Source organism: Vitis vinifera, chromosome 12 (assembly GCF_030704535.1).
Source record: "Vitis vinifera cultivar Pinot Noir 40024 chromosome 12, ASM3070453v1".
Taxonomy (NCBI): domain Eukaryota; kingdom Viridiplantae; phylum Streptophyta; class Magnoliopsida; order Vitales; family Vitaceae; genus Vitis; species Vitis vinifera.
The window spans coordinates 13,412,098-13,484,186 of NC_081816.1; the positions used below are offsets into that span (position 1 = coordinate 13,412,098).

At 35.5% G+C, this 72,089-nt stretch overlaps 2 protein-coding genes across 2 annotated transcripts; one reads left to right on the forward strand and one right to left on the reverse strand.

Moving 5' to 3' along the window:
- Positions 1–11,549: 11,549 nt before the first annotated feature.
- Positions 11,550–26,566, forward strand: LOC100267365 (uncharacterized). Its single transcript, XM_002264608.5, has 13 exons — positions 11,550–11,868; positions 13,590–13,663; positions 13,965–14,048; positions 14,157–14,237; positions 15,578–15,658; positions 16,399–16,491; positions 22,884–23,063; positions 23,200–23,267; positions 24,258–24,309; positions 24,701–24,754; positions 24,850–24,942; positions 25,476–25,542; positions 26,152–26,566. Exons 1-13 carry the CDS (start codon positions 11,727–11,729, stop codon positions 26,241–26,243), a joined length of 1,161 nt encoding a protein of 386 aa, XP_002264644.1. The 5' UTR covers positions 11,550–11,726; the 3' UTR covers positions 26,244–26,566.
- Positions 26,567–27,282: 716 nt separating this feature from the next.
- LOC100245053 (uncharacterized) lies at positions 27,283–43,647 on the reverse strand. The gene is made up of 5 exons (XM_002264383.5): positions 43,100–43,647; positions 29,191–29,315; positions 28,687–29,001; positions 28,423–28,592; positions 27,283–27,949 (listed from the first exon to the last, which is right to left on the reverse strand). The coding sequence occupies exons 1-5, from the start codon at positions 43,439–43,441 to the stop codon at positions 27,549–27,551; spliced, it is 1,353 nt and encodes a 450-aa protein (XP_002264419.4). The 5' UTR covers positions 43,442–43,647; the 3' UTR covers positions 27,283–27,548.
- Between the last annotated feature and the right edge of the window lie 28,442 nt (positions 43,648–72,089).

Below are 72,089 nucleotides of genomic sequence, written 5' to 3' on the forward strand. Positions count from 1 at the left end.
ATCATTCACACGGCTGCCACTTTGGGAAGCCTACTACCCGTACACATCCGATTGGGTGAACTATTCTCCTCATATTTTTAATCAATCAATACAATATACTAAAGGTTCTTTATGAATTTACTATTACACCTTTGTAAGTCATTTTCAATTTGAGATATATTTATCTATATGCTATCTATTTATCCATTTATTAACAAGATTTATTTTATAGGATAGAGACATGGTTTTAAAATTTGTCTTAGATAGTTTTTTTAATTTAATTTTTGGTTAAGTGAAATTTTAGTTCATTAAAATAGTTAATATTAAGTGTTAAATATTTGATTTTAGGATTTCCATAATTGGTGTTAGAAACATTTTTTAAGTTTAGATTTCATTTTAGTAATGTAAGTTTATTTTAAAAATTGATTCCATGAGTTCATATTTCGTTTTAGTCATATTTATTTATTTATGTGTTATCTATTTATCTATTTATCCATTTGTTAATGAGATTGATTTTATAGGTTAGAAATTTAGTTTTAAAATTTGTTTTGGATAGTTTTTCAATTTAATTTTAGGTTTAAGTAAAATTTTAGTTTGTTAAAATAATTTACCTTATGTGTTAAACATTTGATTTTTTAGATTTGCCTTAATTAGTTATTAATTCATTTTGAGCTTAGATTTCATTTTAATAATGTAAATTTATTTAGGAAGTTGATTCCATGAATTCATATTTCGTTTTTAGTTTGCTTTCATTTAATTTGATTCATTTTAATTATTTTAGGTGTTTTTATAATTTCAAGTTATTAATAAAATCAATTCTATATTTGAAGGTGCCTATGTTTAGTTTACTCTAATTTAGCTTCACTCATCTATTCAATTTAGGTATTTTCTATAATATTAGCTCAATAATAAAATTAATTCTATGATTGAAATTTTGTGTTTGCCTTGATTTAATTTGGTCTATGTTAATCAGTCTAGATGTGTTAGTGTGTTTAATTGATCACGTGCTAATTCTTGATTGTTATTCTCAATTGCTGTGTTTTTTTAATATTAGTCATTAATTCTTGGTGGGTATCTCGTTAGCTTAATTAATCTAAGTTTGAATAGTTTATTGCTTTGATAGTCTTTGGTAAAATTTACTTTTCAGAGGCCATATGAAAATAATGAAGATTGACCTCCATTCTCACCACTTTAGTTTGCTAGGTTGTCAAAAAATTTATTTTGTGATATTGTTTTCTTTTGGGTTGCCCATGTTTGATCCTTGAATATTGTCCTTTGTAAATTATTCCTTTTTTTTTTTTTAGAAAAAAAAAAAAGAAACCTTTTCTTAAAATGTTCCTCCTCAAAGTGCATTTCAAAAACTCATTCAGAGTCCTTAGAATAAAAAATCTCATTTTTTTAAAAATAATACGTAATCATTTTTTGATCGGTTCACATCTTTCTCGATTTTCAATGAAATTTTTTGGTTTTGAGTAAGACGTGAATCCAAGCTAGTGATCCTAAATAAATGGGATAATTCTAGACTAAAATCGTGTATATCAATTGGGGAATTGGTAAAACCCCTACATAAGAAAATCTTTTCAAAACTCATCTTTGTTGCCACTTGTTGAAATCATATCTATCTATTTTTTAGGAATTATATACAAGATGCATGCGATAATTGATGATTTCGTATATTTTGATCATTTTTGCTATGCTAATTAGATAACAAGCATGCTAAGATTTCTTATTTTATTATTTGTTATCTAACCCCTCATGCCTTGTGGAAGTGCATTGTAAGTTATCCATGCTGTCCAGGTATACTCCCTAACACCCACCTTCTAAATTATGTGAATATGCTTGTCACTGTGAATTGCGCCCATGTTCGATGGTGCTTATGTGCTTTGATATATATGCTTCATTGTTCGATTATTTATGATAAAAGTGCATGTTGGATGATATATTATTTGAACTAACTTTGATGTCTTGTGATAGCACTTAAAAAGCAATCCAAGTACATGCCCTAAATCTCTTTATGATCATGATTTGACTTTTCTTGTTTAGCATGCTATTTTCTGAAATCACCTCAGACACCTAGGTACCCTCAATCAATCAAATAATTACCTCATTTCCCTCAACTTAGTCAGTAGAGACCTTTATAGGGCTTAGAGGGGTGCTACCTCTTATAGGTACCTTCCCAATAGATAACTTGATCCTCAGACCTAGACTCGGGTTTTTCAAAGACACGTTTTTCCAAAAACTTTGGAGTAATTTTTTTAGTGTTTTTTTTCTTGTTTTATTTTCCCTTTAAAATAAATAAAATAAGTGGTGACTCTGACTTTTCCAAAACCAATTTTTCATAAAATAAAAGCGAGTCTCGCCGATCGAGTGGGGATGTACATGAAAAATGTGGGTCCACAATTACCCTTCCTCTAAGGGTATTTTTACAAAATTCAAAATTTTTTTGTTGATTTTCAAAGGATATTACTACACCAGCTAAATTTAAGGATCATTCCCTATTTTCTATGGTTTTATTAAGGTCTTGTGTATTATCTATGTCTAATATTGTTCCATATTCATATATTGGTTGCAAAAAACTAGAAGGTTCTATTTTGGTTTTCCATTGGGGTCCCCTTGACTTACTATACCTTACTATTTCAGTTTTTACATTTACAAATTCCCTTTTATTTTCTACATTTATTGTATTTACTGACTCATCTAAGACTGTTTCTAGGTTTTCTTCAGCTTTTGGTTGAATGGTAAATTGATTTATTATTTCTATATCTATAAGTTTTTTAATTAAATTAGTTTTATAAAGTTGTTCAATTATTCGTTTGTTAGTATATTTTTTACACATTATGTCAACAAAATTTTCTTGATCTACCTATTCTACTAATAACGTTGGGTTACTAAATTCTTCTAACATTATATTAATTAGTTTTGAATTCTTGTATAGGTTTTCTTCTGTTTCGATGTTCAATAAAATATCTTCTTGTATTGTGATAACATTTACAGATTCTATCTTACTAACTAACTCTACCTCTACATTTACAATTTTATAGTTTCTAAAAGTTATACTAGCACTTCCATCTTGATTTTCATATAAACTACTAGAGGTTGGATATTTTATTACTGGTTTATTTATTTGAAGTAGTTCCCATTCCCATCCTAATAAATAATCTACTTTTATAGGTTTTGCTTCTACCATATTTACAGTTTTACTTCCAAAAGTTTTTACTATATCATCAAATTCCATGATGCATTTTAGGCTTAAAGCATTAGTGGTTTTTCCTATAAATCCTATAATTATGCTAAGGTTCTTACTTCCTAATTCTATATCATACCCTTTAGTATTTACAGTTATTTTTATCTTTTATGTGAATTCCTTAAGATCTATACAAAATTGAAGTATATAACCAATGACCGCATAATTTTGGTTCATATTAACTTTTGCACTAGCTAAGAGAGCTCGCCCTATTGTGTTATTTCTAGTATCTAAAAGGTTGAAACAATATCAGTTGTCTGCTTCTCATTCACAAACACCACAAAGGGCATACTCATGAAGCTCCGATGCAAAGAGGAGATTGGGCACACTAGTCACTCAGGCCAAAAGAGAGTGAGAGAAATATGAAGATAGGATGAATTGATCTTCAATCTTGTCATTGATAAGAGGAGCCAAATGTCTCTAACCACAACAACACCATTGGAACCAAGGAATTGTACTTGATTGGTCAATTATTTGGATTTATTCCTTTTTCATCTTCATCTCATGGATCTTGAAAATTAGAGATTCTCTCTATTTGTTTTTTTTTTTTGTTGATATTTTTCTCTTCTTTTCTCTGATATTTTTCCTTGTTTTTTCTAGAAAATTTTCTTTATTTTTTTAAAGATTTTTCTTCTTCTTCTTCTTCTTCTTTTTTTTGAAAGGATTTTTCTAAGTTTTTTCAAAGATTTTTATTTATTTTTTCAAAGATTTTTCTATGGTTTTTTAGAGTTTTTTTTCCTTCTATTTTGATTGTTGGTGGAGGCATTCACAATGTAGATGAGGGCGGACACAATTGAGAACATGAAGAACATCCCAAATGAAACCACAGAGAACAAGCCCCTTCTTTGGTTCTCTAAACAATGCAAAAAAATAAAAAATAAAAAAATAAGATTTTGAGAATACTAAGAACACCAAGAACAGAACATCACTCAGGTTACCAAAGATGTTTTCTGATTTTTTTTGTTCTACAACATAGAAAATAGTTCAAGGAAACACTTCCCAAACAAGCCCTTAAATTTTCTTATGTTTGAATGTCATAGGAAAATATGAGGAATAATCATTAAAAAAAAATGAAAAATCAAAGTTTTAGGAAAATACATTTTATAATAATTAATTTTTTTTTCCCTACATTAGATTTCAAAGAAAAGAAAATTTATGCTTTTTTTCATTTTTTTTCTTTTCTCAAATTTTTTTCTTCTCTTTATTAACATTCCAAACTCAATAACTTTAGCTAAATAATTTTAACCATACTTGACGAAATAATTAAAATAAAATTTAGGATATATATTGCATTAACATTGTAGAGGTATTAAGAAAAAAAAGACCAAAATAGGAAATTTATATTAAAAAAATTTCTAAGCTAGGAAACTCTAAACATTTTCGTTGGTGCAACATAAGCTACAAATGTTTGTTGAATACAAAATGAAGTAATTTTTTTTTAAAAGTGGATTGTTTTAGACTAAAAAAGAGTATTTTACAAGCACTTGTATACACACCTTACTGATTAAAATTAATTTTCAAATATTAAAATATTGATATTTAACATATCTAAATTTATGATAATAAATTTTAATTTATTTATTAATATAATGAAATATTATTAGATAATGTATTTCATATATCTATTATAAATATTATGATTAATGTCATATTCTTAATCGGTACCTTATATTATTTTATATACTATTTTAATTAGTTTAAATTATTTATAAATTGTTTAAAAGAGATAACTTATGACAAATCACTTTTTAAAATAAGAATATGTATTTAAAAAAAACGCTTAAATCTAATTTAAATTAATTCAATATGATAAAAAAATAATTCACAAAACTTTTATACATTTAAAATAATAAAATCAAAATTTCATAATCACTAATTACCTTTTAAAATACTATTTGTTATAACATTATGATTTAAACCTTTTTGAAGTGTTATTTCTTTTGGCTAGCTCCACCTACATGACATACCAACTTAATTTTTCAATTAATTTGGAATGATATAACTTAAATAATATAATATAAATCATAACTAATTATTAAAAAATAATAATTAAAATTAATTTTTAAACATTAAATAATTTCATATCTTGAGCTACTAGAATATATTTCAATTTAACAATTTAGTTAAAATAATGATCTAATAAAAGGCTAGATAATGATAAGAAACAAATGCATATGTCAATTTCAGTTTTTATACATTAAATCTATTATTTAGAAGTGAAAATTTTAAAGGTTATACACTTAACATTGAAAAAAGAGATTGAATTAGGAAAAGAGATTAAATTAAGAACAACATTGTCCATATGCACTCTCATGTGCATAGTATGTTAGTATTAATAAAAAGAGAATAAAATAAGGAAAAAAATTAGTCATTATTAGCTATGGTAACCATGATAGGGAGATAATTGATAATATTAAGTACTATTCATGATAAGAAGAGATAATGAATAGAAGAAAATGCAAAATCCAAAATGTAAGATTAATAGAGAATTTGAATGAAGGAAGAAACAAAAGAAAGTTATTCTCAATGATAAGAGGTTATCACCTTTTATTTGAAAAGAAAAATTGAAAGGTTCTAGTCGTTTTCTCGAAAAAGAACTAAATGTATATATTTTTAATCATTGAAGGGATAAACAATTATTGTTGAATGACTATAGTGTACCACCTCCTAATTATAGGAATGACTTATCTTGGTCATTGTGATGGTCATGGTAAGCACATTAGCGTATATGATGCACACTAGATAGGACTTACAGTGAATCATGATGCAAGACTATCAATTGTCATGATTCACCAAACTACTATGCTGCATAAATTCTCAACCTTGAGAGGATATTGAGTCTATGTCAAAATCAATATGAGACTTTAACTAATAAGTAAGATCCTAAAGTGGTCATATATCCCTATGGATTAAGTCACTATTAATGAAGGCTCGTGACAACAAGTATTCTCAATAGAGGCACCATGATATCTCATTGATTGAGACACTGTGTCCCCTTAGGTGATCTAAAGGACATGTGATCATGAAATTTGTGGTCATAGTAATTCCTTTAGTGGAATTTGACATATGCTCATTAGAGCTAGAGTATGTCAATTGATAAGATAATAAGTGAAATTTGTAGCTCAAGAATTTGAGAGGTAATCTTAATAGGTGATAGTACTACCTTGTTAGATTACGAACACTAGTTCATGAAGAGTCTAAATGTAGTGGATTTTAAATCACGAACCTGAGCTTCATCTCATTATTATTTACATAAGGTACTGGAGTGCAATTGGTTCGTTTTAATAGAATATTGAATCATCTTCAGAATTAGATTCGAAGAGAGCTGGTATTTCTATGGGTCCCAATGGTCCCCGCTCTGAGCTCATATATCATGATGACACAATTTATGAGGGTTGGATTGGCTTTAGATTCACTCTTATGTATAAAGGGAGTTTTGATAATTACGCAAGGTTGCATAGAGGATAGTGAACAAGGTTTTTGGATTGAGCTAATTGATTAATTGGATAAGTCTATATGGTTAATTAATCAATTAGGACTCATTTTGAGCTAAATTAAGTGACACAAGCCTTGGTGGGGTTAAGTCACTTAAGCCTGATAGGAGAATCCTATAAATACCCCATTAGGGGATAAGGTTTCTATCACTTTTTGGTGTAAGAGTTGGCTTTTATTCTGAGTCATCAAGTGGAAGATCTTGGGTGTACAAGACCTTCAAACAAGTTTTTCATAGCCAGGAATTGATCTGGGAACATCCAAATTCAGGTATGAGTATTATATCTCTAGATCTATAGTTAATAATGGTTTTTATTATCATTTTATTATGCTACGATAGATTTAGAGAAGCCTAGGAATAGATGCATGCTATTTATGAGATCCAAGGCATGAGAACGAAGTAATTCAAAGTTCCCAACAATTTCTTGTTCTAATGTGGAAATATATTTTTACTACCTAATATTGTTTAGTTGTTAGGGGAGGGTGAAGATGTTGGTTTGCTTCGTGTGTGAATTGAAAAGTCATTATGCCCTTATTTGATTTTTTTATTTTATTGTTTCTTTCTTTGAAAATTGTGATCGTTAGATGAGCTTTAGTGGTAAACTTCTTATAAAATTTTGTATTGTTTTTTTTTTAATTTTTTTTAATGCATGTGTAGTTCCTTTGTTCTTTATTTTTTATATTTTATCTTAGGCATTTGACCTTTTCTTTGAGGTTCATTATTTCTCTAAGATAGTTTTTTAATACAAAATGTCTAGCAATGGTGGAAATTTTAAACTTCTTACAAAATGTCTATTTTTTTATATAAATATTTTAATTGAAAAAATATATTATTGTTGTTTATTTATGTATTTCTTATTTTATTTTTTTAGATCTGTCTTCTAATAATAATTATCAAAATATTGAAGATGAGAGTGATGATGAACATGATTTTTATGAGTTGGTGCTTACAGGTTGTGCTGCAATTGCAACACATACCAGTTACAAAGAGAAAAAAACATTGTAGAACTTATTCCCACATGGGATATAAGTTTGTAATGGATGTCTTGAATGGTCATGAAATTAGGTGTTTGAGCAACTTAGAATTGAAAAACATGCATTTATGAATTTATTAGAAACACGTACTAAAAGGTATGGTCTTAAAGAAGGTTTTTATGTGCCCTTAACAAAGGCTTTAATAATGTTTCTCATTACAAATAGGTCATGGACTTAGCAATAAGATGATTAAAGAAAGATTTCAACACTTTGGTGAATATGTATTTGGATGGTTTAAGCTTATATTAGATGTTGTTTGTCTTATAACTATGGATATTATAAAACCAAGTGATCCACAATTTAGGGAAGTCCCTAATAAAATAAGAAATGATGTTCGATATTGACCATATTTTAAGAATTGTATTAGGGTAATTAATGGAACTCATGATATACCCATTGTGATTCCTAAAGATAGACAAACACAATATATTGGTAGAAAAGACATGACTACTCAATGTTATGACATTATGTGATTTCAATATGTGTTTCACGTTTGCATGAACCAGATGGGAAAGAGCTACTCATGATGTGTGGGTCTTTTTAGAGGTATTAATAATGCTAGAATTGGGGTTTCCTCATCTACCTAGAGGTTTGTGAATGAAAATATTAAACTTGCTTTTGTGATAAAATTTTTATTATCTAATTTTTTTTTTTTGTAGGTAAATATTATTTGGTCAATGTTGGTTATCTTCAAATGAGTGAATATTTAGGCCCATATAGAGGTGAGCGTTACCATCTTCCAAATTTTCAATGAGGTAGTTTACATAGAAGTAAAAAGGAATATTTAATCATAGGCTTTTATCCTTAAGGTGCGCAATTGAGAGAATATTTTCCGTTTTGAAAAATAGATGTAGACTGCTACAAGAAATGCATAGTTTTAAAGATTGTTGTTACTTTAATGACTTTTCACAACTTCATAAGGATTAATGCTAGAATGGATATGAAATTTAAACCTTATGATGATGATCAAAGGTTACTTCCACCTAATGAAGAAAGGAGTAGAATGGATTCACTTGTTGAGGAAGATGGTTCAAATCATGCAAGAGAGATGGAAGAGGAACATGATTGAATTGCAAATCTTCTTATATCTCATTGATGTTTGATTATGATACTAGTATGTAAGAATATAGTTTTATTGTAATCATAAAAATGATTATTTTTAGTTTTTTTAATAATATAAATGTTTATATATTCTTTTAAGATGGACGCTTATTTATTCTTTTGTAATGAAAAGTTTTTGGTTTATCATGTTTTTTTTTGTAATTAAATTGTATGTCCTTTTTGGTCATTTATTAATATTAAAAGTGTTTTTTTTTATATAAATTATAAAAAAAACACTATTAGAATCATTTTTTATAATTATCATAAAAATGTTTTTCATAGAAATAGTATAGAAGAAGACACTTTAATAAAAACGCTACACTTTTACTAGAATTACTACTAAATGGGCTCAGATCATGTTAAACGGAGAGGAATTTTTAAAACAGTAAAGTTGCATGTGAGGGGTTGAAGCTTAGAGTAACAATATAATATCATAGTAGAGTTTTTTGGAGGAGCAATAAAAAGAAAATTCATGATTTAGTTGCATGTGAGGGGTTGAAGCTTAGAGTAACAATATTATATCATAGTAGGGTTTTTTTTGGAGGAGCTATAAAAAGAAAATTCATGATTTAGTTTTCATAAAAAAGTTTATAAATGATATGAATATTTTAATTAATTATTAATAATTTATATGCTTATATGGTATTTTATTTTTATAAAGTTAAAATTTTTACTCATGCCATATTTTGATGATTTTATAACATAAAAAGATTTTTAGAACCTCAACTTTTATAAATAAATTTTATCTTCATCCATTTAAAAATATTTTAAAATATATGCACTTTTTTATAAGTTAAATGTTTATTTCCTAAAATGACCTTTATTTGTTAGGCTAATAACACTAATTAAAAATTTTTATTTTTATTTTTTTAATTATTTTTTTTTACCGTGAGAAAATATTAAAATTTAAAAAAATTAAAATTAAATATAATTACAACTAAAAAAAATCTTTAAAGCTAAAAATATAAAAACAAAATATTAACTTTCACTTCGCCAAATGATACTAGTAGAAAATATAGATATCGAAAAAGAGTTGGAAATACGATGAAATTAATTTTTTTTTGTTTTAATTGTATTTAATTTATTTTTTTATTTTAATTGTATTTAATTTTTAATTATTTTGGTTTTAATTGTATTTTTAATTTTTAAATTTTCTTATTTTATTGTTGATGTCAATTAACAAAATTTTTATTTAATTTTATTAAAAAAAATAACAGATGAGTGTTTTTATATAATATCAGTAAATAAAATCATTATTAATTAGGGAATTAGAATGATTTTATTTATATCTTAAAATAATTTTTTCAAAATAATTTATCTCTCATATTATATAATAAAAAAATTATAAAAATTTATTTGTAAGATCCTTTTATCCAATTAAAATGATAAATTAATTTTTTAATAATTTTATTTAATATTATCAAGTAAAATAGTATTTCAAGAAATGATTATTTGACTTATAAGAAAGTGCATATATTTTAAAATATTTTTAAATGAATAAAGATAAAACTGATTTATTAAAGTTGAAGTTGCTTTTTCTATATTTTTTCAAATAAGTGAATTACAACCTACTTTTCCTTTTTAATAAAAAGTCATAAAAGTAATTTTCAACCATTAGTCTCCTTATGCTAAATGAAATATATTTTATTTTTTTTGTATATAAAAATTAAAAAAGTTAGCCTCATTTTTTCAAATATCGTTTTTGTGTTGCACGTTATCCCAATTTCCCCAAAAAAATTCTTGTAAAAAGAAAAGAAAAAGTAGGAATTTAAGGGCTCTTCAAAATCCATCATTAGGTAGTTTTCTTCTTCAAACTATCATTATTATTACCTTTTTATTTATTTATTTTTTAGAAAAAAATGACTATAATATATATATTAACTAAGGGTTACCTTCCATGCTTAAACCATTAGAACTCTTCACGGACAACTCAAACCTCGGGTGTTGACTGCTCGTGACAATCATGACAGGATAAATTGAAGGTATCATCAATTCAAACATAGAACTATATGTTACTTAATGAGATTATACTTCCTTCCGTCTTGACCAACTAGCTGTCCTGATGGGTTATAATAAAATTATTTATCAAACTTAAAAAAATTAGTTTTTTACATTTTGGAAAGGTGAGAAAATATTTCTCTCACACACTTTTTTTTGGTATCATTATCTTGCAGTTCTTTTACCATTATCTTCATATATGGTAATTAAGTAGAAAAATATTTAAAATTTTCTTTCTTTAATTATCACTTGCCACTTCACTTACGTGATAAAAAAAGGTAATTTTTTTCAATTTTTGTTTTTTAATATTATGATGGAGTAACATTTTAAAATTATATACCTTAATCAAATTATTTTACCTTAATCATATTCCTCGTACCATAAATTTTATTTTTGGATTTTTTTTATGATATCGTTTTTAGTAGTTTTGGTGGGATTTTTTTTTATATTTATATTTATTTTAATTTTTTTTCATGAGTTAAGAAACTATGATTATTACTTTAATTCGTCTTATTAAATGACCAATTTGAGTAATTTAGTATAGAATAAATAAAGATTTTGACCCATTCCAAAATCCAATCCAAAATCAAGAGTCCAAAGATTTGTTTGGTTTAATTTAGAAAAAAGAAAAAAAAAGGGTAAGTGTGAAAGCGTTGACCAACTAACTTTCGACACAAGAGAGGTTGGACCCAATTAGACTCCGTTCATAAGTTTGGATTCTTCTCCCTTCAACTAGTCCAACGAAACTTCATCTCTTGAATACGACGTCGTTTGTTCCGGCTCTTGTCCCTCCCCTTGTACGCACCACCAGCGTCTCCGCCCACAGGAACAAACACACAAGGCAAAGCTTTGAGGGTGGTTTTGGGGTTGGGCGGCGATGGATAGGGTGTTCCAGAGGCTTCGGAATCTCGACGCTTACCCTAAAATCAATGAGGATTTCTACAGCCGCACCTTCTCCGGTGGCCTTATCACGCTAATCTCCTCCATCGTTATGCTCTTCCTCTTCTTCTCTGAGCTCAGTATGTTTTTCTCTCTTTTGGACTGATTTTTTTGGTTCTGAATTCTGTTTGATTGCCGAGAAACTTATTCGGAGTGGAAATTTCAGGCCTTTCTTTGCTAAAGCATTAGAATTCAAGGACTAAGTTTAGTTGAGTTTATTCCGTTGTTTTGCTAGAATTGAAAAGGAAATATATTTTGGGTTTTCAGTTGATTTGATTGCTTTTCTAAAAATCCTCGTTTTGATTTTGGATTGATTTTGTGTTGATAAGCTGCCTTTGGGTCCCGAAGTTATGTAAAGTGAAAATTTCAAGCCTTTCTTTGCTTGTGTTCTTCTTCTTCTTTTTTTTTTTAAATTATTTTGAAATATTTGGGTTGTTTGAAAGGAATATGGTTCGAATTCAATGCTTAGTCGATTTGATTTGATTCGATTTTTATTTTCTTCTGTTAGAAAGGAAAGATATTTTGGGTTTCTCAACAAAGGATAGAGGATTGGTTGTTAATTTTTTCTAATCTCGATTTTGATCTTTGTTTGGTTTGTGGGAAAATGGAGGACAATAAAGGAAAAGGAAATAGGTTGTAGGCAATCATCCCTCCTTCCGTACTAAGATTGAAGCATGTTTGCAGTTATCTTTCCCGACGTCATTAGGGATTGGCTCACTCTTTTCTAGATTCACTTTCAACCCAGAAGTGCTTTAAAGCAATTGAGATATCTACGTTGATTCATCTTTGTACCCTGAAAAGAAAAGCCGATTATCTACGTGGAGTGAATATGGTTCTGACAGAACATCTACTTCTGGCCCCCTCGACCCAACTTGGAACCCCTTTGAAAACCACCTTCCACTGTTATGGTAAGGAGCCTACTGAGAGTCCCTAAAATTGTTGAAGAACTGAAGTGGTCCAATTTATACTGAAAACCATACTATGGGGATTCGAACCCCACTCCAAACCCCATCAAAGTTGACAAATAGCAAGAAAAATCCCAACAGACGTGGTTGTAGCCTTCTGGAATCAATTTTGAGCATTACTCTTGATTGCATACTCAGGCTTAAATTTGGACACTAATTAGCGGTGACAATCATAATTTCTCTATCCTCTAAACGAGCATTCTGGGTTCCTGATAGGACTTTTTCATTGACCATCTTGAGTCACATTTTTTCAAACCTAAAAGGGCATCTACCATTTTGCAAATATCCACCAACTAGAAGGATGGGCATATATTTGAGACGATCTGAGAAGCAAACATCGAACAGCAGCCCAAAAGGATTCCTTTGTCTGGAGACTTTAGGAAATGATCGATCTTCGAAATAGACTGTCATTGTGATTTTATGTCCTAGTAAACCTTCTATTCTTTAGAAGCAAATCCATCAAATTGTAATGATTAATGAACTCTAAAAATGCACCATATAGTTGAAAAGATTTTACACAATTATGGTTCTTGTGGGACAAGTGAAAAGCAATGAAATTGTTATCTAAAAACCAGGGATACCCCCATAGTCTGCCTGTTGCTCCAAGCTCCACGCAGAAATCATTCCTTTTTCAGTTGTCAACTGGTTCATAAACCCTAGAGAGAATTCATGCAAGAATCTTTTTTGCATGCCTGAGAATCTGTATGAAATCAAAAGTGCCCATTGCCTTCAGCTTTTCCAATTCCCTTTTATTCTTCTTGATTACATATCTATCCCTGTTTAAATTTCAATATTTTCTTTCTTATACACTGCTAACAGATGCGGTTCTATTGCAGGACTATACCTCCACACAGTTACAGAAACAAAACTTGTGGTCGATACTTCAAGAGGAGGAACACTTCGCATCAATGTAAAATATGATTGTTCTTGATATTCTCATTTTCTAATAAGCATATGTGTTCTCCAGTTTGATATATGCTACTGTATGGTGCATTTGTATACCTTGTGAAACACTGTATTTATGCCATACACTGACGCTGTAATTTCTTTACTGCTAGTTCTTTCCTATTTTGTTGTTTGGAAGATTTGAACTTTTACCAATGGTATCACATGTAAAATATTAACTTGTGAAATTGCGTTTAATTTTTAGTTTGAATATTCCACTAATTCATGGTTTGTTGGTCCGTGTTCCTTTTTGTTTGAAAGTGCAGTTTGATGTGACTTTTCCTGCCGTTCCTTGTTCGGTACTCACTCTTGATGCCATGGATATTAGTGGAGAACAGCATCATGATATAGTAAGTACTGCTAGGAGTGAAATCATTCCCAGTGTTTACACTTTTAGGTCAATTTCTTCTCACTTATTAATTATTATACCTACATTTGATTTATTTCTTTATTTGTAGAAACATGATATTGTGAAGAAAAGAATTGATGCCCATGGTAATGTGGTAGCAGTTAGGCAAGATGGAATTGGTGGCCCTCAGGTTAGTGAAACCTTATTTTTACCCTTTTTTCAAATCAAGGAATTGTTTACATATCTTGTATTAATTTGAGATCTGATGCCATTGCTTCTAAAGAAATTTTGTTTATACTGTAGTCATTCTTCACTTGTTTGTAGGATGTTTACTTGAAGCACACACATACTGTGTTTTTGGATGTATGTGTATATTTACCTGTCAGTAGGCCAATATCCATTGCCAGATAGACTTTGGATATTCAGATGGTTTTGTTTTCTGGTACATGGTGGACATTTTGTATTCCTTTTTTTAGGTTCTTTATTTTCTTTTATTTTTATTCGAGTATCTCCAAACTCTATTTTTCATTCATTGCTTGTGGTCCATCGATTGGGAACTGTCTCATATTGTGATATTAGTTGTGTGGAATGTTGGGCAACTTTTTGAAGGAACCAAAACCAAAAGAAATTGCATTCAAACATTTCTCAAAAGAGCTTGAATTGCCTGTGGTTGTGCAGTGGCTTAATGCTCAATAGTGCATAGCTTGGTTAACTAGGTTGCACTGAGATGTGCATGCCAAGGTCCTTGACAACATATCAACCTGTTGGTTGGAGAAGTGTCATGTTGGTCCAAAGAAGTGACAATGCCTATTGAATAGGACTTGCATTGAAGGTTCTGGTAGGAGTTGTTTTCTTGGCACTCAATTTTGATTACTGGCCTAGATCCCTTTATGGAGTATGACCAGTCTGAATTAATTAGTGACTTCTGTTGCTGCATGATTATTTTAACTTTGTTGACTGGTAAACCATGCATTGAGGCTGCTTATCCTATGAACTTATTGGGCTCTTCTTTGCTTTGTGGTTTGTTTTATGTGTTTTAATTGTTCATCTATTTATTGTCTTCTGTTACAAAATTTGAGGTTTAGTTGGGATTTAGCTTTGTTGTCTTACTTTTATCTTTTTCTTTGTTTGAAGGATTTCTAATCTTTACATGCTCATTTTACATCTGTTATGTGATATTGTCAATTCCATTTTCTGTTTCCCATTAATAGAGAGAGAGAGAGAGAGAGAAGAGAAGAGAGAGAGAGAGAGTAGAGTGCACATTGGCATTTAATGGGCTTTTTTTAAAGCACTTTATGTGACCAACATGTCAAGCATTTGGTTATGTTTTTGCCTGACTTTCCTGTATCCATTTGCCAAATTTTGGGCTAAAATGAAAAAAAGACTTTTCTGTTTTTGTCCTTACTTCTGCTTATTGCATGTTCTTGAAAATGAATTTTGACTTCTAACTTTCCCTTTTCATTCGTTTTGTCTATTTGTTGACTCACCACTCTTTTTGTTCTCTTTTTTTCCCCTACCTTGATAATGCAGATTGAAAAGCCGTTACAAAGACATGGTGGCAGGCTTGAACACAATGAAAAATATTGTGGTTCATGCTATGGAGCAGAAGTGGTACATTTGTTTGTCTGGCACTCCCTAGGATTTCTTAGATGATGTGTTACTAATTTTTATGTATGTGTCAGTAATATTTACCATATATGTGGACTCTCAAACTGGTTAACTGGAAAATTCTTAGCAACATGTCTGGTTCTAAGTAAGAGTAGTTGGTTTAACATGGATGCTTAACTTTATTATTGGGCTTCATTGCTATCATAATCACCTTTATTTATATATATTAAATCTAGATAGATTGAAGTCAACTGCAGATATTATTGAATTACACTTCTCCCTATCTGAGACTACATCTTCTATCAGATTATGTGATTAGAAAATGTCACAATCTAAACATTTTTGATGACTTTGTCATTTAATAATTCTGATTTGCATCATTAATGATCAGTCTCAGTTTTCAAGGGAATTTACTTAAATGACATCTTACTTATAAGACAAAGGTGATTAAAATGACAAGTTGCTTGTATTGATTTGTAAAAACTTCCTGGGAGTGGAGTGTTGATTATTGTAACAACTGAAATAAGACTGGTGGAGTGAAATAATGTTTAAGATGCAAGGCGCTGTGGGGGCTAAAATGGAATTGGTAGCATTCATCCTTTTCTAATGTCAGCTATCTGTTGGCAGTTCTGATTCAAGCTGATTAGTATTTGTTTCATGATGGATCTTCCAATACACAATAAATTTCTGAATGCATCTTTGTTCTGTTATCTGTTTGTTTTTTAATTCATTCTCTTTGGCAGACGGATGATGATTGTTGTAATTCATGTGATGAAGTTCGTGAAGCATATAGAAAGAAAGGTTGGGGGATGACAAATCCAGATTTGATTGATCAGGTTGGTTATCATGCAATGCTTTATTCGTGTGTCTCTTTCTGTGCTGCCAGATATAATTTGTTCAGCCTAGTATGAAAATGAAACAGCTCAAGATAAGGTGGTTAAGTTTGTTGAACATATTGCATGTGTGGAACAAATTGTTGGTATATTTTGTTGTTTCTGTAACTGGAGGTCTGAGTATATGTGCGCTGCACAGCATCATCAAATTTCAGGTTACACTCTTAAAATTCTTTTAGATAGAATTTAACAAGGCATCATAATAGTACATCTTTATCCTTTTTTCATGCACACTTAAACGTATGTATCTATGTATATCTCTATGTATATATGTATATAAGTTTCTTTTCCTTGCTTATTTTCTTTTAGTAAGAAACTATAATTGTATTATATTGGATAAAAGTAAGAATTTGTGCAAAGGAAATAATGAGAAATCATTGGAAAGGGAAAAGAAAGTGTAGGTGTTTATAAAGGAGTACAAAAAATCCTTTCATTTGAAGCCAAAGGCATCTAATGTCTAAGGAATAAAATTATCGAAAAAACTCTAGGGGCCATGAGATCCATGGCGAAATCAACTAGAGAAAAGGCTTCTCTATTGCTGGCCTATTGGCTTCCATGAGAAGAAACAAACCAGTGCCTTGCCCAAGTCCATAATCCTTGGTATCAGTGTGATCATATCATAGACCCTTTTTGCCTGTTAGTTGAGATGAAACTTGCTGAATCCCCCTGCACCTGTAAATCAGTGACACCCACTTCTGTTGCAACTTTCAGATCTTTGATAGCTACTACAAACTAGCTCTTTGAGAAAGAGCTCACATAATCTCCTGACCATAAATGAATTCTGCAATTCCTATCTTCCTTATGCCCAAGGAACATTCATGGAAATTAAGGTGTTAACCTATGCCTAAAAAGATGTGATACCTCAATTTGGAGCCAGTACTATTCTAGAAAATCATTTGATGGGGGAAAGCCTTTTAAAGTTTATTCAAGGAAGAAAGTGAAGACCTAAGTAAACTTTAAGTAGGATTAATATTAATTAGGATTGAATTGAGATTGGTATTTGTTGGAGTCTAATTAGGATTAGCTAGTTGAGTTATAATATAATTAGAATTTGAGTCATGATAGGTTATTAGAGTCCTAGTAGACCTTGGATTTCTTAGAGAAGCCTATAAATAGGCTAATCAATGTAAATCAAAGGAATGAATTTGATGAATAACATTATACTTTCTTTCATTGCAAGGTTGCAACCCTCAATGGTGAGACTCCATTGATTTTAAATTGATGTAGGACAACCCTAGGATGGTTGCCTACACTCATCATTCATCTCCAACTATGACATCCAAATCCTTGCAAGCATCATGCACCTATGGTACAATTCTCTCTCCTGTTAGAACCCTAATAAAAAATTATCAACATGCTATCTTATTTATATCTTGGATTGCCCAAAGTATTCCTGGTGCAGAGAAAAGCTTTTGATAAAGCCTCATACATGAGAAAGGTCATCAAATTCCATCATATGAATAGTGCAATTCTTAACATGCTTCCCGATAATTGTAAATTGTTCCTACACATTCAAATTCTTAGAAAATTGTCTGGCCTACTCCTTGGAAAACTGTGAAAACCAATACTGAGCTGAGCAGTATTTTCTTGCTACCTGGAATCTCTTTAACTCATGTCCTCTAGAAGTAATATTAGAAACTAGATCTCTCTGCCTGGTCAGGACTCAGGAGATGTTTCCTCAATTCAAAGAACTCTTTGACCAAATAGATTATTGAATTATTACAAGATAGAAAAATTGTGGAAACTATTTAATGCTTAAGCATAAATTTTGAACAGCCAACTGGGCTTAATTTCAGTCAGATGCCATGATCATATTTGGGAACCTGATGAATGCATTTCCACATCGTCAAAAGAAATCAGTGGCCCGACTCCATGGCCTCTACTGTGATCTAGGTCTTGATGATGCTCCTATAGCTTGATGGTTGAAAGAACATGACCTACTCCTTGGGTTTTTTCTTTTAAAAATGATAATGATGATGATTAGTATTGGTGATGAGGATGGACAGAATTGAAACACAGCTCCCTTCCAGATGACAAATTCAAAGAAAAGATAATCCTATCCTTTTTATTAGTTTCCATTATTTTTGCTAATGTCATCAAGCCTTATCTTTTTGACAATCTGGTTTGCTTTAACTGCTTGGCTTTAAATTCCAAGATCTTCTTAGGAGGAAGGTATAGCTTGGATCTAGTGGTTGATAGAATCTAAAGGAGGTTGGATGGGTGGAAAAATGCTTTTTTTTGTCTTTGGGTTTGGGGGGTGATAACCTTAATTTAATCTTGTTTGTCTCACACCCCTAGCTATTTCCTCTCTTTTCAAGATTTCAATATCAGTAGCCATAAAGATTGAGAAAATGCAAAGGGACTTCCTTTGGTTGGGGATTGGGTATGATAAGAAAGATCATCTTATAAGTTGGGATGTGGTGTGCAAGCCAAGGGAGTTTGGAGGTCTAGGGATTGGGAAGACGTCCTTGAGAAATCATGCTCTTTTAGGGAAGTGGCTTTGGAGGTTTTCGTAAGGAAAGTTGTGGTATATGGAATTGGGTAATCACGAGCATTTATGGGACACATCCTAGTAGATGGGATGTCAACATTTTGGTTAGATGGTCACATAGATGTCCTTGGAAGGCTATTGCACAAGTCTTTCCCTATACACTTGCTTTGTGATGGGGAATGAGGAGAGAATTTGATTTTGGGAAGATTTATGGTGGGTTGGTTAACCTTTGTGTTCATAATTTTTAGGGCTCTATCAAGTTATCTCAATGAAAAATCTCACCTTCTCGGTTGTCTTTGGTAATTCCTATCCGCCTTTTGAGAATTTTAACTTTCATGGCAATCTCATTGATATAAAAATTGATTTTCTTGAAAGACTCATGTCTTCACTTCAATACACTTGTCTCCTTCTATCTCAGATTCAAGAGCTTGGTGTCTATTCTCCTTAGGTTTATTCTCAGTAAAATCTTTCTTCTTGGTTTTTTCCAATTCTTCAAATTCAATCTTGTTCCTTTCGACCAATTTTGTTTGGAAATCAAAAGCCTCTTCAAAGGTTAAGACCTTTTCTTATTAGTGGTGTACAAGTAGGTAAATACTAATGACATGTTATAGGAAGCACCTAACAAGAGACCTAAAAACATGGTGTGCAGCTCCCTATTCTTACACCCAACATAGCAAACAACTCCTCTTAATGTTGGTCCAACCCTATTGGTGTGCACATCGAATTCCAATTGAGCTGAATGACATTTAAAGGGATGTCTTTGAAATCATCAGTACAAGAGGCCTTGAAACGAAGAAAAGATGTGAAGTAAATCCCATGACATCTCTGACGTCCTCCATTTATCCTCATAAAGATCCTAGCATTTTTCTTTCGCCACACAGTCTAAGAAGAGGGGTTTGGTGTTGTAGGGTAGGTAGGAGTGATTTTGAGGTAGGGAGGTCAATGGAACTCATACTTTTCAGGGCGTTGAATGATAGGGAGTTGAAAAGCGTTGGGAATCCCTCCTAAGGCTTCAAGGTAAGGCCATGAGAAGGGATGAGGAGGATAGGATGGAGTGGCTAGATGCAAAGAAATGTAAATATTTAGTCAAATCCTAATACATTTTTCTTATGCAGGAAAAATCTGAGGCATTCCTAGATAGGGCCATTTGGAATTCATGGGCCTCGACAAAAGTGGGGTGTTTTTCTTGAGAATCAACTTGGGGAAATGTCTTGACCTTGAATCAGCTACAAAAGAGAGGATAGTTTTTGGCGAACCGTTGCTTTCTATGCAATGGAGAAGGATCAGTGGATCACATCCTCCTGGATTGTGTTGAAGCAAGGATATTATGGCAATTTGTATTTTTCTTGTTTGAGATTGCATGGGTGACTCCTTTGATTAGAGGAACTCTTAGGGTGGCATGGAGCTTTTGTGGGAAAAAACGGAAGAAGTTAAGAGGGTTGTCTCCTTGTGTGTTTTGGTCATTATGGAGGGAAAGGGATAAAAAATTGGTTGCGAGTGAAGATAAGTTGGATCAAGCGCTGAAATCCATGTTTCTTTGTAATTTTTTGTTGTGGGTTAGGAAGTATATGGATGAGGGATCCATGTTGATGATATATTTTATAGATTGGTTTGGGACTAAGTGAGGGGTGGCTTTTGTTTTTGTTGCTCTTTTTTTTTTTGGCTTTGCCTCTTGGCGTCCTTCTTATAGGTCCTTCGTACTTTGGTGTGCTTTTTGTTAGCAGTGGTTAATATATTTTTGATTGCCGAGCAAAAAAAGAAAATAGAAGGAAACCTCTGCAAAATTTTGGTTTTGGCAGACATATGTTACCAATATATCCTCATGTCGAGTAAAAATGGTAGTCTTCACATTCTTTAAGAGAATCCCTGTTGCTAGTTCCCCAGCCAGTTAGGAGCTTATATCTACTAAAATTTTGTTAAGACTGTTCAAATAGATATTTACTAACAATTTTGAGGTGATGCTAGCAAGAAAACTTGTAACGACAAAAAATATCTTGAAGCTTGAAATACTTAATTCATCAACAACTAAATATTACCCACTCTTCTAATTATGATCTGAATTTGTAAAAATAATTAACAATTTGGCTTTGCCAATTGCCTTAAACATAGAGTCTTCTCACATTTTAAACATTTGATAGTACTATTCTGTTACACCAAAAAAAATTTATAATTCTTAGAAAGAAATAATTCTCCTTATTCTTGGTACTCTCACAACATCTGTTTAATATTTTCTTTGATGAGCTCTCACAACATCTGTTTATCATTTTCTTTGACGAGCAAAGACATGCACACACACACACACACACACACAAACAGACAAGCATACCACACCCACACAAACACACTATTTATAAGGGCATATAATCCTGGTATATGATAAGCATACAATGAAAACATAACAAGCAAAGGAAAAAAAAAGAAAAAGAAAATAACAGAAACAGGAAGACCAACAGTCTGAAAAAAATCATCTAGGCCATCTTAAACCTATAAGTGAAATCTGAAAAAGAGAAGCTCCATTCCTCATGGACTCTCTCAACCAAATAAGTACTTTTAAGGAAAATATTTTTCAAATTCAATTCTGAGATCTAGTAGGCTCCTCAACTGTGCTCCTTCCTTGAGTACTACCACAAATTCAGCAAGGCTGCCTAGAATTTCTTTTCCTCTTGCCAAAAAAACTTCCTTGCCAGCTGGATAAGTTGTCCTTCAGAGACTGGTTGTACACAGCAGATTCCAAGGTAATAAATGATAAACCATATGCTGTGAGCCTTCCCCACAATGAATGAGCCGGTCATATCTGATTCCTCCCGTCTGCCCACGCAACACTAATCTGTAAGAGCACTACCTTTTCTTGTTAGCTGTTTGGTTATTAGAATCTTCCCCAATGTGTCATGTGAAGAAAAAGATCAATCTTAGATAGAGCACTAGACCTACACAACCCATGATGGGAAGGAAAAGAGCTGGTTTCTGAAACAACTTGCAAGACTTAACCAAAAAGCAACTACTCTTTGAGAGTTTGCATTTGAGTTTGTTCTTCTACCATCAATTACTTATATTTGAAAATTCATTATATGAGAACTTAACCAATGTCTAAACTTGTAACTTTCTTGGAAGTTATTACCTACTATTTCAGTGACCTTTACTGCCCTATATGGTCCAGTAAGATTGAACTATTACATCCCTGTTTGGGGCAATGGTGATAAGCTCGAAATCTTTGATGATTCTCCATGCCATTCATCAATCCCAAACTTGTTCCTCCTGTCATTAGCCCCAGAATTCTAGTATGAGCTTGGAAATCATCCCACCTCCAGTGGATTTCCAAAATCCTGAACTGATAACTCCCTACTGAGCCTGGAACACCAACCGCCTTCCTGCCCCCTGAGTTTCCCTACTTCGACCTTTCTTCAAAAAACTTCTCTTGTAGAATTTAACATGAAACATAGAAAAAAAACAAAGTGATTTCAAAGTTAAGAAAGATTTAGATTTCTGACATGCAACATCTTTAGTATATTCCATGGCATTCATGTTTATGTTATCAACATGAGGCTTATAAAAGGATTAAATACATAAGCTCAGAATCATTCAAATTTCAACATCCAAAATGATTATTTTTCTCACAAGGTACTAACCACACCCTTGTTTTCTTGTACAGTTTGGCAGTTCAGCTTTAAGAATTAAAAATCTCTAAAGTAGGTTACTGATGAGTGAAAGCACTTTACTCACACAAACATAATCACATTTTCTACTTCTTTTTGAATCTTTCTAGCTCTTAGGCTTGTGAAAATGATAAACATTTTCTATTGTTATATAGTTTTTGAGCTTATAATTATATGTTTGTTGCATTTAGTGCAAAAGAGAAGGCTTTGTCCAAAAGGTTAAAGAGGAAGAAGGTGAAGGATGCAATGTCTATGGCTTTTTAGAAGTTAATAAAGTTGCAGGAAACTTTCATTTTTCACCTGGGAAAGGCTTTTACCAGTCAAATATTCATGTGAATGATTTGCTGGCTATTTCGAAGGATGGTTATAATGTAAGACGTAGTTTTGGTTTTTATTTCATTTTACTTTACATTCTATATTTAATTCCATCTCTTCAATATTAATCTGTTTTTTCATTTTTAAATTTTTAGTGTCATCTTGTTTTTAACTTCATGGCACATGATGCAGATAAGTCACAGGATCAATAAATTAGCTTTTGGAGACCATTTCCCTGGTGTTGTAAATCCCCTTGATGGGTAACTACTTTCTCCTCTTGCACGGCTATCACTGATACAGTTAATTATGCCTTTTCTCTTAAAAAGAAATTGATATGGTTGGTTAAACATTAATCCTTTGGTTCTTATGATGTTAAGTGCTTCATTTGTTTTCTCATCAATGACTTTCTGGCTGAAATCAAAATGAAGTCAGAAGCAATCAACAGTATTTGATATTTTATCGAAGTACTTGTCCATTCAGTAAAAGCTTTCTGCCTAGAACATTTGCTTCTCATGTTCTGGTGAATTCATTTTTTGTTTTGATGGCTCAAATTTGTCTTTTGAAAAACAAAGGAAGATAATATTAATAGATCCTTCAAAGTTAAGGTTATGTTCGGCTCTTAGAAAATTTGAGAGAAAATAAAATAAATTTGAAGTCAATAAATTATTTTCTTATGTTACTTCAGACTCACTTAACTTATTTTAATTCTTTGATATAAAGATTAAATAATTTGAAAATGCACAAATTTCTAAATAATTTTAATTGTATTTGATTTTCTTTTGCATTTTTCAAAGTATAACCAAACATGAGAAAATAATTTTCTTTAATATTTTTTTCTTTCCTTAGTGCTTTCCAAGAACCAAACATAACCTGAAAGAACAGTAAAAGAAAAGAAAGGAGCAAAAAATAAGAGCATTAAAAAGGAACCCCATGAAGTAATCACAAAAGACAGGTATCAAGAGGGATATGGTCTCCCAAAAGACCTAGGACAGATGGGGCTCCTCTCTTGAGCAACCTATCAGATTCCTGATTGTTGTTCTGGACTTCCAAAAGAACAAACAGTCCACTTTCTAGACAGCAAGTCACCAACACTATTTTCTGAACCCAATGTGGAAAATCCAACCATCTGATTCATGCATAGTCTTGCCTTGCAGGGAAAATTAGGCAAATCCTTGAATTAAATTCCCTAATATAAATTCATTGTGTTCTATTGTAGTTTTTAATTTTTGGTGCTTAATTACACTTTTCAGGGCACAATGGTTTCAAGATGCACCTGATGGAATGTACCAGTATTTCATCAAGGTTTGTTTTCTTGAAGGATTTGTCTTTGTCTTATTTACCTTTCTTTTCCCCAAGTATCTAAAACATTTGTGCAAGTTATATTTTGATATCTTTTCCCATCTAAATGGTTTGCATTATAAAACGAATTGGGTTCCTCATAAATGTAAGTTGCAATGCTTTCTTACTCTACTCAGGAAGGAGATAGTAATTTTATTTTACGGACTTTATTAATTGATCAGTGGGTAGCTTAGATTAGAGAACCATTATGATGATGTTGAATATCCTGTGGAAGAGTCACAATTAGTTTTATTGAATTTATGTAACTGCAGTATTTAAAAATGGATTTTGGATCTCAAAATTCTTGACATTCAGAAGCAATGATCTTAAGCTATATTTTTCATTTGCTTCTCAGGTGGTTCCTACTATCTACACCGACATTAGAGGGCACACTATTCAGTCAAATCAGGTATTACTCAGTATTTTGAAAGTTGACATATTCTAATTGTTGTATGTTATTCATCGTGTTGTCCACTGAGATGCAAAAGCATTGGTATTGTACAGTTCTCTGTCACAGAGCATTTTAGGAGTGCAGAACCTGGTCGCCCACACTCTCTTCCTGGAGTGTACTTCTTTTATGACCTTTCTCCAATTAAGGTGGGCTCCTCTATCCATTATCTAAAGAGCTAATTGAAAACTTGTTTAGAAGGTGGTTGATTTTCATTTCTGAATTTTTTTCTTTTTGTTTTTTGCTGAGGAATTGATTCAGTTCATAAATTCTTTCTGAAGGAAGAAAAAGAACATTATGCTCAATCAATCCCCAAGCATCTTGGGATTTTAGAAAGCCGGCAAGTGAACTCCACATCACACAAGAAAAATGAAAAGAAATAAAAATAATAGTAATCATAAAATTACAAAAAAAATGCAAGAAAATAATTCTATCTAGTCAATTGTGGTCCCTATAAATTTTTCTTCTTTTTTTTTTTGGTAGGTAATTTTTTCCCCTCTTCTTTGTTTTTTTTTTTTTTTTTCTCTTTCCTTTCTTTTGTCCTCATTAGGACTTGATCTGAAACCTCCCACAAACCCATCCCAAGCCTCAAGGGCTTGGTAGTCATAGAGATGGATGAAGTTAATAATCAGCTGCCTTAATTTGCTGATCCTCTGATACATTTTATGTTTGCATGTTGTAGGTTACTTCCAAAGAGGAACACTCGTCATTCCTACACTTCATGACAAATATTTGTGCCATAGTTGGAGGTGATTATAACTCTCTCGCTCTCTCACTTTCTCATTTTTATGTTCTTAGTAGTTGCCACAACCATATTTTATGCTTTTGAAGAACCCTACCCGAAATTATACCAAAGAGTAAATGAGAAAAACATTAGTTAAAAGACCTACCAAAGATTACAACTATTTTAAAAAATTCAAAATTAAAACATTTGATAGTGATATGAGCAGTTGTGGTGGTGCTAGTGGTTGGATGGACAGAGGGTGGGGATTGTGATATGGTGGTAGTGGAGGCAGTGTCACTGATAGTGGCAGCAGTGAGTTTCCTGCCCCCTCACTCGAATTATTTTTAAATGGGAGCTGGAAAGAATCTCTCACCCCCTTGAGATTTCTTACTCTGTATAATTCAAATTCAATTACTGGATTTGGAATGACTCTAGTTGGAATCTTCAAATGCAAGATTCAGATTTAAGAACCTTTGAATTCAAACTTGACCCTCTGCTCACTGAACCTGAGACTCATTGATATATACCATGAGCAAATTCTTGAATTTAATTCTTCTTTGCACCTTGTCAGTTATGCCTCTGATGACTTGGATACAACTAATACTGACTATGAACAACTTTACTTTTTGTTCAGGTATTTTCACAGTTTCAGGTATAATAGACTCATTCGTGTACCATGGTCATAGGGCAATCAAGAAGAAGATGGAACTTGGGAAATTCAGCTGATTATTTGCCAATTGTGGTCATTTTCAGTCATTTTCAGTATCTCGGTTGTCTCTCCTGTTGAAATCGATTGGAATTTCTCTGATGAGGGCCAGGTGCTTCTCTCTAGCCACAAACTAGGTTTATGTGAGGAAAAAGCTGGACTAATTGTCGGGTTCTTTCTTTTGTTTTCATTTTGCCTTGCCCTCCCTAGACCTCCACACACAACCCCCTTCTGCCCCTTTTTATTTTTGGGTTTCCCTCAATTCAGTCTCTGTAATTTATTTCTATTTTGGATACTTGTTGAAAACGGAAATTGATTGAAATTTATCTTCGTTTTTAGGTGAGGATTGGAATTTTGTCCTTGAAAATATGAATGGCATGTTAAATAATTTATTTTTGGTAGCAGTCAATAAGTGGTGTTTCTTAAATATGCTTGGCATTGAAAAATGGAAGTAGGTTGAGGAATTCAACAGAAAAAGAGGATGGATGCTAAAGTTGGCCATCTGCTGTGTCCTTTGCTTCTAGTTACAGTTGAAAAATTCAGGAAAATGAGTTTTGAAAGAGGGAAGATCCCTCTCAAAGGATCAGAAGATCCCAGATACAAAACCATTGAGGAGGATTGCAATTTGCATAAAAGCCAATGGTGAAGAGAAAAAGCTTAATGATTGAATAAGGGATAAGTGAATTTCTGGTGCCTCTATAGCATTATTTTTTATATAAAAAATGTAGAAGGACATGAAGCTATGCATTTGCAAATTGGGTCAGCTTCCCTTTAGACATAAACAATGATTTGAGGCATTAATCATACTCTTTTAACTTCCTTTTATGAGTTGGACTATTGTATGGGTATTCTCCCCCAAGTCTCCTCCCTTTGAGATCTTCCAATGTCATTTCAACTTTCACATAAACAACGTTCAGACTCCATGTACAAAGAATTATCTTCTTTTTTACCCCTTTTTTTTGGTCTCTTGGGATTCTCCAGTTCAAAAAAATATGTCAGGACTTAAATATAAACTAGATATGAATACCAACAAAATGATTTGAAATCAACACATTCCAATTGAGATTCAAAAGGCACAAGCCACAATGCATAAACTTTTCTTTTGCATATGCAGAAACTGTGTCTTTAATGACTCAAATGCAGTCTTTCCAGGGAAATATTCTTCTAATGAAATGGAGGAATTGGATATTAAAAGCTGTAATGTTCCTTGGGTAAATGTTTGCCTATGGAAGAAAAAAAATGCCCAAAAAAAGAATGGGAAATGGGACATCAAAGGAAAAATTAATGGTGAAGGTAAATAAATTAATTCGGGTGAGAAGTGAGAACTAATTACTCTCAATGGGAACATTAATTGAGATGTTGGAAAACTTAAGCTTGATGGCTTCAAACTCTGGATTCTGCCTTTCTTCGTTTGTCAACCATGAGGTTAAACAAAGATCAATCAAGTCCTTCCCACACCCCAGAGGAGAATCCCCTTTAGAATTTCTGTTCCTTGCAAACCTAGTGATCTGCTCTAGATTCATATCGGAGGGTTCCTTGATGTAGCTCTCTAGAATGTTTCTGATAGCATTGCACCAGATTGGTCGGGCTACCTTCAGGAAGTCGTGTACAGCCAACACTGGAAGGTTCACGCTGCCCAGATCCGACTCACCCTGTCCACCTCTCCCATGATAATCTGATCCTCCAAGCTTCACAAGACCATAGTCGTCTGCTAGATCATTATATGCTGTTGACCAAACACAAAGATGTAAATCCAAACATGGGTAAGAGGTAAAGATGTGTGCTTGTTTTCAAGCTGGATATGACAAGTTATGAAATAATCACCATTGGTTACTGCTAACCATTTTTTGGTATCAGGATCATACTTATCCTTCTGTCTTGAACCTTTCAACATTTGTTGCGATAATTATAATTCAAATTACCATTTTGGAGAACAGTTCATAATTTTCATTCATCATATGGTACCAATAATTTTTTATCCATGCTGATCTGAACCAGCATGAAAGTATTTAACCCTCAAGTAGGACTTACCTAGTTATTAATGTGACACGAAGAAGTTAATTTAACCCAAATTTATGCAACCTTCTAATGTCAAAATATTTTAAATTTCAGAAGGAAGAAATTTGAGGTTGCATGGGAGATGTGAATTCTGCGGCATGAGGGAAGAAAACAACATTTTTTAGGCTGCAAATTGTATACCTGCCAGTTTCCCGTCACTCCTGTAGACTTCTATCCCATGAAGGCCTGCATCTTTTAACCTCCTGACAATTGTCACTGGATTCTTTAATGCCCATGGATGTGCCAGTACAGCCACACCTCCTGTTTCACATATCAACTTCACTGCTTCCTCTGCTTGAGGCTCACTTCCCCTGAATCCAGAACACTTTATCAGTAAACCTTTCTGATAAAAAATCTTCATTAAGCTAATCAGAAAAGATAAACTACCAATATCAAGAATATTACGTAGAATATGCAGGTCCACCATCATAAAGATATCGGGCAAAAGCTTGTCTCAGATTCTCCACATGGCCTGCTTCAACCATAGCACGAGCCACATGCAGTCTCCCTGGAGCAACTCCCTTGCCTGCAATTTTGGCTACGTGCTCCCACTTGAGGGGCAACTTGAGATTGTTCAGTTTCAAAACCATGTTCTTTGCACGAAGGTAACGCCCATCTCTTATGTTAGCCAAGAACTTCTCCAGTTCCTCGCATCTTGTTGGACCACAGCTACTGTAATAGGCAAGGACATGAACTGGTTCCTCTGACCCAGACTCTCCTCTGTGGAACATCACCATTACAGTACCATGGGCATGTTAGGCAATAAAACAGATGGTCATCCTAGCAGTTTCCTAAAACTAGATGATGACAATGGCATTAAGGACTATTTGTGGTTGAGACAAGATTGAAAAATATGGATCCTTTACAAAAATTTGTAAGCACCATTAAAGCAGAAGTTAAAAAAGTGACCTTGGGGAAAACATAGTACTAATCTCAACACCCGGGATTATCCTCATTCCAAATTTGCGAGCTGCTTCCAATGCCTCAGGGATGCCAGACATTGTGTCATGATCAGTCAGAGCAAGAACTTTTACCTGTTCTGAACACATCTTACTAGGTTAAATATTAGAGCAATAAAAAATGCAGATGGGTAGGTGCCATAGCCAATGGACTTATGATCAACAATGATATATTACTTTAGAGATCAATTTGGGGTTGGACAACCATCAACACCAACAGATAGTGTAACAAAGTAATTCATAACTTTTAACCAACCATCCTGTTCAAATAAAAAAACTGTTGATTTTAGTTCACTAATTCATTTAATAAATGAAGGGTTGCACTTTTCATTTCTTCAATCATTGCTATGAACTAAGAAGTCATGTTCCCTTCAAACTAGTCATTATGGCCAACTCTACTTTTAAATATGATACATGAGGCTCTTAAAGTCAAAGATAGAAGCACAAATTCTAATAGCCATTTCAAGAATTAGAAAGAGAAACTGTGTTTCTAGCAATGGGATAACTATCACTCATCCTCCAAATCCACAAATTATAATCTCCGTGATCACATTAGTTATCATAATAATAGGCCAATATATAAATAAAATAAGTAGTTTCATTTATCACAATAAATAGATAGATAAATAAAAATATTACATGATATATATTCACTTCATTACAATAATAAATACAAATTTCATTATCATAGATAAAGAGATAGATAAAATGAGTAAAAAAAAAAAAAACAACAACAACAATTAGATAAATAAGTAGTTTCAATCTTTCAAGCTTTCATTATCATAATAAATAAATAACATATAAATTAATTAAATAAATAAAAATATAAAATATAAAATTTAAATGCTCAAGAGACATTGTGAGTGTATTAATTAGAGAGATTGAGAAGTTGCAAAAGCTGAACTACCAACACCAGCCACTAGGTATACACCTCTCTTTTTTTTGATTTCAAATCAGAATAAAATATATAAATGTAGAAAAAGGAAGCCCATAGGACATCCCAAGGCATACATGAAGTATACAGTAGGTGCAATAAGGCAAAGAAGAACAAAAAAAAGACGGGATACAAAAAACCTCACCCACCCTCACCTAGAACCCAACCAATAAAAAAATTCAATTAAAGGTAAAGGTCTAACATCTATATACAACTTTGTCCAAGACCAAAAACTAAATACAAAAGAATTCTTCAACATATGAACCGAAAACTCTTCATTGTCAAAAGTTATTCTATTTCTTTCCTTCCACACTATCCAAAAAAAACATAAAAGAGCCAGCTTCCAAGTTTTTTTGTGCTTCTTGCCACAAAGGACCCATACCAACGAAGGAGAGTCTCCCTTATCAATGAAGGGAGAATCCAAGTCACACCAAAAAGAGCAAATAATAACTCTCATAAAACTCTAGTCTTCATACAGTAGATTAAAATGTGATTAGTAGACTCCTTTTTGGTGAGACAAAAGAAACATCTATTAGCTAGGGTCCAACCCCTCTTTTTTAGCTGATCCAATGTTAAAACTTTCCCCATGAGGCTTCCCAAGCAAAAAAACCCACTTTGGGAGGAACATAAGGACTCCAAATGATGTTCCTCGGAAACCGGACTGCATTTCCTGGCTCTAATGCACTATAAAGGGACTTAACCGAAAAAAATCCCATTTTTTGTCTTTTTTCCATAACACCCTATCCTCCAATTCTGCGCTAACCCCCTTCCCTTGAATTGTCATTAGCAACCATTCCACCAAGACTACCTCCCAATCGTTGAAAGCCCTAGAAAAATGAGGACTCCAACTCCTCTCCTCAACGGAAGGGCCTCAAACCTCCACCACCCACTCTTCTTTCGAAACCACCAAAGCATACAAAGAGGGAAAAGAGTTACAAAAAGCCTCATCACCACACCATGAATCCTTCAAAATTTAACTCTTCTACCATTACCCACGGAAAATACAATATTGTTGCTCAACAATGAACCTTCCTTCCTAATCTCCTTCCACAACCCCACTCCAAATCCCTCTCTTCCTTCGCGGGTATATCACCCCCCATCTTTTACTCCATACTTCCAACTAAACTTGTTTCCAAAGAGCTTCCCTTTCTTCCATAAAGTGCCAACTCCATTTACACAAGAGGGCTCTATTAAGTGTAGAGAGGCATCTAGCACCCAATCTACCCTTACTTTTATCTAAGCATACAACTGCCCATTTGACAAGGTGAGTCTTCCACTCCAAAGCCCCCCCACCCCAAAGGAAATCCCTTTGGATTTGCTCGAGTCTCAATCTAACCGATCTAGGTATACGCAAAATAGGCATGCAGTAAACAGGCATACTGGACAAAGTGCTCTGAATGAGAGTGAGTCTCCCTCCTTTAGAAATATATTGCCTCTTCTACATAGCTAATCTCTTTCGAAACTTCTTCTCCACCCCATCCCAAGCCACCACTAGATATGCACCTCTCTTTTTCCACTCTTCTTTTTCTTTCTTCTTCTTTGGTTTTTCTTTCTCTCCTCTTCTCAGTCTCTACTCTCTATCAAGCCCTAATTCTGGGCCCTTTTTGGTTTTTTTTAAAGCCCCATTAAGATGGTGTTTTTTGGGCTGTTTTAAAAATAAAAAAAGGGCTCAACACAGCATCATTTTGCCCTGTTTCTTTTAAAAACAGCTTAGAATTATACTGTTTCGGCCAAAGTAGGAGGAAAAAAATAAAATAAAATGGGGCTCAAACATGCCTTGGAAGAGCCTTTGCGCCTAGCTCAAGGCACACCTTTTAAGCCTAAGTATTGCCTTTAGTTGCATCTGACTTCAGGCAAGGCGCACACTAGTTCGCATCATGCCGCCCCGAGCCTAGGCATGTTCACAACTATGCCTATGACTTACACTGCCCATGAAGATTCAAGATTGCAGAAAATTCATCTCAGGCAAGCACATATACGTGTGGTTGAGTTAATTACAACATAATGACGTAAAATTGGTATATTGCTGACTTACAAGAAAATTGGATGTGAAATTAAATTGAAAAAGGAAATTTAAGGAGAGCTCAATTGCTTAAGCACCCTCAGCATTTAAGTGCGCTTGGATAGCGCGCAAGCGCTCACACTTGATTTTGCTGAGTTTTGACAAATTTCCAATTTCACTGGGTTTTCTAAATTGAATTTGTCTGATTACAATTTCTCAAAATCTGCCCAAGTCCACTAGGGTTTATTTAGTATAAATATGCCTCTTAAGAGATATCTTTTTGCTGCTACACATCCTAAGCATAATGTCATTATACTCTATGCTTAACCCAACACTCTAACAAGAATAACCTTTGTTCATCAAGTTTGTGGTAGCAAATCACATCCCCTCAAGTCGTTGAAGAGTCCACAGTGTCCATTAAGGAGCACAGAGGAGTTGTGTTGAGGACATGAATAGGTTCTGTTGTAAGTCTCAAGGAGAGTAGTGACTGTCAAGTAAATCTGTATATTTGATCCTTTATATTTAGTGGATTTAGTTTAGTGGTCTGTTGACCCCGCGGTTTTTACATCCAGAATCTTAGGAAGACTTTATGAGTGGTTTTCCACGTAAATCGTGTATCTCTTGCCAGATTGGATGTTCTTTGTGTTCATTGATTGATTATATCCTATCAAAGAATATATAAACAATTGCCCCCTCCCTCCTTCCTCTAGGTAGCTCCATGATACAAGATCTGAAACTTTCAATATCTATGCAAAACCACCACTGGGAGGCTCAAACCATATGGCTACTCATGCTACACATGATGCCACAATGATATCCAAGTGCAAGGAGAGATTAAACCAGCAGCATGTGCCCACAGGAAAAAGAGCCAAAACAACTGGTGCATGGATTGGATCTATACAATTATTTGGGATTAGGTTGTAGGAAATATCAAAAGGAACCAGCTTTATTATGTACATCAAAGCTAAGTAATAGTAGCATAGAAAGGAAATAGTTTTAAATTAATAGCTATAGCAATTGCTCGCTAAACAATCAAAAGGACATCATGCTATAATTTATTTCATATAAAAGAACTCATGATATCTTTTTAATATTTTGGTTTAGTTATAATAACAACCAAGGACTGCCTGCAAACACATTGGGAATCAATCAATCAACTTCCAGCATTAGCAAGCAGCAAACTCAAAGCCACTACAGCTGCTTTTAATAAAATCCATTACAAGCCACCTCTATACAATGGAAAAAACCACCCCAAAGCTTAAACAAAGGTATTCAAAGTAAGGGCCAAACTTAGTCAAACTGAAGCTAAACCAGAACAAAATCAAACCAGCTAAAACAACCCAACATTCCACAGAGTTCAGATTATTTACACCCTTTGATGCACAGTACACCACTCATCCCTTATGCATTTCAATCAGAAGAAGGACAACTCAGCAAAGAAGACAAGCTCAACTCAAATGCCTAAATCTATGAGTTAAAAATTAAACCACATGCACATCTGCACCATTTTTAGCACTTGCGTAGTATACAAATTGATGGCATGTATAAGAAAAAGCTGCCGAAACAAAGACAAAAAGAAAGGCATTTATAAGGATTTCAAAGCTTGCAACTTGCTTTGAGACTCATGCCCTTGTACAAAAAAGCTCATAAATTTTATCAATTATATTCATGAATATCATCTGGAGATGTTATTACCTTCATGTGCTATTGTAAGTTTGCAATTACCACATTTCAAAAAGGTAAAGCAAGTTAGTTACAAAGTTTGGATGCCAACAAATGCATGTGTACGTATATGGGCATGCTTAGCCAGGGACTTAGGTAATTTTTTTCTTCCTTCTTTCTATTTTCTTTATTTATTTCTTTTTAAAATTTTCTGATGCTAAAATGCATTAGTTTGCTCCATCTATCACACATCATACTTTGTGTACCATCCATGCTATTTCATGTGATGCACTATGAAGTGCAGTCCCATTTTGAAAATGCATAACCAATTTATTTTTTTTCATAATATAACATTGTAGGTTTAGTATCACAATCCTCCACAAAAACATTGCCTCACAAATTGCAGAGGCTGATCATTCCAAGATTAAGACATGCCCTTGCACAACCCACTCCCAACCCACCCAAACCAATGTCTGAATGTCAAATACAGCCCCCACAATGGTCAAATGCATTTCAACTGCAAAGCTTTCAACTAAAATAGCCAAAAAGAGATATCTTAGATACTCAAAAGATATAATACTGCCTGCAATTAAATTATCATTTTTTAGCTGTCATTGCAAACTTATTCTGTTACTTTAGTTTCAAAATTTTCCAAATTTTAACAGACCGGATTGCACAAGTTGGCAGTTTAATAAAGATTCACTTCATATATCAAGAATTTGAAAGAATGGGTGAGAGAGAGCGAAAGAGAGAGCGAGAGAGAGAGAGGGTATACGGCAGCGGGCGAGCTCGCGAGAAAGGAAAATGGCGAGACTACGACGGCGAGGGGGATGACGATAAAGAGGGGAATCGAAGGAGACGAAGGGGTTTTGTAGTCGAATCCAAGAGGTTTGAGCTGGAGCTGTTAGAGAGAAGTGGAAAACCCCAAATAGTTATAGAGGAAAGCAAAGGGGGAGTCTCGTCTTGGGTCAGAATGGGTTTGGCGAGCTTAGGGTTCCTAATGGAGGGCCTAAAACACTGCATAAGGGAGGAGAAGGAAGACCGGTGGGTGAAGGAGTGGAAGGAACAGGGGAGATCCTTCTCGCTGCTGCGAAGTGTAAATAAAGCGGGATGTTTTCTCAGACTAGGGGTAACGGATTTGGAACGAAAACAACACCGGATTTTCATCCCAAAAGGTAGAGGAGAAAAAATGGGATGGTCTGCAATGATGGAAAACCTTCAGGTCCTACGCATCTCAATCGACAGAAATAACCAAATGCAAGGTGAAAAGGTAGGGGAAAACATGGATCTGAAGAGATCTTTTGCGGAAGTGGTGAAGAAAACGATGGGCAGAGTTATAAGCCCGGTTCAAGTGAAGATAGAGAGAAAGGAAATACAAAGTAATTTGGAAAAATTGAAGCATTGTGTTGTTGGAAGTTGGAACGCTAGTTTTGGGGATGAAGAAGACTTGGAAAAAATGGGGAGATTTCTGGCAAGTTCTTGGGGGCTGAAAGGGAGCCTAGGGTTGGCAAAATTGGAACATAGCAGAGTCTTATTGGAGTTTGAACTCTTGGAAGAAGCTAAACGGGCCTCCCTATCAGGTGAAAAAAGGATGGGAGCGATAAGGCTGGGGTTCGAGAAATGGTGCCCAGGGGATGGATGCAGAGAGGAGAAGGAAGAGAGCGAAGAGATCTGGGTCAGAATTTTTGGGTTACCAGTGCTATTGTGGAATCCGACTGTGTTGAGAAGGGTGGGGGAGGAATGTGGAGGCTTCATCGACATCGATTCGAAGACGAAGAAGCTGGAAGAGCTTCAATGGGCTCGGATTCTGGTTAGGTCGGCCGGAGGTGACAAACCGAGCACGCTGGAGATTGGGATCGAGGAGGAAGTCTTCACCCTTGCCCTCTGGTGGGAGATCAGACCGACAGTCAAGAAGACAAGGGTTGATAGTCGAAGATGGGGGGAGGTCAGGGACGACAGTAGCGCACGCGCCGACTCGCGCGTGGAGATGGAACCGGTCATTGAAAGAACCGAGGTTCTGGTACCGTCAGAGGAGAGGACAGGGAGAAAGGTGAGGGAGATGGGCTGGGAGGGGACAGAGGATTGGGCCCATCAGTCAGGGCTCATGGGGTTTAGGGTATGTGGGCCGGATCTTTCGGGCCTAAAACTAAAAGGTGTGATGGAAGAGGGAGCAGGGCTACAGGTTGGGCCATCCAAGAATTGGGCTGTGGAAGGGGTAGGCTGTGTGATAAATGAAGACACTTTAGTTAAGCCCAAGGCACACGTTGAAAGGCCCACGGGTTTGTTAAATCCAGAGCAAAGGATGGGCTGGCAGGAGAGTAATTTGGGCTGGTTTTCAAAAGGAGATCAGACCCAGGAGACAAGATTAGGGACAATAGTAAAGGGCTCAGGTGGGCCGAATGCAGAGAGGGGCCCGTTAGTAAGTGAGAGGAGGCCCATTCCTATTGGATCAGATTTGAATCAGCCCAAAAGATGGGCTCAGGTTGGGAGTGGCCCAGAGGCTGTATGGGAAGAGGTCAGTTTAAATCAACCCATAGCCCGAAACAAAGGTAATGAATCCCTGGAGAACAGAAGGCTCCTGGACTGCAAAATTGCGAGCTATGGGAGATCCTTAGAGGGGGAACACCTAGTCATATGGGAGTCAGAGGAAGCAAGGTCGTCATGGGAGAAAGCCATACCTTCAGCAACAGACAAGGCGTTGGCAGAGGAGGCCATGAGGTATGATTCTGGTCTAAGGTTAGAGAGGGAAAGGGGTTGCGGGTCTTTTCATCTCATCTCGTATTCTTTTGATCGGACTCCAGTGGGGGAGTCTTTCGATCATTCTGGGGTCCTAGAGGAAAGCAATGATGTTGGTCCCGGAATGGATGATAAGGGATGTTGGGATATGGTAGAATTCAATAAGGACCTAAATTTGGTCAGGGGGGTGGAGTGGAACACAGAGAGGACAGAATTTCAAGAAGCCAAAAGAGAGAAAGAGGATAGATGGGAAGAAAGCAGCTTGGCCAAGTTCAGTCATTTTTTGGGCTTTTCGACAGAAGGGTTGGAAAAGGAAATTTTGAATTTCTTGGTCAAAATAAGGAAGAGACGGGAGAAAATTCATAGCAAAGAATTGATGGAGAAGTCAAAATTTGAGAGGGAATTGAAGAGACTGGAGTGCTCAGTTAATTATGAGAAAGGGGGTAAGCAAAGAAGCCTTCTACAGGGCAAAGGGGATCAGCTTGCAGTAGATTAATGAAGATGAAACTATTAAGTTGGAATGTGAGGGGGGCTAATGACAGGTCCAAGAGGAAAATCATCAAGACTTTTATAAGGAATCAAAAGGTTGATTTGCTGTGTATTCAAGAGACAAAAATTCAGCCAATGACGGAGGGGGTGGTGAGAAGTTTAGGCTCGGGAAGATTCTTAGATTGGAGAGCGTTGGATGCGGATGGGGCAGCGGGAGGTCTGTTGATTTGCTGGGATAAAAGATCGATGGAAGTTGTGGACTGGGAGGAAGGACAGTACTCACTGTCGTGTAGATTCAAGAATGTGGAGGATGGGGCGGTTTGGGTGTTTACGGGCGTCTATGGTCCTTTCACCAAAGAGGCAAGAGAGGGACTGTGGGAAGAGCTTGGGGCTGTAAGAGGAATCTGGGACGAGCCTTGGTGCCTCGGAGGGGACTTTAACAGTACCCTTTATCAAGGAGAAAGAAGCCGCCAAGGAAGGATAACTTCAAACATGAGGAGGTTTGCTCATATCATTGATGATTTAGGGCTGGTAGACCTCCCCTTGCAAGGGGGAGTGTGTACTTGGAGTGGAGGCCTGAACAACCAGTCCTGGGCAAGGTTGGACAGGTTCTTGGTGACTCCTAGTTGGCTAGACAAATTCAGTGGGGTGATTCAAAGGAGGCTGCCTCGTCCTGTTTCGGACCATTTCCCTATTCTGCTAGAAGGAGGTGGGCTGAGGAGAGGTCCGTCTCCTTTCAGGTTTGAAAATATGTGGTTAAAAGTTGAGGGCTTTCTTGACCTTATCCGGAGTTGGTGGAGGGAAATTGAGGTCAGGGGCACAACTAGTTACAGATTGGCAACAAAGACGAAGGAGCTCAAACAGAAACTGAAAGTTTGGAATAGAGAGGTCTTTGGTAATCTGGAAGGTAACAAAAGAGCAGCCTTGCAGCAAGTGGACTATTGGGATGGTGTGGAAAGTGAACGAAGCTTGTCCTTGGAAGAGACAGAGTTAAAAAAAGAAGCAAAGGAAAGCTATAAAAAATGGGTCATGTTGGAAGAAAGTCATTGGAGACAACTCTCAAGGGAGGTGTGGCTTAAGGAAGGGGACAAGAATACGGGTTTTTTTCATCGAATGGCGAATGCCCACCGTAACAACAATACGGTGGATAGAGTAAAAATTGATGGGGTTTGGCTGGAAGAGGATCAGGAAGTAAGGGAGGGGATTGCAAATGCTTTTCATCAGAGGCTCTCAGAAGACGTGGGGTGGAAGGCGGATATTGAGGGGATCCAATTAGATCGGATTAGCCAACAAGAAGCAGAGAGTCTTGAGATTCCATTCTCTGAAAATGAGATCCATTCTGCTTTAATGGAGATGAGTGGGGATAAAGCCCCTGGGCCGGATGGTTTTACTATGGCGTTTTGGCAAAGTTCGTGGGATTTCGTGAAAGAGGAGATCTTGGAGATGTTTAAGGAGTTTCATGAGCAAGGATCCTTTCTCAAAAGCCTCAATAACACTTTCTTGGTTCTGATTCCTAAGAAAGGGGGAGCGGATGACTTGGGAGATTTTAGACCCATTAGCCTTCTGGGGGGGCTATACAAATTGATGGCTAAAGTGTTAGCTAATAGACTCAAGAGAGTGTTAAACAAAGTAGTAGCCCCTACTCAGAATGCATTTGTGATGGGAAGGCAAATTCTTGATGCTTCTCTTATTGCAAATGAGGTGATAGACTCATGGCAGAAAAGAAAAGAGAAAGGGCTCATTTGCAAGTTGGATATTGAGAAAGCGTATGACAACATTAATTGGAAGTTCTTGCTGAAGACTCTACACAAAATGGGTTTTGGTCCAAGGTGGGTGGGGTGGATGTGGAGTTGTATCTCTACAGCCAAGTTCTCAGTTCTTGTTAATGGGGTTCCAGCTGGATTCTTCCCGAGTTCTAAAGGGCTTCGTCAAGGGGATCCATTGTCTCCTTACCTTTTCGTATTGGGTATGGAAGTGCTAGATGCCCTGCTTAGGAGGGCGGTTGCGGGGGGCTACCTTTCAGGTTGCAGCATCAAGGGTGTTAGGAGGCACAATCTAAAAATCTCCCATCTTTTCTTTGCTGATGATACAATCGTGTTCTGTGAGGCTAACAAAGAGCACCTAACACACTTGAGTTGGATTCTCTTGTGGTTCGAAGCAGCCTCAGGCTTAAGGATCAACTTGGACAAAAGTGAAATCATCCCAGTTGGTGTGGTGGAGGAGATTGAGGAGATGACAGTGGAATTAGGATGTAGGGTGGGATCTCTTCCTTCTCATTATTTGGGTTTGCCATTAGGGGCTCCGCATAAAGCCTCCTCAGTTTGGGATGGGGTGGAAGAGAAAGTGAGAAGGAGACTAGCACGGTGGAAACGTCAATATATTTCAAAAGGGGGGAGAATCACTCTTATTAGAAGCGTTTTGGCTAGCATGCCAATCTATCACATGTCTTTGTTCCGAATGCCTAAGTCAGTGGCCAGGAGATTGGATAAAGTTCAAAGAGATTTCCTATGGGGAGGGGGAAGTGAGGAAAAGAAAACTCATCTTATCAAGTGGGAGGCGATTTGTGAGGATAAAAGCAAGGGAGGGCTAGGCTTAAGGAAGTTGGTGCTCCTGAACAAAGCTTTGCTTGGCAAATGGGTATGGAGATTTGCTATTGATAGAGATGATCTATGGAAGCAGGTGATAATAGAGAAATATGGGCAAGAGGGTCACGGATGGAGAGCAAAGAAGGCTTATGGGACTATCGGAGTGGGGGTTTGGAAGGAAATATGGAAGGAATCTGATTGGTGCTGGGATAACATGGGGTTCATAGTTGGGAAAGGAAACAAAATCAATTTTTGGACTGATGTTTGGTGTGAAGATACAAGGCTGTCCCAAAGTTTCCCCCACCTATATGCTATGGCTGCGCATAGGGATGCGACTGTGGAGGATATGTGGGATCAGAATTTTGGCCAAGGGGGGTGAAATCTAAGATTTTTGAGGGACTTTAATGATTGGGAGTTGGAGATGATAGGGAACTTGTTGCATGTTCTGAGGAATTACAAGCCTTCTATGGAGGAAGACTCAGTCCGTTGGAAGGGAGGAAGGAATGGTAAATTTAGGGTGAAAGAAGCCTATAGAGTGATGACCAGACCAAATGATATTGGGTTTCCTTCTAGATGTATTTGGGTGGATTCAGTACCAACCAAGGTTGCATTCTACGCTTGGGAGGCTACTTGGGGGAGGGTGCTCACTCTTGATAGACTTCAGAAAAAAGGATGGCAGCTTCCTAATTGTTGTTTTCTATGTGGGTGTGAAGAAGAAACTGTAAATCACATTCTTATTCATTGTATAGTAGTCAGAGTTTTGTGGGATATTGTTCTTGGGTTATCAGGTGTGCAGTGGGTTTTTCCAGAAACTGTAAAGGGGGTTTTAACTAGCTGGAGGGGCCCTTTTGTGGGAAAGAAAAGGAAAAAGATATGGAAATCCATCCCGTTGTGTATTTTTTGGACGGTTTGGAAAGAAAGAAATAGGTTAGCTTTTAGGGGAGGAGAGTTAAATATCCAAAAGCTTAAGAATTCTTTTGTGTGTAGTTTGTGGAGCTGGGCTAGATTGTATATTGGCAAGGAGCGTATGTCCCTTATAGGATTCCTAGAATGGTTGGCGTCCAACTAAGGGATGGTGAGGCTTGCTGTTTTTTTGGCTTTTTGAGGGGTTTGTTGCTTTGTATACCCCCTGTATACTTGTAACTCTTTGCCCCTTTATCAATATATCTTGGTTTACTTATCAAAAAAAAAAAAATTATCTTATAAGTTGGTAGTAGTCTAGTAGATTTACTAATTCTAGATGAAGTCAAATTACAGATAACAACTTTTACCAAATAACTTCCAAATTAAGAACTATGGCTCACATATGTCCACGGGCAGGAAAATTTTCCAGGGCTGCCCCTGAAAAATTGTTCAATGAATGGCAGAAAGTAAGCTATATCTGCAAACAATGCATATGGTACACCCTACATAATTCCTGGCTCATAACTTACTAAACAAGGCTCTTAAACCCTACTTGGTCTCTGCTGAATGAATACTTTATGTCATTCAGCTCTATCTAAAAGTACAGAGTTAATTTTTCAGATGGTAAATGAAATATTTTACAAAAAGAAGACCAAGGGTAGAAGAATTATTTGGAAGATATAAGAAACTACAAAGACTACTTAAAGTGAAAAAAAATATTATCTTTGACAGCCATTGTGCTTCATTTGGCCGCGGGTGTCATCTCCAAATATCAAGTGCTTCTCTCAAAAGATTTTATAGCTTTCCTAATTTATAGATAGGAAAATATATTAAAGACACAATGGGGAGTGAATCCTTGAATATGGGGATCTGGTTTGGTATACGAGGAACACCTCATAGCAACAAAGATTAGAGCACTTTAAAAGCTTCCTTTCGTCTTCACAATGATAAACAAAAATTTATTCAAGGAGGTCAATGAATCATGGACGCTTGGTCCTTTAAGGAAAGAAGAAAGAAACAAAAAGAAAGAAAAAAAAACAATAATAATGAATGATGCAAAAACAACATAAAGCAGCTACTCAGCACTAAAGAGAGTTTCAAAATCATGAGAAAGAAATAACTGTAGTACCCAGTTTCCATCAACCAGCATTAGTTAACCAATAACAATATACTAGTCCCTCTCAATCAATAATTGGGTCATCTCCATATTCCTTCAAATAATTCACTTAATGACATTAGAACAATCACCTCCCTTGTACTACAGCCCATATTCTTGGAGTGAGCTTTGAAGGCCACTCTCTTAGAGATCCTAAATTCTCTAAGCCCTAGTTCTTCCAAACCAAGCAAAAAAGGCCCAAGTTTTATCAAGAATATCAATATAAATTCATTCACTCATTAACCTCTATTTGTCATGTCATTTCCTAGAAATGATTATCATACAGAAGCATGAACATACAAACAATAGCACCAGGAAAAACCTAAAAGTGATGTGCTTCTGATTCTCTACATACTTTCTTCTTTCTCTCATTCTCTCATCTTCCCAAGAAGGCTACAATTAAACAGATTCATTGTACCGAAACAGCTTGGGAAAGCTATAAGGAAACTTTCATGATCTCTCACAAACTCTAGAGTATCCAATTGATCAAAATGACTCGATTTTGACATACACAATCACACACACAAAACACATAAAGCTAACTTCTTATCAGACCAGGAATTGTATTCTGATAACACTCAAAATAAATTCCAATAAAATAGGAACTAAGCCAAAGAAGGAAATTGGCACAAACCAACACCCCCCCACCCACATAATAAAAAAAGAAAAAAAGAAAAAAGAAAAAAGAAAAATGTAAAACTGCACAACTCCTTATTCCCTACGGAGTGTGTCTCAAAACAGTAAATCTTCTTTAGTTTCAAGAGTCACGACTTCATACAATAAATCAAAGAAAAATATGATCAGTCAAGAACCCTAAAGCCCATTCTTGGGAATAACAGAATTTGGTAATGACATAGGCATTAATCACAAAAATATGGTGCCGAACTGCATTCTCTGAAATAATTTCCCATATACTTCTCCAGATAACAAAATGCCCCAAATGAAATCATACATCAAATTCTTCTCTTTACGTGCTTAATATGTTCTTCATCCCATTTTAAGATTATTGTCCTAAGCGTCATTAATCACACTAATTTTTATTAACTACACTGTCCATAAAATATGAGATATGACACAAACAAGTTCCTCAACTGGATGCCAGATACTACAGAATGTAAAGCTTCAAATAAGAATTACAAATATTGAGAACATATGAAATTCAAAAGCAAATAAAACACCAAACATATACCAACACCAAAAACAAAAGACCCGTCTTAAAATCCAAAACCCAAAAGCAAAGTTCAAAACAGAAATCAAAATAAAACCTTCCTCCAACACAAACAGCAAGAAAAATCCACCTAGAAACAAACAGCAAACAACAAAAAGAACATATCTTCAAAAAAATAGGTAGCCCCATTTCATAAAAGGGCGTAGAAAAACAGAATCACTCACCCCATTCCCGTGAGCTCTCTCAACCACCTTGGAGGGCGACAAGAACCCATCACTGCGAATGGAATGTGAATGCAAATCAAACACAATATTGTCCCCAACTCTGCTCTGACTCTTCTGCACCCCAAAATCATCATCAACAGCAGGGGAAGGCTGGTCCAAAAACACCCATTCCTTGACAGAATTCAAGGCATAGAGCTGTTCAGCTGTCATCTTCTTCTTGCGGCCACCGCGCTTCTTCTTCTTCTTACTCTTGTTGGGGCTTTTCCTCTTTGGGTTTTCTTTGCCATTTCCATTGCTATTGCTATTGCTATTGCTTTCAAGTGAAAAAGCCTCACCCAACATTGGAATAGGTGGTTTCTGCTCAAGGAGAGAGAGATTTTGGTGGTTTTGAGGGTTTTAGGACATTGCAGAGGATCTAATTATTATGGGGACCAGGGGGAGGAGAAGGGTGTGTTCTAAGAAAAGGGCTATTTCGATAAGACGTGTGTACGAGACAGATGTCCTCGGTTCTCTCCTCCTCTGACACAATCTTAAATCGCAACAGGCTAATGCCATTACTACAAATGGTATGATCATGTACTTTGTTATTTCTACATACATGGCATTTATTTATTTTAAGCATTTTCTAAATATTTTAAAATTATTTCTACATGTTATTATTGTATCTTTTAAAGACATTTTTTGGGGAATTTTATTGGAGGATAATAAGTCGGTTCGGTTTGGCAGCCAATTTCAAGTTGTTTTTAAAAATTATTTATTAAATTAAAAAAATAAAATGTTGCCCTAAAAGAAAATTTCTTAGAAATGATTCCCTATCAAAAAGTGCAATGTATGTATTTAATTTCCATTATTTTATATTTTAATCTCATTAATTTATATTTCAATTTTATTTTTTGTATTTGTTCTTATTTTTTCATATTTTATTTTATTATTGGTATCTTTATCCAACTATCTAATTTTTTTCATGCACTTTCAATATAGAGATCGGATGTCATATAGGTATCTCTTCAATACTCTATTTTTTTTTCCCATATTAGCAATTTTAATATATGATTAGTCACTATTTGGATAAGAAAAAAATATGAATAATTTTAATTCTAATTTATATATCATTTTAATAATAATTTGAAAAAAAATCATCAAAATAGAAAGTGTTTTTTATTTGATGATATGAGCAATTTTAATAATCTAAGAATACATTTGAATGGAGCACATTACAGTAACAAAAGAAAAAAAAAAGTGGAATTTTAATTCTATTTTTTATTGACTCTTAAGGAAAGATGAAAAGACAAGTAAAATACATTGGATCATTGTTTCAAAAAAAATATCTTTACACTTTCAATTATATTTTAACTTAGTCCTTCAACTTAAAGATAATTATACTTACATCCCTTCACGTTTATGACATTTACATAACCCATTATATAGTATCTGAAATGACTAATTTCACTAACCTCTTTCGAGGTTTGAGTTAAATACAATTAATCATTATTTGTTTGAAATTTTATCAAGTAATTCTCTTACTTTAAGTTAGAAGAAAGGTGTATGAAATCAACAAATAAAAAGGGTTGAGGAGACATTTGATGAAATTTCAATGACAAATTTATATTTACCTTCAATCTTAAAAGAGGCGAGTGAAATTAACCCTTTATGAAGCTATATTAGTTTTATGGTACGATCTTTCAAATATGTGAAGACTAAGCTTCAAAGCTCTTATTTGTCACTTTTCTCATCTACTCCTTCAATGGCAATATCATTCTTCCCTAAATTTGTTTATTCCCATTTTTTGTTTATGCTTCAAATTGTGCTTCTATTTGTTTTATGGTGACAACATTTGATAATGAATACTTGAGGATTTTTGTTTTAGACTTCAATTTTTGGGATTGAGGACTTCAATTCTTGGGATTAAGGGCTTCAATTTCTGGGATTAAGGGCTTCAATTTATCGATTTGAGGACCTTAATTTTTTATGACATCTTTAAAGACAATTATAATGGTGAGAGGGATAGAAACTTATTTATGGTTTCATTCATTTTTTTTGTCATTGATTTTTTTTTTTTATTAAGGGTTGTGATTTGTTTGATTGAATCTATTGTTTTTATCTGCCCAAAGAAATTAGGGTTCTCAAATTATAGCCCAAACATGTGCTCCAAAGGCACATGAATGACATGATCTAGATGATACTTAAGGCTCAAATAATCTAACTTAGCTTGACATTGTGTTAGCACTCTAGTTGTGGATTTAATCCCTATCTCGAGCAAAAGAAAAGTAGGATAAAGGGGGAAAAGAATGAAAAAGAGTGAGCATTCATCAATCAAAGTGGAAGACGGCTAAATCATGCATGAAAAGAGAGTTGAAGCTTTATGAAAGATGAGAAGAATCAAGGAAAGTGCATGGGAACCCAAAACAAGAAATATAAGCAAAAACAAGATATAGACACCAAAGACATGAGAGTTAACCATGTTTGGAAGCTTTGGAGAGCATGGAGGATGATTTAATCATGTTTAGAGACATGTGGGAGGTCAAAATAAGAAAATGATGGAAGAAAAGAGGCAAAATGAAGTTGGAGAAGCAAAATGGAGCAAGACTAGTTGTTGAGTTCGAATTGCATATGCATTTGGAACTAGGAAAAGCAAGGAAGAAAAAAGAGGAAAAGCTAAGTTTAAAATATTTCAAACTCACATATATGTGATTCGAAATAAGTTTCTCTAGTTTGAAACTAGCAAATTCAATATTCCTTTAGGAACTATAATTTGGAACTTGTATATTTTTGTGTGTGATATATATATATATATATATATTGGATATTTAATGTGTTTTGGGATTAAAGTGGCAAATTAGGGCATCCCACATGTCATGCTTTTGATGATAATATAGAAGGTTATTCAGTTTTAGGGTTGAGAGAGCTTTTTAGAGAGAAAAAGCTTAGGAAGGGAGAATGCATTCATTTTGAAGACAATTTTGTTAGGTCGATAGTGTAGGATATGGATCAGGGGGCATACTCTTTAAGATCCTAGAGCTACTAGATCTAATAATTGTGGAAGTAAATATATTTCACAATAGAATTTAGATCTAGGTGTTTTGTTTTTTTTATAAAAAATGCCTTTGATCCGGATGCTCTTAGATCAGTTTCCAATTAATATAAGGATCTCAAAACTAGGTGTCTTCCACCTAATGGCTTTATCTTTGATCTTATGCATTTATGTAGAGTGGTTACACAACCTTGAGAAAAAGGGTATTATAGTTTTCTCTAAAAGATGGAAAAATTGAAGTTAGACTAATCCTAAACCTTAAGAGGGTTTATGTTGTTGGGATTAAGCCTTAGAAAGCATGACATGATATAACAGATTAAGATTCATTTATAAATTTATTTATTTATGTTTCATTGTTTCCCTTTATTATCCCATTTTTATTAATTGGTTTTCTGAGCATATATGCCCTTATCACTTACATTGTACATGGCTTGAGTGCATTAGGAGTTACATAGAAGATATGAGTCATAGGTTCCTTATAAGTTGATAAGTTGTTCATAGTTGGTTTATGGATTTGGGCAATCTAATAGAGACTGTAGTATACTACCTCCTAACTTGAAGGATAACTTGACTTGGTCGTTACAATTGGTTTCCCATTGTGAGTGCATTAATATGTTTGGTTACACATTGAACATGACTTATGGTGAATCATGACATAAGACTATCAATTGTCATGATTCACCAAGCTACTATGCTACATAGACTCTCAACCTTGAGAGGATATTGAACTTGTGCCAAAATCAACAGGAGGCTTTAATCTATGGGTGAAAACCTAATATGATCATATATCCCTATGGATTCAATTATTGTTGATGGAGGTCGAAGATAATAGATATTCTTAATAGAGGCACTAGATATCTCATAGTATTGAGATAATGTGTCCTATTAGGTGATCCAAAAGACATGTGATTATGAAATTTGTGGCTTAAACAATTCCTTAAGTGGAATTTAAAATATGCTAATTGTGAGTTAAAGCATTTTAGTTGATCACATGATAGAAGAAACCGTAACTTAAGGATTGAAGTGGTAATCTTAATGGGTTGATAGTACTATCCTATTAAATTATAGGTACTAGTTCATGAGGAGTTTGTATGCATTGAATAGTAGGTCATAGACTTGAGCTTTAACTTATTGTAATTTCATAGGATACTTGAGTGTAGTTGACTTTCTCTAATGAAGTATTGTGTCAACTTCAGAATTGGATTATGAGGAAGTTAATATTTTCTTATGAGTCTCAATGGTCCTTGCTTGAGCTCTTAGTTCATGGTAGTACACTTTATTTGAGGGATTTGGATATGTAATTCATAAGTGCGTAGAAAAGTATTTTATTAAAAACATAAGGTTGCACTAGATCTTATGAATAGTCTTTCTGGAATGGGCTAATTAATTAATTAGAGTTTATCACTCCCCAAAACCCACTCCAAGGGCATGACGATCATTTCACACCTCAAGCCCAAAGGCTCAAAGTGGAAATGACACAATGTAGACCCCCTCAAGAGAGCAATTTTAAGGGATTTTTGATGGCATGAAAGATAATGTCTCGCCACCTGGAGGAGCTGGCGACACCTAGGATGAGTGAGTGGGGAGGGAGGCCCTTTTTCTGCTGTGACGAGACTGCATCAGACGAGACAAGAAACATAGGCGGCGATGCTAGTGGTCAGAGGTGCCAGACTTGATGAGTGGAGCAATAGTGGAGCCGGTAGTGGCTTGTGATGGAAGATAGAAACAGTGGGGGAAGGGGATGTTTTGGGTTGAGATAGAGATCTGGAGGAGTGCTTGGGGCTTCAGATACGAGTCATCGCTAGAGGGAAAGGAGAGAAGATTCTTCGAGCTTGAGAGAGAAAACAAGCGAGGTATGACTGCCATGGATCTTTCATTTTCTTTATCAGTATACAGCTTCATTCCTTTTTCCTTTATATTTTCTATGACTTGTTTGACTATATGTTCTGTCTTATGATTCCTCTTCGGTTCTCGGATTTCTTGGCGGTTATCTTGCATATTTTCCTTGTGATGATTTAAGAATAGCACGACTCTGTTTTAGTCGGTGTTGTGCATCAATAGTTGCTTTGTTTAGTTCTTATCTTCTTGGGACATATTCTAGTTTACCCACCTACAACCAAGCCTGTGGATCTAAAAAGGAAATATGGCTTTGGTTGTCTTGTTTGTTTCATTGCTTTATGTTTTGTTTTCTCTATTGTGTTCTTCTTCTTCCCCCCGTTTTGATGTCTACCTGAGGAGAGCCGGGCATGTGAATATAAGGCGTAAAGAGTTTTTGAGTGCTTATGCGTATGAAGTTCCAGACGAGATGAGTTCACAGGGCTCTCTGGCACACCTCTTTAGAGCATTTCTCATGCAAGGGTCTTCGACACAAGCCAAGAGTATGATTGGTAAGCAGGGTGGCAAACAGACCATAACCAGTGCAGCATATGTGTTTCTTGTGGTTATTTTGGGCATTCTTGGGTACGGGGCTGCATTTGGAGTCTTAATATTTGAGGACCGTTTTATCCACTGATTTCTATGAGTAGTACATCAGCAAGGAACTCCTCTCTCTAAACCTTCCCGTATCCATAAACCCACTTCTCTCACCACCCTGTTATCCATGTCTTAGCTGTTTCCTTGTCATTTTACCCACCCACGTGCATGCTCCGGAAATCTGGTCCTTGCACCCGAGACACCCAATTCATTCCCTCTGAGATCATTTCTCTTTTCGGACGAATTTGGATCATCAGGAATGCGCCATAGCGACCATGAGAAACCTGATTTTTCAGTGATTATTTGAGTTTTGGGGACATCTGGTTTGAAGTATTGGAGGAATCATAAGTGGAGCCGCTGCTTGTCAAGATGAAGTTTATGAAGCTTAGACCACAGCCAGACTTCTTTCAGAACTAATGGAAATAGTGTTAGACATGTAGTATCAAAGTTGGCAATGGATTTTATGATTAACGTAGGAGGGTTCATGCTGATGGAGCTCCCGATTCAAAGATGGATGTGGCTGTAAAGCAGCTGGAATGGGTTCCTTGGGCTGAATGATAGCGGCCTGAAGCTTGGTCCGAGGTTCGATAAAATGGGGTTCGGAGCTGTGAAAGAGGTTGGGTTTTATCCAGATGTCGGCAATGTTGCTCTTGGTGGCGACGACACTGGCAGCGGCGGCGGTCCGGCGTCGTCTTCTATATGCAACACGTAGCAGCTAAGCGGCGAGGAAAACGGATTCGTTTATGGAGACTGTTTTGCATGGACCCCCCCCCCCCTCAAGCCCATTTCCAAAGCCCACTTGCCCCACTTACTTTCATGCATGCAGCCGGTGGAGAGTGTCACTCATGCATATATATTGGCTTATTTGTGCAACCTCTCCATTCTCAATATCAAGATTCAATCCTCACCCTTTTTAACTTTCAAATCTAATTGTCAAAATCTTCATTTTCAAAGTTTAGTTTCCCAAAATCCTTTCTAATTTTTAAGAGTTTCTATTTCATAATGTTCTTTTCTTTAGCTCCCCAATTCCAAAGCCAATTTTCAAGATTCAAGATTTTAATCTAATTTCCGAAACTCCAATATCTTCCTAAATTAATTTTCAATTTTAAATATTCAACTATTCAATTTCATACGTTTAGATATCATGTTTGTCAATAATTATTTTTATCCCATATATATTTATTCATCTCATTAAAAACAAAAACTCCATTCTTCAAAAATCTGAATTCCAAATTTAATTTTCAAACCCCTAAAAATTCCACTATTCTTTTTGTTCCGTTCTAAATGATTATCTTCATTAATTAATATTATCATCCTATATTAGTTTATTTATTCAAAATCTAATCCTTTAAAAAGATCCAATGTCATAATTTAATTTTCAATCCTAATGGCTAAATGTTATTTTCTTTAATTTGAATTAGTACCCTATATTCATTTACTTATCTAAAGTCTAATCCCTCGAAAATCTAACTCCCTAACTCAATTTTTCAATTCTAAAAATTCCGCAATTCGCTCAAATCTTGTTTTCATTAGAATTATCTTCCCCTATTTACCTATCTATTTAAAGTCTAATCCTTCGAAAATCCCATGCCTTAACCTAATTTTTCAATAATTCGTTTAAACCTTATTTTCATCAATTAGAATCATTATCCCATATTTATTTTTAGTAATTTAATCTTTCAATAATCCGTTTAAATCTTGTGTTCATCAATTGGAATTGTTATCCTATATTCATCCATCGATCTAGTCTAATCCTTCAAAAATCCCAAGCTTAAATTTAATTCTTCAAATATTCGTTTAAATCTTATTTTCATCGATCAAGATTATTATCCCATATTCATCCACTTATTTAAAACCTAATTCTTCAAAAATCTCACGTCTTAATTTAATTTTTCAATCCTAAAAATTCTACAATTCGTCTAAATTTTATCCTCACCCATTAGAATCATTATTCCATATCTATTCAAAGTCCAATCTTTCGAAAACCCCCTGTCTTAATTCAACTTTTGATCCCAGAAATTCCATTATTCGTCTAAATTTTATTTTGGTTAATTAGGATTCTTGTTCCACATCTATTTATTTTATATAAGATCCAATTTCTGAATTAAAACTTCAATCCCAAAAATTCTACTACCCATTCTTTATTCGCCTAAATATTATTCTCGTTAATTAGTATTATAATCTCATACCTACCTATTTATTCAAAGTCTAATCCTTTAAAAATCCAACGCCCTAATTCAAATTTTCAATTAGAAAAATTTCACTATTTTTATTTATTTATTTATTTTATTCGTTTAAACACTATTTTTGTTAATAAGTATCATTATTCCATATTTTTTTATTTTTTTATTTATTTCAATCATTAAAATTCAACTCTTCAAAACCGGATTTCCAAATTTAACCTTTAGACCGAAAAATTTCCACCATTCACTTTTATTCATTTACATATCATCTTTGTTATCATTATTATAAATTCCACGTTTACTCATTTCTTTCTTCTAAAAATTCCAATAATTAGAGTTCAATTATTCAAAGGTCCGACTTTCAAACTTAATTTTCAAAATCCCACTATTCACTTTCATTCGTTCAAATATCACTTTCGTCAAAATCTGATTTTCCAATTTAATCTTCAATCTCACAAATCTCACTATTCACTAATTCATCCGTCTAAATATCGTTTTGATTAATTAGTAACATTATTTCATACTTACCCATTAATTTCTCTTAAAAATTTCAATCATTAAAGTCTAATTCTTCAAAGTTCCGATTTCTAAATTTAGCTATTTGAAATTCCAATTGTCCTATCTCTGAACTTAATTTTCAGTTTCCCATGCTCCAATTCTTGTATTTATCCCACTACTTATTATTATCATTACCATTATCATCTTATTCATTATTTCTATAAAGTCTGCCTTCGAATGATTTCTAAGATCTCCAATTTTTATACATCAACTTTCATAATTTCCACGTCTCAAATAACTTACGATTCTGATCCCTTTTGAAATTTAACTCCCATATTCTCGATTTTCGTAACCTAATTTTTCTTAAAAATCCCAAACTTTCAAATAATTCTTCAAAATCCCAATTTTCTTTCAAATTTAGTTTATAAAAGTTCTCATTCTTACATTTAATTCCTAAGAATCCAATTTTCAAATAATTTCTAAGTTTCTGATTCTCAAATGAATTTCAAAAATCTAGTTTTCTTTCGAACAATTTTAATCCCTGTTTAGTGATGCATGTGATATGTTTTGTGCTCTATATGGTGTACTAACTCTCTCTATTTGATAGCTCATGGTGGCTCATTGCCCAGGTATGTACCCATTTTCCCTCTAATCGTTGTCTATGCATGTCTCGATTCTTACGTGTGAACGATCATTCAGGATATTCATTGACTTACTCATCAATTGCCACGTCAGCTTCATTTTATTAGTAGAGACCCGACTTTAGGGACTTAGAGGGGTGCTATGGTCTTCACCGTACCTTCCCGATAAGTAACCTGACCCCCGAGCCCGATCCGGTTTTTCGTAGATCACCTTTTCCAAAATAAGGAGTCGCACTTAGGGTTTTATTTCTTATTTTGTTTACCCTTTCAAAAATAAAACAAAAATAAGTGGCGACTTCAAGTCATTCTTTTAACCAATAAAAATCATTTTTCAAATCAAAATCGAGCTCGCCATCGAGTGGAAAACGCATTGAGCCAAAATACGGGGTCCACAAAATGGCGACTCCACTGGGGATCTTTTAGAGGGTCAAGCTTGAACTTAAAGTGAAGCAAACGTGGCGTTTGGTGAGTCGATCAGTGGGTACTCATCTCTTGATTGCACATCAAGAGTTCCCGAGCTTTCACTTGGGACATTGACATGTTGATCATGTTGATCATGTTGGTTGATTATTTTGGTTGGGGATTCTAATATAGCCAGTTTCCTAATGCTTCATTGATATATTTGTATGAGATATTTGACATGCTGATTATGAGATTGATTATCTTGATTGAGGATTTTGATTTTTCTGTGCTTCATTGCCATGTTTGTTGAGTACATTGACATGCTGATTATATTGATTGATCATCTTGCCTTGCTTAGCATAGTCATTCTGATTTTGCCATGTTTGTTCTGATTACCTCACATGTATAGACTCACCATTGTATATCATTTGACTTGATATGATTGTTTCTCTCAGTTATATATTATCTTGTTTATCATAGAGCATGCTATCATTTGTCAGATATTCTTCTTGATTGGCTTGTGTGTAGATTTGGATGATATATACATGTTTTGCATGACTGTCTGTTGCATGACTCTTCTCATCCTGATGCGACTGCATGAGTTGTGTGTCTATGTGGAACACACACTTATCCCCTTATTTCCCAGTCCCTAGTCCCGGTCGACATTGTTTTCCTTGCTCTCATATTTGATATGAGACTTGTTGCTTTGTTTGCTCTTCGACCGAGCTAGTGATTAGGAGTAGGGTCTAGCGATGGGCTATATCTATGTTTGGGGGCATTTTGGAGGTGGTCGACATATTGATGCTGATTGGAGTCCGAACTATGAAGACTTGTATAGCCCAGAGCTAGATTTCAGGATATTTGTGTGGCCAGTGTGTTTGATCTTCTGTTTTAGCTTCTTAGGGTTTTCGGATGCACCCACACCATCACTGTGCACTTTAGTCGATTACTGAGTGCTGAGAGTTGCAATAGCTTTCACCATAGGAAACCCCCTGGGATGTCGAGGTAGTGCATGTGTGGAGGTGATGACCACCTTGCATGGAAGCGCCTCGTCTCTTTGGAGGCTTGTAGAGGGTTGCGTACCGCCGGAGGGTACGATCGCTTCTGCTGGGGATCTTTTGAAGTCTACCCATTTCCTCTTAGAGCCACCTTGACCTTGTAAGTTGAGCCGTAGATCCTTCGACTAGGACTTTCTCCTTACGCGTGGGCGCATCTGAGGGCTTTCAGAGCCTCCGTAGTCACAGTTTGGATCCGATACTCCATCTTTTTAGTCTCCTGTCGAGAGTGCACTGAGATCAGGACGAGTTTGAGTATTATCGGATAGTCCGTCTTCGCTTGGATGCCTTGCTTGCTTCTGTTCAGATTATCATTTCTTTCGTACTCTCCCTGGGACATGTTTTTATTCCGCTCTTCATGCTTTCTGGATTGGGTCTTGGTTCTCAGTCTGGATTTACCTCATTGGATCAGAGTAGAGGGGAGTTTGATTCAGTTTTTTTTTTTTAGAGAGGTCGGATATGGATCAGCGAGTTGTCACAGTTGATTAGTTCACGACCGCCATGGCTTCTATTCAGGAGGCCTCGGCCAGTCCCAGACAGGAGATAGACAATCAGCAGAGTAGACTGTTTGTAGTTCAGGATGAGACGCCTTATGATTCACTGCCACATCTACCACCACTACTTGGTTCGACAGTGCCGCGGACCCCACCATATATGTTACATGGTCATTTTGAGGTTGCCTCACTTGCGGTAGTCTAGACCACAGACCTTGAGGATGCTCATGCATGTGTAGATCGTATTGAGTAGCGTATCAGGCAGTTGAGATTATTTGGTAGTTCATCGACTTGGGACGATCTTGATAGTATACCAATGACCAGTCCACCAGCCAAGTTCAGGATGCCTGACATTGAGAGGTACATGGTCGTCGATTATCTTTACACTTATCTGCGACTCTACAGTATTGTGATGAGGGCCCATGGGTTAGACGGGTCACAGACGATCACCATGTTTCTTTTATCTCTGAGTGGTGCAGTCCAGCGCTAGTTCGCATCTTTGGAGCCCTTGCGAGGCAGGACATGGGATGACCTAGCTCAGGAGTTTTTGTGACAGTTTTCATTTAAAACTGTCGTAGAGGTGTCGAGGAGAGAGCTTGAGGGTTTCAGACAGAGATCAGATGAGTTCATTTCTTCTTTCATCTCCCATCGGCAGGGGAAGATAGCAGAGATTGTTGATAAACCATTACAGAGGGATGACTCAGTCTTGAGGGTCATTAGAGGATTGATCAGAGATCGCATAGGGAAGTTCATACCCAACTGGAGCGGACCTTATTTCATCAGGGAGTTGACCCCAGAGGGCGCCACATGGTTGATGGATTTAGATGGAAACCGATTCTCAGAGCCGACCAATGTGGATCAGCTAAAGAGGTACTATGTTTGAGACCATGGTTGCAGGATGGGTGGCCATTAGTTCGGTTAGCCGTTACCTTGTTATTCCTTTGTGATATATAGTCCGTTGTTAGCCCATTGAGCCTCGCATGCGCATTATAACCTTTCTTTCTTATCGCCTTGCTCACATTTTCACACCGGGACAGGGGCCCTTTAATGTATGCATGCATTGTTTGGGAGTTTCATGAGCCTTGGACCTAGGGGCACGTTTTTCTCATTATCTTTTCCCTATCACTGCACCTCTGCATTTTCATCTCATCTCGTTGGTTGTGTTCCTCGTCTCTTTTTCCTTATCCTATCTACTACTTGTTTGTTTCATATTCTCTCCATCCTGAGTGGTAATCCTGCTCAATTCATCACATGAAGGATAGTCACATCATTTTCACCATCTATCTCGCGGACATTGGTTTAGAGATCCTTAGTTTGAGAAGGTCATCTCGTTAGAGAGGGTTTTGGTTGCCTTAGCACTTGAGATGGTGTCCATCTGTTATCGACATCATCCTTGGGGTTCATTTGTTCATGTTCAGGGTGTGTGTATTTGTATATATGTAAAAAAAAAAAAATGAATGAATAAAAAAAAAAAGGAAAAAAAAAAGAAAAAAAAAAGAAAAAAAATGAAAAAAAAAGAAAAAAAAAAGAAAAAAAAGAAAAAAAAAAGAAAAAAAAAAAGAAAAAAAAAGAAAAAAAAAAGAATAATAAAAAGTGCATGTGTGTATGTGCATAGTGTTCTTGATCATTGAGTATGTATATTGATGTTTGGGGGTCATTTTTATCGAGTATGTTCGTTATTGGGAATTCGTATGTGAGCTCTCTGAGATCCCATGTTATTTGTATTGCTTTGTCATATCTATTTATGAGAGAGATGAGTGACCTTCTCCTAAGGACTCCGAGTCATTGTCCTTTTCATCATTACATTCATTATTGATGTGACTTCACTCCATGTTTGGTTTGAGTCGATCACCACCTTTCTTCACATATTCATTGTTTCGTTGTCATTCTTACCGTTGCTTGTGATTCATCTCATTCACTTCACGTCTTATTCTCTTCTTACAGCAACCCATCTCGGGTTTGATACTCACTTCACACCATCATTCCACATATCACTATCAACTCATTTTGCTTCATTTGTCACCTTATCAACATCATATTCACGTTAGGCATCCTCAGGTACAGGGCTCACGGGACTTACTATACATGTTGCATTTCATATATGAGGGCATGGTTTTTTGATCATTGGGTATTTGGGCCTAGTTTCCTTTCATTTCTATTACCCTATCACCTTAACCTACGTTACGTCCCGTGTCTTAAGACCACCCTGAGGCCATGGGATCAGATGTCGTCTTCGACAGCCTCTACTTGGACCGGTGTTTGAGATCAGGTTGATGTTTGGATATCGTCATGCTTTTTCTTCTGGGAGTCGCCTCTTTGATGTGTAGGTCTGATTCAGTTGTGTTCGGATTACCGAGATCGCGAGTTTGACGATGATTGATTTGGTGTCACCTGATTTTTGACCTATCGTACCTCTGGTGCCACATTGGGGCATACCCCATTTCATTTGGAGGTTTATGGGTCTTCACAGATTGGCACGTTCATTATCACTTACTGGATGCTCACTGAGACGTGGACATGATCGTTACCTTACGGAGCCCTCGAGATCCATCCAGCTAGTTCCGCACTTCTCGACGCTTGGATATCATCATGCCTCTCCATCTGGGAGGACATCTTGGATATATGTGCACGATTCAGTTATGGATTCGGATGACCAGTGTTACATGTGCAACGATAAATGATTTCATGACATTTGTCCTTCGGACCTGTCGCGCACTTGATGTCATACTGGGGCATATTTCCTTTTCGGTTGAGATTTACGGATCTTCATGGAGTTGCACGCTCATCCCCACTTACGAAATACACATTGACACGATGTTTCCTCCGTGGAGCCTCTCGAGAGTTACCCAATTAGGTCTGCACCTCGCGACGCTTCGATGTCATCATGTTTTCCTTCCGAGAGACGCCCCTTTGATCTATGGGTCTGGTTCAGTTGTACACGTGGATGACTTGGATCGCGCATTCGATGACGGGTGCTCTGAGCTCATCTTGTTCTTTTGACTCATCATGCATTTTGTTTGATAGCTCTTATGTGAGCGATACTTGGGATTGATTCGAGAGCATTTTGTTTGTGATGGACCAGGAGTTATGGTATGACCCTACACTGGGGCATAGCCATCTTAGAGAGTTTTTTTCTATCGGATGACCATTATGTCGAGGCATATTCTTCTCAGTCGATGACGGATTTTTGAGCCACGTCCATTCCTCGGAGGATATCAGATGTCCTTTTTCACATTGGAGCATGAGACATGATTGGCACATTTCATCTGGTGTGCTTTACACAGGGGCATACCCCTTTTCGGTCGATGATGGTTTTAGGTATGGCTGTTCCTTGGAGGTGTTCAGATTCATTTCACATTGGGGTACGAGATATGATTGGGTGATATATTTGATGTGATCATAGGAGCATAGCCTTCTCATCATTGTTGACATATTTTTGAGATGATTGGATCAAGACACGGACACTTATGAGAGCATGCAGTGGAGCTTAGTCATTTCAGGGTTTGCCCTATACTAGGGCATAACCCTTTCATTGGCGATTGATCTTAGAGATATCAGTTTCACATTGGGACATGCTCTTTCTTTGGGGGAGGTCAGATATTCTCTTCACATTACCACGATGGCTTTGATGAGCGGATGTTCATTTTGATCAGATGATGTATGATTGGTTGTATTCTTCTCATGGATGTTTGATTTGGAGATGCTTACACTGGGGCATAACCCACTCGTCTTGGTGATGATTTTGTGAGATGACAGTTTATACCAGACACTTACTTTCCAAAGATCATTCTGCATTGAGAGCTTACCCATTTTGAGATGACGCGTTCATACTGGGGCATAGCCACCTTGCTGATTTTGACATTGAGACTCCACTTCTTGTTTATGATCGTTGCTCTCGATGGATTGTAGAGTTGTTGGCATCTTGGGTTCAGTCTTCTCAGCATACCTAGTTGGATTTGGACATTCACTTATCTTTGTTACACACCCATCCATCCTACATTGAACACCGTTATACTTGCACTGGCACCTTGGGTTCAGTCTTCTCAGCATACCTAGTTGGATTTGGACATTCACTTATCTTTGTTACACACCCATCCATCCTACATTGAACACCGTTATACTTGCACCCATCTTATTAGAGCCTTACATCTTTTGAGCCTACATATTTCATCATCTTACCTGACTTTATCCCTTTCTCTTGATCAGAGGAAGATGTAGACTAGTCTTGAGCTTTCTGGTTGAGTTTTCACATGCCTTTGGACATTAGGTTCAACATCTCTTATGATGGTAGGACCTATCAGATTTGTTGATGCATTTGTGATGATATTCTCATGTTGATAGTTGACATCGTGTCTTGATTTGTTTATATTCCAGGTTTAGAGTCTTGGTCAGCATTTGTTTGATCCATTATTTTAGTTTTGCTTTGTCAGCATGATTTCAGTGATGCTTGGACTTGTTTTAGCATTTGTTCATTGAGGCTATGTATGTGTTTTTTCATTGCATCATCATTGAGCATATCCCAGAGTGTCTTGTTTGATGACATTCTGTGCCTTATCTTGGTTACTATTTTACACTGGGGCATAACCCCATTCTCAGGTTCATCAGATGTTTTGCGGACTTTTCTCACTGCTCATTCTATTTCTTGATCTTTGTGGGTCTTCACACTAGGGCATACCCCCATCCTTGGGTTTATCAGGCTTTTTGAGTACTTTTTCACTACTCGATCTATTTCTTGATCTTTGTGGGTCCTACACTGAGGCATACCCCCATATTTCAGTTCATTAGATGTTTTGTAGATTTTTCTCACTACTTGATCTATTTCTTGATCTTTGCGAGTCGTCACATTGGGGCATACCCTCTTTAGTGCTTTTCTACTGGGGCATACCCCCTCTCTTTGGGTTTACCGTGTCTCGCGTTGATTTCATGGTTATCGGACCCATTTGTTGATCTTTATGAGTTATTACCTAGGGCATCCCCCCACTGTTATTTACGTTTGGGGCATCCCCCTACTGTTATTTACGTTTGGGGCATCCCCCCACTGTCATTTCATTTGGGGCATCCCCCCACTGTTATTTACGTTTGGGGCATCCCCCCATTGTCTTTTACGTTTGAGGCATCCCTCCACTGTCATTTACGTTTGGGGCATCTCCCACTGTCATTTACGTTTGGGGCATCCACCACTGTCATTTACGTTTGGGGCATCCCCCCACTGTCATTTTCGTTTGGGGCATCCCCCCACTATCATTTCATTTGGGGCATCCCCCACTTTCATCTTGTCTAGGGCATCCCCTACTTTCATCTTGTTTAAGGGGTATTTCAGTTTATCACCACCATGGATTTTCATCTTTGGGCTTTCAGTTGTTTCACCACCATAGATCGGACATCTATGAGCTTTGATCAGTTTGTCACCACCAAGGATTTTCATCCTTGGGCTTTCAGTTATTTCACCACCATAGATCGGACATCTACGGGCTTCGATAAGTTTTTTCACCATCATAGATCAGACATCTATGGGCATTTCGGTTATTCACCATCATGAATTTTCATCTATGATCATTTATTTCAGTTATTTCACCACCATAGATTTTCATCTATGGGCATTTTTATTGTATCACCACCGTAGGTATTCACCTATGGGCCCTCTAGTTTAGTGTAGAGTTAGTTTTTTTTGGTTTGGCTTCCAGAGCCATTATTCTTCTAGTTTAGTGTTTAGAGTTAGCTTTTTGATTTGGCTTCCAGAGCTATTATTTTCTCAGTTTCGGCGTTCAGAGCCATCATTGGTTTTCAAATCGACATTCAGAGTCGCATCCTCAATTTCGACGATCAGGGCCATCATCACATCTTCGTTCGGCATTCAGAGTCATCGTTATCACTTCTCAGTTTTGGCGTTCAGAGCCATCATCACTGTCGCATTCTCTGTTTCAGTGATCAGAGCCATCACTATTTCCAGTTTGATGTTCAGAGCCATCATCGCTTTTCAGTTTTGGCGTTCAGAGCCATCGTTGCTTTTCAGTTTTGGTGCTCAGAGCCTTCACTATTTTCAGTTTAGCATTCAGAGCCTTCATCACTTTTCAGTTTGGCGTTCAGAGCCATCATCACTTTTCAGTTTTGGCGTTCAGAGCCATCATCACTTTTCAGTTTTGGCGTTCAGAGCCATCACTATTTTCAGTTTGGCGTTCAGAGCCATCATCGCTTTTCAGTTTTGGCGTTCAGAGCCATTGTCGCTTTTCAGTTTTGGCGTTCAGAGCCATCACTATTTTCAGTTTGACGGTTAGAGCCATCATCGCTTTTCAGTTTTGGCGTTCAGAGCCATCATTGCTTTTCAGTTTTGGCGCTCAGAGCCATCACTATTTTCAGTTTGGCATTCAGAGCCACTTTTCAGTTTGGCGTTCAAAGCCATCATCGCTTTTCAGTTTTGGCGTTCAGAGCCATCGTCGCTTTTCAGTTTTGGCGCTCAGAGCCATCATTATTTTCAGTTTTGGCATTCAGAGCCTTCATCACTTTTCAGTTTGGCGTTTAGAGCCATCATCGCTTTTCAGTTTTGGCGTTCAGAGCCATCACTATTTTCAGTTTGGCGTTCAGAGCCATCATCGCTTTTCAGTTTCGGTGATCAAAGCCATCACCACTTCTCCGTTCGGCATTCAGAGCCATCGTTATCACTCCTCAGTTTGACGTTCATAGTCACATTCATCAGTATCAGCATTCAGAGCCATCATCACTCCTTAGTTTGATGTTCAGAGTCACACTCCCAGTTTTGGCTTTCAGAGCCATCATCACATCAGTTTGGCGTTTACAGCCATCATCGCTTTTCAGTTTTGGCGTTCAGAGCCATCACTATTTTCAGTTTGGCGTTCAGAGCCATCATCGCTTTTCAGTTTCGGTGATCAGAGCCATCACCACTTCTCCGTTCGGCATTCAGAGCCATCGTTATCACTCCTCAGTTTGACGTTCATAGTCACATTCATCAGTATCAGCATTCAGAGCCATCATCACTCCTTAGTTTGATGTTCAGAGTCACACTCCCAGTTTTGGCTTTCAGAGCCATCATCACATCTTCGTTCGACATTCAGAGCCATCGTTATCAGTTCTCAGTTTTGGCATTCAGAGCCATCACCATCGGCATTTTCCATTCGACGTTCAAAGCCATCACCACTTCCCAGTTGACGTTCAGAGCCATCAGCACATCTTCGTTCGACATTCAGAGCCGTCGTTATCACTCCTTAGTTTGACGTTCATAGTCACATTCATCAGTATCAGCATTCAGAGTCATCATCATCACTTCCCAGTTTGACGTTCAGAGCCATTGTCCACTTTCGATTCGGTGTTTAGGGCCACATCTTCAGTCGTCGGTGTTCGAAACCATTGTACACATTCATTCGAAGACCTTGAGTCACCATCTTCCCGTGTTTTGACGTTCAGATCTCCTCGACTGTATCATTCAGGGTCACAGTCCCTGGCATTCATATTTGGTGGTATTACACGTCTTACCTTCATGGCTTTGCATCTATCCTCGTTTTCCTCACCGCGCTACCCTGTGCTTATCGCTTATTCATCATTGCTCTTCCAGATTTCTCTTTTCATTGCTCATGACGTAGTCCTTCGAGTTTACGACGCATACTTCGGTCACGTCGTTGGGCACCCTACACTTGACACTTTCATGTAGTTCCCTTAGGGCAGTCTTCTTGGGGCACTTTCTTTATGGTACTCCAGACTGGTTCGACTGTTACTCATCTTTGATATGGTTTTTCGAGTCACTTGTGGAGACGTCTTAGAGAGAGTTTAGGTCCCCAGTGTTTTTCAGGGTCACCCTGGGACATCCTTTTTCTTTTAGGATTAGAGCCTTTGTGTTCGTCTGCTAACCTGAATGAGTTTGCGTTTCACTAGTGTCCTTATGGGGGTCTCCTTGGTTCTTCGGTAGAGTTCACTCCATTCCACTCACTATTCACACTTTCTTTTCACTTCAGTGTTCATATTCCTTACACTCGTGAACTCTACTGAAGAGGGGCATATTTGTAGACCCCCTCAAGAGAGCAATTTTATGGGATTTTTGATGGCATGAAAGATAATGTCTCGCCACCTGGAGGAGCTGGTGACACCTAGGATGAGTGGGGGGGGGGGGGGGGGGGGGGGGCCCTTTTTCTGCTGTGACGAGACTGCATCAGACGAGACAAGAAACATAGGCGGCGATGCTAGTGGTCAGAGGTGCCAGACTTGATGAGTGGAGCAATAGTGGAGCCGGTAGTGGCTTGTGATGGAAGATAGAAATAGGGGGGAAGGGGATGTTTTGGGTTGCGATAGAGATCTGGAGGAGTGCTTGGGGCTTCAGATACGAGTCATAGCTAGAGGGAAATGAGAGAAGATTCTTCGAGCTTGAGAGAGAAAACAAGCGAGGTATGACTGCCATGGATCTTTCATTTTCTTTATTAGTATACAACTTCATTCCTTTTTCCTTTATATTTTCTATGACTTGTTTGACTATATGTTCTGTCTTATGATTCCTCTTCGGTTCTCGGATTTCTTGGCGGTTATCTTGCATATTTTCCTTATGATGATTTGAGAATAGCACGGCTCTGTTTTAGTCGGTGCTGTGCATCAATAGTTGCTTTGTTTAGTTCTTATCTTCTTGGGACATATTCTAGTTTACCCACCTACAACCAAGCTTGTGGATCTAAACAGGAAATATGGCTTTGGTTGTTTTGTTTGTTTCATTGCTTTATGTTTTGTTTTCTCTATTGTGTTCTTCTTCTTCCCCCCGTTTTGATGTCTATCTGAGGAGAGCCGGGCATATGAATATAAGGCGTAAAGAGGACCGTTTTAAACAGACCATAACCAGTGCATCATATGTGTTTCTTGTGGTTATTTTGGGCATTCTTGGGTACGGGGCTGCATTGGAGTCTTAATATTTGAGGACCGTTTTATCCACTGATTTCTATGAGTAGTACATCAGCAAGGAACTCCTCTCTCTAAACCTTCCCGTATCCATAAACCCACTTCTCTCACCACCCTGTTATCCATGTCTTAGCTGTTTCCTTGTCATTTTACCCACCCACGTGCATGCTCCGAAAATCTGGTCCTTGCACCCGAGACACCCAATTCCTTCCCTCTGAGATCATTTCTCTTTTCGGACGAATTTGGATCATCAGGAATGCGCCATAGCGACCATGAGAAACCTGATTTTTCAGTGATTATTTGAGTTTTGGGGACATCTGGTTTGAAGTATTGGAGGAATCATAAGTGGAGCCGCTGTTTGTCAAGATGAAGTTTATGAAGCTTAGACCACAGCCAGACTTCTTTCAGAACTAATGGAAACAGTGTTAGACATGTAGTATCAAAGTTGGCAATGGATTTTATGATTAACGTAGGAGGGTTCATGCTGATGGAGCTCCCGATTCAAAGATGGATGTGGCTGTAAAGCAGCTGGAATGGGTTCCTTGGGCTGAATGATAGCGGCCTGAAGCTTGGTCCGAGGTTCGATAAAATGGGGTTCGGAGCTGTGAAAGAGGTTGGGTTTTATCCAGATGTCGGCAACGTTGCTCTTGGTGGCGATGGCACTAGCAGCGGCGGCGGTCCGGCGTCGTCTTCTATATGCAACACGTAGCAGCTAAGCGGCGAGGAAAGCGGATTCGTTTATGGAGACTGTTTTGCATGGACCCCCCCCCTCAAGCCCATTTCCAAAGCCCACTTGCCCCACTTACTTTCATGCATGCAGCCGGTGGAGAGTGTCACTCATGCATATATATTGGCTTATTTGTGCAACCTCTCCATTCTCAATATCAAGATTCAATCCTCACCCTTTTTAACTTTCAAATCTAATTGTCAAAATCTTCATTTTCAAAGTTTAGTTTCCCAAAATCCTTTCTAATTTTTAAGAGTTTCTATTTCATAATGTTCTTTTCTTTAGCTCCCCAATTCCAAAGCCAATTTTCAAGATTCAAGATTTTAATCTAATTTCCGAAACTCCAATATCTTCCTAAATTAATTTTCAATTTTAAATATTCAACTATTCAATTTCATACGTTTAGATATCATGTTTGTCAATAATTATTTTTATCCCATATATATTTATTCATCTCATTAAAAACAAAAACTCCATTCTTCAAAAATCTGAATTCCAAATTTAATTTTCAAACCCCTAAAAATTCCACTATTCTTTTTGTTCCGTTCTAAATGATTATCTTCATTAATTAATATTATCATCCTATATTAGTTTATTTATTCAAAATCTAATCCTTTAAAAAGATCCAATGTCATAATTTAATTTTCAATCCTAATGGCTAAATGTTATTTTCTTTAATTTGAATTAGTACCCTATATTCATTTACTTATCTAAAGTCTAATCCCTCGAAAATCTAACTCCCTAACTCAATTTTTCAATTCTAAAAATTCCGCAATTCGCTCAAATCTTGTTTTCATTAGAATTATCCTCCCCTATTTACCTATCTATTTAAAGTCTAATCCTTCGAAAATCCCATGCCTTAACCTAATTTTTCAATAATTCGTTTAAACCTTATTTTCATCAATTAGAATCATTATCCCATATTTATTTTTAGTAATTTAATCTTTCAATAATCCGTTTAAATCTTGTGTTCATCAATTGGAATTGTTATCCTATATTCATCCATCGATCTAGTCTAATCCTTCAAAAATCCCATGCTTAAATTTAATTCTTCAAATATTCGTTTAAATCTTATTTTCATCGATCAAGATTATTATCTCATATTCATCCACTTATTTAAAACCTAATTCTTCAAAAATCTCACGTCTTAATTTAATTTTGCAATCCTAAAAATTCTACAATTCGTCTAAATTTTATCCTCACCCATTAGAATCATTATTCCATATCTATTCAAAGTCCAATCTTTCGAAAACCCCCTGTCTTAATTCAACTTTCGATCCCAGAAATTCCATTATTCGTCTAAATTTTATTTTGGTTAATTAGGATTCTTGTTCCACATCTATTTATTTTATATAAGATCCAATTTCTGAATTAAAACTTCAATCCCAAAAATTCTACTACCCATTCTTTATTCGCCTAAATATTATTCTTGTTAATTAGTATTATAATCTCATACCTACCTATTTATTCAAAGTCTAATCCTTTAAAAATCCAACGCCCTAATTCAAATTTTCAATTAGAAAAATTGCACTATTTTTATTTATTTATTTATTTTATTCGTTTAAACACTATTTTTGTTAATAAGTATCATTATTCCATATTTTTTTATTTTTTTATTTATTTCAATCATTAAAATTCAACTCTTCAAAACCGGATTTCCAAATTTAACCTTTAGACTGAAAAATTTCCACCATTCACTTTTATTCATTTACATATCATCTTTGTTATCATTATTATAAATTCCACGTTTACTCATTTCTTTCTTCTAAAAATTCCAATAATTAGAGTTCAATTATTCAAAGGTCCGACTTTCAAACTTAATTTTCAAAATCCCACTATTCACTTTCATTCGTTCAAATATCACTTTCGTCAAAATATGATTTTCCAATTTAATCTTCAATCTCACAAATCTCAATATTCACTAATTCATCCGTCTAAATATCGTTTTGATTAATTAGTAACATTATTTCATACTTACCCATTAATTTCTCTTAAAAATTTCAATCATTAAAGTCTAATTCTTCAAAGTTCCGATTTCTAAATTTAGCTATTTGAAATTCCAATTGTCCTATCTCTGAACTTAATTTTCAGTTTCCCATGCTCCAATTCTTGTATTTATCCCGCTACTTATTATTATCATTACCATTATCATCTTATTCATTATTTCTATAAAGTCTGCTTTCGAATGATTTCTAAGATCTCCAATTTTTATACATCAACTTTCATAATTTCCACGTCTCAAATAACTTACGATTCTGATCCCTTTTGAAATTTAACTCCCATATTCTCGATTTTCGTAACCTAATTTTTCTTAAAAATCCCAAACTTTCAAATAATTCTTCAAAATCCCAATTTTCTTTCAAATTTAGTTTATAAAAGTTCTCATTCTTACATTTAATTCCTAAGAATCCAATTTTCAAATAATTTCTAAGTTTCTGATTTTCAAATGAATTTCAAAAATCTAGTTTTCTTTCGAACAATTTTAATCCCTGTTTAGTGATGCATGTGATATGTTTTGTGCTCTATATGGTGTGCTAACTCTCTCTATTTGATAGCTCATGGTGGCTCGTTGCCCAGGTATGTACCCATTTTCCCTCTAATCGTTGTCTATGCATGTCTCGATTCTTACGTGTGAACGATCATTCAGGATATTCATTGACTTACTCATCAATTGCCACGTCAGCTTCATTTTATTAGTAGAGACCCGACTTTAGGGACTTAGAGGGGTGCTATGGTCTTCACCGTACCTTCCCGATAAGTAACCTGACCCCCGAGCCCGATCCGGTTTTTCGTAGATCACCTTTTCCAAAATAAGGAGTCGCACTTAGGGTTTTCTTTCTTATTTTGTTTACCCTTTCAAAAATAAAACAAAAATAAGTGGCGACTTCAAGTCATTCTTTTAACCAATAAAAATCATTTTTCAAATCAAAATCGAGCTCGCCATCGAGTGGAAAACGCATTGAGCCAAAATACGGGGTCCACACACAAACATTCATCTTGTAATTGGAAATTACCAATTATCAAATTCCTGTTCAGAGTAGTAGAACAAAAATGCTAAGATCTTCAAATCTCAACTTTTAAACCAACTTATCAACCACAGTATTTTTGTCCAAGTAATTTTAAACTTAAACCATAGCTAACAATAATCAAATTCTAACATTTAACAAAGTCCCAAAAAGAGAGTATAAACAAATGTCCTAATAAAGCTAAACTTCCCATCCTAATTGTCGTTTCTTGCCCGAATTGAGCGTACCTGAAAAATTAACAACAAAGGGGGATGAACTCAAAGCCCAATAAAGAATATTAATATAGCTTCATGGATTAAATATTTTCATTTTGCTTGCAAATAGGAGATAGAGGGTATAATCATCTTCATAAAAAGTTTGAGTTCAAACATGTAAATACATTTTAAACTTTTCAACCAAACATTTTCATACATGCTAAAACCATTTCATATCAAATCCAAATCAAATACATTTCAATTATTTTCACTCTGGTTATCAAATAATAATTGGTGCCTAGTTAAGTGGGACTTTACAAATGGGTGGCTAGCCTCAAATTTGTTCATTTTAAGGTGGACAAAACCAAACACTACAAGTACTAATAACTTCTAACCAAACCCTTAGAGGTTAGGGTCCAAATCAATTACATTCCACACTACAAAAATGTTAAGGTTAACTATTATATCTTGTTGAGAATGGCCAAAAAGTCAACTATTATGTCCCGTTGACAAGGGCCAAACAAACCAGAGTCAAATTCTTTGTTTTATTTATTCAAACTTACAAAAGTATAATATCTCCATATGTTCTGTTACAAACAAAAGAAATGTTATAATATATTTTTCATGCAAAAATATATTTGATCCATGCATAAAAGAAAAAAAAATATTTACACATTTCAAACAACATATATAAAAATCATTTTCTTTTGCAAAGCCTATATTAATTTCCCTTACCTCAAAAGAAGTCCTCAAAAACCTTGGAGAAAAATGTAATTTTGAATAATCTACTCCTCACCTAACATAAAAAATAACTATTATTATTGATTATATATCTAAAATTATAAGTTTGACAATTCTAAAAAAAAATCCTATATTGATATATTTTTTATCATCTATATTATTTTTTATTTCCTAATCAACAACAATTTAATGAGTGAGTCTCCAAAATTTTCATAAAAGTTGTGTCTTTTCTAAAAAAAACATAAAATTCATGCCCAAGAATCAATAAATCAACTCATATTCTTAAATTTCCAATATTTTGATCTCAAAGAAAAATTAAATAACTAACCTTAATCTAAATTGAAATTTTCTAAAGAATATTTAATGTGTTAAAAACTAACGAATCTAATATATTAATCTAGGGGTTAGAGTCTTACCTGGAAAAAATTCGAACTTCAAACCTTGACCTTTAAACCTTCAACCCTACGTTCTCCAATTCTCTAATTTTTGCATAATAAGGTTTTTTGAATAGAGAAGACAAGAAATAAAAAGAAATGTAATTTGTACCTAGGACTATTAATTGAAAAATGACCTTCCTACCCTTATTAAAAATATTTAATTACTTTTTATTACTTTACTTCTAAAATTAATTTGGGTGTTATAGAGTTTATTAGGGCTAATTAATTAATTAAAACTCAAGTGGGCTGGATTAGGTGACCCAAACTTAATTTAGGCTCAAGTCACTTAAGCCCATAGGGGAGTCTATATAAACCCCCTAAGGGGTTAGTGCTTCATTCTTCCTACTCAATTTTTTGGGATTCCAAAGAGAAACCTTGGCCACCCTCATGGGAGAGAAAGAGAGAGAAACCCACTATTATCTTATGCTTAGACTTATGTGAGGAGAGATCGGGTGGAAGAACACAAGTTAGACGAGTTTTATGATGATTTCAACATTTTCATCAGCTTGGATTCAATCTAGGAACATCCAAATTACGTGCATGAAATTTTAATCTCTAGATCTAAATCATAATATGGTTTTTGATATTGTATGTTTCTACTATGATAGATCTAAGAAAGCCTAGGATAGAATGCATGCACCCTACATGATTTGGGTTTTCAATACCATATGTTTCTATTATGATAGATTTAGAAAAGCCTAGGATAGAATGCATGCACCCTACATGATTCAAGGCTAGGGAATGGAGTAATCTGGGATTCCTATCACATAGTTTAGGTTTAACTAAAAAAATTGTTAAAGCTAGCTACATATGAAAGGTTATAAAAGGAGAAGAAAAAAATGATCATTCTAGGCTGTGGAAACATATAAAAGTAAGTCACTTTTGTAATTAGAAGGTGTTTGGTAAACTTCTTTAATGAATTGATATATTTTAGTGATTAGATCATTAAATATATTAAATATATTTGGTAAAACAAATTAATGTTGTAACTAAAAGTTAAAAATACTTTAAAGTAATAAACTAAAATAAATAATTTTTATCTAAATCCCAATTTTTTTTTTGCATTTATTGTCCTTATTTCTTATCTTTATGTTTTTCTCTTGTACTCTCATTACTCAACACCAACGAGGGTTATAAATATGAAAATTTAATAGTTGAAAAAAATTGAGTTTTATCTAATAATCTTAATGTTTCAACTAAAAATTAAGCATAATTTTTTTAGTTAACAAATTAAACATAATTTAAGTTCAAATTATTTCAAATAATTAAATATTAGGTATTAAGTTTCATGACATGGCACCTCAATGTTGGTTAGTCTAAATAGTCCATATCTACTCTAATTACCAAGCTTGTTGGAACTTGGGAAGGACACTAGCTATAGGAATGGAGTGCATCATCCTCTTCAACATGATTTTGATTTTAGTTAATAAAGAATCGTATGTTATTGATGTTGGTCACCTATCATTAGGGGGTGGTAATTTGTTTTGGTAGGTTGTGTTTATATCGCGTTGAAGCCTAGGTAGTCTATTACATAGTGTTGGACAGAATCCTTAAAAGCATGACATGATGTAATAAATATGTGGATTTTCATTATTTATTTAATAAAGTTCTAGTTCACTTTTATCTATCTTATTTCCATGCATTACAACTTATAAGTACTCTTGCTTGCATCTTTTGCATTGCATGTGATTTGGGTGCATTAGGAGTTGCATGAAAGAACTAAGTCATAGGTTCCTTTCCAATAGATGACTTGCTCACAATCGGTTTGTGGGTTTAAGCAACCCATTAGAGGTTGTAGTGCACTACTTTTTAATTGGAGGGATGACTGGTCTTGGCTATCGGGATGAGTTTCCCGTGGTGAGTGCATTTGTGTGTATGATTATATATTGAACAAGACCTATGATGAGTTATGACATAAGACTATCAAGCGATCATGACTTCACCAACCTGCTTTATTGTGTTATCTCTCAATATGGCAACGGGGCGGGTTTGGGATGGGTTGCCCCCATCTTAACCCTGCCCCGTTTATTAAAAACAATTCCTATCCACGTCCCGTTTAAAAAATTAAATGGGGTGGGGCGGGTATGGGAAGGGCGGAATTTCCCATACCCTGTTTAACTTTTTATTATTATTATTATTTTTTTTAAAGATTACTTTTAAATTTTTAATTACATTAAAATAAATATATTTTAAAAATAATAAAATTATTATATTTTTTATAACTTATTTTATTAATTTTTTTTATTATTATCTATATATTAAAAATAGTAAAATAAAATTTTAAATTAAATTAATTTTAAAATTTAAATTAAATTTAATTTTAAAATTAATTTTATATATAATTGGGGTGGGGCGAGGCGGGATGGGGCAATACCCGAACCCGCCTTGAACCTGCCCCGGGTTTAAAAAAAAAATCCCATACCCATCCCAAACCCATTTATTAAACTTAAACCCCATCCCATTAGGGGCGGGGCGGGGCGGGTACCAGAAAAAACCCGCCCCGTTGCCATCCCTATCTCTCAACCTTAAGAGAATATTGAGCTTATGCTAAAGTTAGTAGTAGCTTTAACTTACAGTGAGGTCGTACGTGGATCATATATTCCCTATGGATTGAGTCACTATTGATGGGAGTTAGTAGTAATAGGTATTCATAATAGAGGCATCATGATATCTCATGGGATTGAGACAGTGTGTCCCTTTGGGTGATCCTAAGGATGTGCGTTCATGAACACTATGACCATAGTAGTTTCTGAAGTGGAACTTAACATTACCTTTTGAAGAGTTAAGCATGTCAGTTGTACATACAATAGGATGATTTGTAACTTAAGGATAATAGAGGTAGTTTTGAAAGACTGATAACTTTTATCTTGTTAGACCAAGAACGCTAGTTCATGGGGAGACTAAATGCAATACATAGTAGGTCACGAACCTGAGCACATGGTATCTTGTTGTTATATACATATGATACTATAGTTCATCTGATTCCTTATAGTAAGGTGTTGAATTAACTCCATAATTGGATTTTGAGGGAGCTAGTACTCTTATGGGTCTTAGTGGTTCTCGCATTGAGCTCATATATCTTGTTAGCATGAGTTATGAGAGTCAGATTGTTTCTAGGATCACTTTTGTGTATGAGGGCATTTTGACAATTTTATAAGGATGCATAGGGTGAGTGAACAAATTCTCTAAATTAGGCTAATTGATTAATTAGTAGACTTTATTGGGTTAATCAATCAATTGGGATCCGTTTTGGGCTAGATTAAGTGATCCAAACCCTGAGTGAGCTCAAGTCACTTAATCCTAGTGGGGAACCTTATAATTACTCCCTTAAGAGTTAGGGTTTCCATAACTTTTTCTAGAGAGTTGTTTTCCACATTAAAAAGAGAGAGAGCCATGACCTCTACCCTTTCTTCCATCCCCGTTGGAAGTGTGTCTTGATCAAGGTTCAAGTCATTAGGCGGAAGACTATGAGTTTAAAAGACTTTTGCAACTTTATTCTTTATCTTCACCACGTGGATTCGATTTGAGAACATCTAAATCTAAGGTATATTTTTTGTTAGCACTTTCTAAATCTTTTTTAAGTTTAAAAATGATTTTTTTTCCATCTTGCATAGGATTTAGAAAAGCTTAAGATTGTCAAACATGTTCCTAACTTGATTCAGGCTTGAGAAACGGAGAGATTCGGGATTTTCCCATCAATTGGTATCAAAGCCATGTGTTAGTAAGCATTCTAGAACCATTCTAGGATGCGTTAACTTGGTTTTGTAGGATGTGTTAATTTGGTTTTACATGATATTTTATTCATCCCATGACCCTAGGGATAATGAATGCTTCCTATATTATGATCTTGTTATAATATGTTGATTATACTCATGATTATATTTCGTGGGTTGTTGTTGTTACTCTCTAGATTGGTTGTAAGCCCCATAAGGGGCATAGGTTTTTTCATTCAATGTAAAAATCTCAGTTTTCTTTGGAATGATTTGTAAACTTCGATTTAATGGAGTATAAGATTTTGTTGTAAAAATTCATTTTTTATCAGTTTATATAACCAATGGAGAGTAAGGAAGGAATTCGTATAACCATAAGAGGATCATGCATAGTATCATGCCAAAAAGTTGAGAACTTTGGTCGAAAAACTCAGGAACTAGCTCTTGGATTCTAGAAATTTGTAGTAGCACTTAAGTGATGAGATTAGTG

Excerpts from the sequence above, each read along its gene's own strand:
- LOC100267365 (XM_002264608.5), top strand. The coding sequence starts at position 11,727 with ATGGATAGGGTGTTCCAGAGGCTTCGGAATCTCGACGCTTACCCTAAA. Across the intron at positions 14,049-14,156 it reads GAGAACAGCATCATGATATA|AAACATGATATTGTGAAGAA; the intron begins GTAAGTACTGCT and ends CTTTATTTGTAG. Across the intron at positions 16,492-22,883 it reads ATCCAGATTTGATTGATCAG|TGCAAAAGAGAAGGCTTTGT; the intron begins GTTGGTTATCAT and ends TGTTGCATTTAG.
- LOC100245053 (XM_002264383.5), bottom strand. The coding sequence starts at position 43,441 with ATGTTGGGTGAGGCTTTTTCACTTGAAAGCAATAGCAATAGCAATAGC. Across the intron at positions 29,316-43,099 it reads AGAGAGCTCACGGGAATGGG|GTAAAAGTTCTTGCTCTGAC; the intron begins GTGAGTGATTCT and ends TGTTCAGAACAG. Across the intron at positions 27,950-28,422 it reads GAGTGACGGGAAACTGGCAG|CATATAATGATCTAGCAGAC; the intron begins GTATACAATTTG and ends TTTGGTCAACAG.